A 67,681-nucleotide genomic window follows, 5' to 3' on the forward strand; every position below is an offset into this window, starting at 1 on the left:
TTTCCACTCATCAGCAGCCCAGATTGGATTTCCTCTATGCTGCCAGTTGGCCTTTTCTGCCTTTCTAACCAACCCCACAGAGCATTGGCTACCATCCACGAATCAGTATAAAGGTAGAGCTTTGGCAACCTCTCTTTCAGCAATGTCCAGGTCCAGCTGAATGGCCTTGAGTTCAGTAAGTTGACTTGATCCACCTTCTCTTTCAGTAGCTTGTGCATCCTGTCATGCGGAGCTCCACACGACTGCTTCCCACTTCCAGTTCATCCCTATGATGTGACAAGAACCATCAGTGAAAAGAGCATAGCGTGTTTACTCTGCTGGTAGTTGGTTGTATGGTGGAACTTCTTTAGCCTGTGTCACATGTTCCTACTCCTCTTCGTCAGTGAGACCAAAGTTCTTACCTTCCAGCCAGCTTGTAATTGTCTCCAAAATCCCAGGGTGATTCAGGTTTCTAATAGGGGCATGCTGTGTGATGAGGGCAATCCATTTGCTCCATGGGGCATTGGTGGCATGGTGGGTAGAGGGAACTTTTCCTTTAAACATCCACCCCAGCACCGGTAGTCAGGGTGCCAGGAGGAGTTGTGTTTCTGTGCCAATCACCTCCAAGGCCACTTGAACTCCTTCACAGGTGGCCAAGATTTCCTTCTCTGTGGGAATGTAGCTGGCTTCGGATCCTCTGTGACTTTGGCTCCAGAATCCCAGTGGTCTGCCTCGAGTCTCCCCAGGCACCTTCTGCCAAAGGCTCCAGGACCAGCCACTGCTCCTGGCTACAGAGTAGAGCACATTCTTTACCTCCGGTTCTATTGTGACGGGGCCAAGGGCTACTGCATGAGTGGTCTCCTGCTTGATCTGGGCAGAGGCTTGTTGCTGTTCAGGGCCCCACTGGAAATTGTTCTTTTTGCAGGTGACCAGGTAGAGAGGGCTCACACTCTGGCTGTACTCATGTCATGGTTTGAGGCTGGCTCAATGCCAGTGCCCCCCATGAAAATATACTTTCCCTAGTGGCTTCTGTGAGATGTGATCAGGAACAGAGCAAAGCAGGCTCCAACTTAGGAATAAAGGAAACAAACTTTATTAATCACAACATCTAAAAAGGAACAGACACAAAACTAAGAATGAAAACCCTCCAAATACATTTCTCCTCCTCTCCCTCCTTTTCCTCCACAGCATGAAATAACACCATAAATTTCCACACCATCATCTCATATAAGCAATTTTCAGTTCATCATCACCCCTCAAATAATCAATTCTGAAGTCCATCAGGGAGACAGGAGTCCCGCCTTGCACCATAGGCTTCCCCCAGAAACACAACCGAAACCTCTTGTGATTCCATGTCACTTGTGGCACTGCCTGGAGAACATTTGCCCTTTTGACTTCTTCCCTCCATGTCCACTGCTCTCACCACTGCACATGGACCAGGACTGCTTTTAGGGTTCCCCATTTAAGGATGCTCCACCCAGTTCCAAAAGCAGCAGTCTCTCAACTTCGGGACACCAGTCCCCCCCAGATTTACCCCCTGGGACCGAGGGGCCTCGTGAACAGAGACCTTCCCCTCCACAGAAGACACTGGGCATCCCACACCCTCCTCAGCCATCTCTGTTCACTCCACTGCTTCACTCTTGGCTCCAAGGCATTGCCTCCCCCTAAATGCAGTCTCTGTGTCACAGGAAAAACATAGGTCTGTCCATGACCAAACAAGAAAGAGTCCAGCTCAAAGCCACTCCATCATCTCCTCCCACCTAGGACTCTTCTCACCTCTTCTAACATCTCTCACTTGCACCAGCTTTCATCACACTTGCCCATTTCCTCTGGCTTCATCTCTCTCTCACCTCATTCAGATTCAGGAGAATCAGTATTTGTAAGGTTTCCACTATTCAAGGAAGGGGTTAAAATCTTTGCCTCTGTCTGCCCAGGACTCCCACAGTGGCCTGGAACCTTCTCTCGCCCCATTCCCTGCTTCTGGCCGGCTGTGCTGCCAGTCCATGATACAGAATTTCAAGGCAGCACAGGCACTGGCTCTCTCTCTCTATCTCTCTCCAGGGGGGTAGGAGGGGGGCCCGATGCTTCTCAGGCTCCTCCACCCTTCCATCTTGCAAGGCCTTCGCCCCCCTCCTCTGCCCGAGGCTCCGGCCTACCTCACCCGGCCGCATGGCTTCCCGCCCCCAGCCAACCCCAGCTGGGCAGGGGAGCTCTGAGCTCCTTCACTGACGGGGACCAAAAGAGAGCTCTCCTGGGAGTTCTTGCTTTTAACCCCCTGTGTTCTCAGAGGCGGTCCACACCTTCAGTGGCCAAACCAGGTGCCAATATTCCAATCCAAGCACTGATTGGTTTGACCAAAACCTCCCAAAAAACTCACTTCCTTCTTAACCTGTGAGAGGTTGGGAGAAAATTTGCCCTGGTATCATTTTGTCACAGTATGTACCATTTGTAAAGTAACCCCAAAACCACATAGTTAGCATGTGATAGCTCTGAATCCATGTGTCTGCCTTGCAGTGGAAGTTAAAGATGCATTAAATCCTCACCTTATTAACCCATAAAGCAAACTGGATAACAGCCACAGCAGCCTTAGCTATGGTTAGCCTGTGTTCCCAGGGATGTCGGGGTGCTGCTGATGGGGCAGAAGGAAGAGCTCCAGGCCCTCTGTGAGGGTGAGTGAGGGCAGCGGGCTGTCAGTGGGGGCTGGCCGGGTGAGCTGCAATGCCTGGGCAGGGAGCTGCAATCCCTGCCCTGGCTGCGGTGGGCTTTGCTCCTTTTGTGGACAAGGGGTGGTGTGGGCAGAGCACACAGAGATTTTAGGGACATGGGTGAGGGGATTCATGGCCAGCACCTTGCAGCTGATCCCTTTGGCTGCTCTTGTCTTGTGGGCATGGCAAGAGCTGGGTGGGATGGCCCTGGCAGGAAGGTCTCCTTGGATTCCTGATGATCCAGGTTCTGACAGTGGCTCTGTTCCTCTCTCTTCCAGCCCCTCAAGCTCTGAGTGAAAACAACAGCCCCTCCCACATAAGCATATTTTTCAGGTGATGTTCCAGGGAAGAGCTGCAGAACTACTTTCATTTGCTGGCTCAGAAGAGCCTGTGTCTCTTTAAGATCTCCAGATCCCTTGGAAGGTGAGACCACCTGAGGACCAGAGGAGACCAGCTGGAGCTCCAGGCACAGCTGATGACTGGCACAGCTGAGCCTGTGGGAAGCTCCCATAGCTCCTGCCTTCTCCCTCCCTGCTGACAGCTGCCTCCCTCCAGCCCTCAGACCCTGCCCATCCCCTTTCTTCCCTCCCAGCTCATCCCTTTGCTTCACCTTCCCTTAATAAACAGTTTGGCTTCCTTGCTTTGCCTGCATCTCTGTGGAACTGATGCGATGCAAATCCAGAGCCCTGGGACACACAGGCCCCTCCTGCTGTTCTCTTCCACGCCGTGTTTTGTGCACAGACACAGAGGAACGAGGGCAGATCAGGCTGGAATGGTCCCTGTGCTGAAGGTCCAGTTCCACAACACTGTGCAGTTACAGATCTTGCTGAGCACCCTGGAGCCCCTGGACTTTGGAAGAGCCAAGCTGAGGATGCTCTGAACCCAGCTGTGAGGGATTCCATGGCAAGCATCCACAGAGGGCAAAGGAGCTTGGAAATGCTGGACGGTTTCAAGAACAGCTTCCTGAAAGCACAGCAGTGCTCCATCCCTTCACAGGATCACGAAGAGGGCAGAACCAGAGACCATCTGGGCTTAACAGAGAGCTTTGGGTGTGCCTAAGAGCAAATGAAGCAGCAGCACGGTGCCCAAGATTCAGAAGTGCAACCGTGCCAGTGCCCGGAGCCCTGTCAGACAGTGCTGGGATCTTGGGTGTGGTTCTGGTCCCCACAACCAAGGAATGGCAGCCCCAGCCTCAGACCCAGTCAGAAATCTAAGCAAGTGAGACCAGAGGGAGGGCACCCTTCCAGTTTCTCTGGGGCATGGCCTCCAAACAACCCCTGCTGCTTCTTCCTCTGCCTGTGTTTGGGGTGTGATGCTGGCAGAGCCAGCTAGGTTGTGCTCTGTGTTCCAAAGCCTGTTGGGTGCAGGCATGAAAAGCACTGTGTGCACAGTGGAGAGTCCTGGAAGGTGCTGGCAAGAGCATCCTGCGGGGACAGGGCTCTGGTGTCTGGCTGGAAAAGCCTGGTTTTGCTGCTGTGACCACAGGCAGGAGTTGAGGCAGCTGAAGAGGCAGCGAGCAGCCTGTGTTTGTAGAGAGCCTGGGGCTGCACGCCTGAACCTCCACCTGGAAACTCACTTGGGGAATACGAGCTAGAGCTGGAGTGCCTGTCCTGAAAGATCCTGAAGTCATTCAGCCTTGCCAGCTTTTCTAAAGGTGTTCCCCAGGAAAGCTACACATTTGGGGAAATGCCTTTGGAGGAAAGGGGCTTGCTTCTCAAGGAAAGTGCTTCCCAGGGAGCTCCCAGTGAGGTAGGTAAAAGTGTCCCTTTTGGCTCTCTGTGCTCCTTTCAGTCCTTGAGGCCTGTTGCACTTGGCAGAGGGGCAGGGCAGTGAATAGCGGGTTTGGCATCTGCCTGGACCTGTGGAGACCAAGCCAAGCACCTGCAGCAGGGTGTCTTCCCCCACTTTGGACAGAGGTGTGAGCAGGAGCATCTCTGTCCAGCCACAAGCTCCAAAACTCTCTGAGATCTGTGAATTAAAAGTCTTTATGCACACACTTTTCACATCTTCCCTGTCTGCTGTGTTTCAACTCTTGGCAAGATGCAATTGCCTCTTGCTTGGTGGAAGCTGCTGTGGCCCAGGGCCAGCACAGAGCTGGGCTGGCTGGGTCAGGCAGCATGGCAAGTCTTGGTGTGTCCCTGGCCTCAGAAAAGGCTTGGAAGCTTTGCCTCCCCAGGTGTCCTGCTCATTGGCTCTCCCTGTGCATCTTGGAGAGAACAAGGTAGGCATTTCTGGCAGCTGGGCATCAGCAGGCTTTAAACTGGGGCCGTGTTGTGGAGCGAGCCCAGCTGAGATACCCTGAGAGGAGCCCAGTGCTCCTTGCTCCCCTCTGCTGACTCATGAGCGTTTGTCTGGTTTTGGGATGACCCTGGCTGTGTCAGAGGGTGCTACGTGGACACGAGACAGCCGGTCCTGTCCCGCTGGGTCCCAGCAGTGCCTCGCAGCAGTCCTGCATCCACATCAGGATGCTGGCCAAGAGAGGTCTTGGAAGCTGAGGCAGCTGATTTTAAGCTTGTGCAGGTGCCTACATGTCAAGGCCAACGGTGTTCCCTCAGGAAACAGCAGTCCTGAGTGGTCTCCCTCATTCAAAGAAATTGGCCCTTTTACTGGCAGGGGTCCCCCTCATTCAAAGAAATTGGCCCTGGCAGGAGGGCAGGAGTCTGCCCCCCACTAAAATATTTCTCTGCCACGTATAAATTTCAGTGGGTTGATGTAGGAATTGCATCAAACACACCATCCATCTTTATGCTGCTGAGATGATTTGATTGGCAGGGGGTTCAAAATACACTGTGTCAGATTCCTATACTTGAAGCTGATGTCCAGATACTGGCCAGAAGCAGTCTCGATGCCCTAAAAAGCACAAAGTCTTCCTCATGCCTTCTCTGCACTGGGCTGATTCTGTATTTCCCCTTAGTTCTTCTGGTAGACTATGTCTAAAGCTTTTTCCCAAGTCACTTTCATGTCAAGTTAGGCCAGCCAGGTTTTTCTTATGCTAATTGGTGCTAAGTACTTATGTCTGTCTGTGCTAATTACTTGTTTACTAATGTGAATGGCTTGTGCTTACTTATGTCAAACAAAGGCCTTGTTTCATTGCCAAAGGTGCCTGAGGCCACCTGCTCCCTGTGGCACCTGTTGCTTTCCTGTGGAATGTTCTACCTGCCCTGAGAGTAAAGAGGGAGCTGGAGAAAGAGCTGGCCAGGCTGCTCTGGATCCTTGACCAGCAGTCCTGGTTAAGTGGAGAAGTCCGAGCTGAGCAAAGGTGCCAAAGGAACAGCCGTGCACAGGAAGGCTCGGTGGGAAGGGTGATCCAGGAACCACAGGCCTGGCAGCCTGAGCTGCCACCGGGGAAGGCCTTGGAGCAGATCCTCCTGAGGGCCATCCCACAGCACGTGCAGGGAACCAGGGCGTCTGCTGGAGGGTGGGAAAGCTCTGCGGAGGGACGGGGACAGCTGGGGGTCCTGGCGGGGTGTTAACAGCTTCTGTGGGGGAGTTTGGGGAGTTGGTGTTGGTGGGGTGTTGGAGAAGGCGTTCTCTGGAAGGTGAGAGGTCTTGGCTGGAATTTGAGTCAGTTTGAAGGCAGCATCTGTGGCTTGGCACAGCTTTGGTTACAGAGGGCAGAAAGACTATCTGTGACTTTTCCTCTTCATGGTCCTGATTCTCCTGCAGGGAACAAGAGGGGAGAGCTGTATTTTACTGGCCACTGAGATAACTGTACCAGGGGGAGGATTAGCCCTTTTGCCATCTACTCATTTGTTTGGGCTACTTTTGTAACACTCAGTGGACTTTCATTTCTTGAGAGCTTTTATTCCTTAAGAGAATTTGGATAATATCATCCTTTCACAGAAAAGGATGTTTGCAAACCAAAGAATGGCCCTTTTTTTTGCCTCTGTGTAGTGTTATGTTCTGTCAAGTGACTCTCAGTGGATGAGGTTAATGCAAATGAGTTGATGCTTTGAGATGGGAAGCAAAATTCCAATTCTTCACCTTCTCAGGTCATCCCAATCAATTTGGGAAGTTTGCAACTTTTTGGAACTACTTGAGTTGAGCAACGGGAAGTAAAGCTTTCCTGAAGTGAGGCTTGTTAAATGCCAGATTCTTCTGTGCCTACCCCACTAAGGTGTTTTTGTGCTGAAGGAAATTACTTCAATAAGAAAAATAATTTCAGGATGTAGGGCTTCTGATTGAGACCAAGTGTTGCCAGCAGTTGTTCCGGGTGCTCCTGCCAACAGCCCCTGCAGGAAGGAGCACAGCCCCTATTGCACATGGGCTTTGGCTGCCCCAGGCACAGAAGCCCCCCGGGGGCACAGGTCTCTGGGGCAGGAGAGGGACAGCAGCACTGCCAGGGCTCAGGGGGTAGCAGGTATGCTTGGGCAGGGACTCTGCCACACCTGCTGATGTCAGTGCTCCCCTGGCTCCAGGGGTCAGAGCAGCATTTGTGCCCTGGCCCACACGTTCCTTGTCTGGGTCACACCTGCGGGTTTAGGATGGCCAGCAGCCAGGACGTGTCCCAGGGAGGCCGTGCCAGCTTCTGTGGAAGGCCCCGTGCCCTTCCCAGAATGGCTGTGTTGGCAGCCCTGGGGGCTCCTTCTGCTGCCCTGAGCCCGCAGAGCAGGGCAGTGTTTGCTGATGGTTTGAGCCATTCCTAAAGACTCTGTCGGGCTGTCTCAGACACTTGGGACCAGGGATTCCTTCCAACCTGGACCACTTTGGGTGGGCTGGGGGTGGCCCCAGGGCAGGGGGCGGTGTGCGCAGGGGCCCTTTGTGACACAGTGCAGCATGGTCACCGTGGCATGGAACGGGTGTCCAAGAGCTCTTTGTGACACGTGGTGACATAGGAGCTGGAGGTGGCAAGACCACGCCACAGTGCTCGGAGCACACAACGGGACAGGACGGGACAGAGCGGTGCTGTGAGGAGCCCCTGCACAGCACACTCATTCGTGTCTGACCTGGAGGCTTTCCGAGACGTTATTTCTGCAGCTGACCTCGAGGCCAAACCACAGGACTTGCTGGGCCCTGGCCTTCCCGAGGCTTCTCTTCTGCAGGTGCCCTCGAGGGCAGACCGTGGGACTTGGTGTCCTGGAGGCATCTCCCATCCCTGCCGCCGGTGCCCTCGAGGCCAGACCACAATCCTTGACAGGAGTCTCCTGTCCTTGTGGCAGGAGCCCTAGAGACCAGAGTGCAGGACTTGCTGTCCTGCAGCCTTCCTGAGGCTTCTCTCTTGAAGGTGCCTTCCAGGCACGACTGCAGGACTTGCTGACTCTGAGGTTTTCCGAGGCATCTCTCCTGCAAGCAGCCACAAATCCAGTCACTGACATGGAGCAGAGACCCCCAAAAGTGCCCAAGCTGGCGTGGGTGGAGGAGGAGGAAGAAGGCCCTGGAGCTGCCCCAGCACAGGAGACTGAAGAGGTGGTGCCACTCGAGCTGCCACAGGAGGGTGAGTGGCAGAGCTGGGCCACAGGACTGGTGCCTGCAACCAGCTTGGCATCCCGTGGCATCCCATCCCATCCCATCCCATCCCATCCCATCCCATCCCATCCCATCCCATCCCATCCCATCCCATCCCCTGGGGACATGCCCATGGACAGGACGGAAGAGGGGCCAGGCAGACACCCCACAGCAGCCATGCTCCATCCTCTGGTGCATCCCAGGGCTGTCCCTGCCTGGAGAGCGCAGGGCTGGGCTGTGTTCTCTGGCCTCTCCCGCAGCCCCTCAGCTCTGGCTGCGCTCGCTCTTTGCCAGATGCAGCCGTGGGGCAGACACAAGAGCAGGACCCTGCCCGTGGCCGCTTCCGCAGAACAGCGCAGGTACCTGCAGCCATCCCCACCTGAGCTGGGCCTGCTGTCACCACGCTTGGAGCATTCTGTGGAACATCCCTGGCTTCTTGCCCTTCTCCTACAGCTGGTCTGCAAATTCATCAAGCGAATTCGGCAGGAAGAGACCAGCACCATGGGCACTGGGTTCAGAGCATATTCGCACATCTTCAAAACCAAGACCAGTGCTGCCCTGCTGAGCATGCTCGTACAGGAGGGGTTTTGCAATCCAAAGCAAGTAAGCAGCCTGTGGCCAGGTTTTGATCCTCCCAGGAAGTGCTTGGCCTCCCAAGCCACACCCGCTGGTCGCTGGACGCCTTTGAGGCCATGGCAGTGTGGTGAGAAGGGAAGCACTTCCCTGGGGAAGCTGGCAACATTCCTCCCTCTGGCAGCTTTCCAAGTCTCCCTGTGCCTTCTCCAGGTTCCCGCCATGGTGAGGTACATCCACCAGTGGCTCATGGCCAATCAGTTTGTAGAGCACCGGCTGAACAGGACCCTGCTGTATCTCACCAAAGCACAGCCAGCTGATGTAGTCATGACGCTCCTGCGTGTGGCCCCATCCTGTGACAGGTATGGGCCCACCTGCCCAGAGGGCTCAGGGCTCCCCAGCCCATCAGCCTGTACAGCCTCTCCCAGGTGTCTGACCAACAGAGACTTCCAGGGCCCTCTGGCTGCTCCCTTTGCCACCCTGGCACGTCAGTCCCCGAGCCTGCTGCCATGCCCCCTCGCTGCCCCTCAGGGGCCTGTCCCCACAGGGCTGGGCTGCCTGGCTGCTGCTGGCCAGGGACAGAGGGCAGAGGCAGAGCTGGCAGCCAGTTCAGGTCCCCACTGCTGCCCAAGCCATGGTGCTGTGTCTGAGACCCCCCTGAGACAGAGCTCTAACCCCACAGAGCTGCGTTGACCATGTGGAACAGCATCATGTGCTCGTCCAGGACTGCGGAGCCTGCGCTGCTGATACTCCTGGATGTGCTGAGGAGATGGCCCGAGCACAGCACGTGCACCTCGGATGGGGACAAAACAGGTGTCTTTGTCCTGGCTGTGAGTTTCTGCAACTGGCCTTTGCTGGCCCCAAAGCCGCCTCTCCAGCAGCTCTCCATCCTCCTTCCCCCACTGCATCTCCCTGCCTCAGGCGCTGGGCTGAAACCTGGCCTTGGGGCAGCTTCAGCGGCACCAGGCCCGGTGCTCCCCCTGCCTCTCTCCGGGCCTCTCCCTCCCCTGCTCAGGCCCTGCCACACGGACACCTCGGCACTGAGCGCTGTCTCGGGGGGCTTTGCAGGCAACTGTGGTGATGTGGAAGATCCTCCAGGTGCCCTGTATCCCACGTATTGTGATGGTGTATTTCCCCCGCCTCTTTGTGCATCTGCTCTTCCAAGTGCTCTTCAGCACTCTGGATATGCCAGAGGAGGTCCATACCTTCTGGAAGGGATGCCAGCAGCAATACGGCCTTGTCATCAGCCCCAACAGGTGCTCCATCCCACTCCTCCTGTCCCTGCCACATCCCTGGGCAGGAGCCAGTGCTCCAGCGTGATCTGGGCTTTGCTCTGCACGCAGGTTTGCAGTGCGGACCCTGATGTCCCTGCTCTGCCGAATGCAGCACGAGGATGTGGTGGTGGCAATGGAACGCAAGTGTGGCTGGGACACGCTGCTGTGTGCTGACACCCACCACTATGCCGTGGGTCTGCTGGCCAGGTGAGACCCCCTTCTCCCTGCTGCCTCTGACATTCGTGCACTGTGCCCAGGGAGCCCCACACAGTCCCTGTGGTCATGAACCACAGGGCCTTGTCACTGAGGGACAGCCAAGCAGAGTGGAAAAGGCTGGGAGAGGAGGGTGCCCATAAGGAGCCGCCTCCCAAATAGCCCAGGGCCCCGTGCAGGATGCTGGGGAAAGACCAGACCTCTGTGAGTCAGTCCTGGCAGAGGTCTATCCCCCAGCCCACAGTCTTGGTTACTTTTTCTCCTGCCAGGGAGATGTCCTGTGTCTCCATCCCCTTGCGTTCCCAGATCATTCGCTACCTGCTCCGGCTGCTCAGCACCCAGGAGCCACGCTGGGAGCTGCCTGCCCTGGCGTTCCTTGCGGAGGTGAGCCTGATGGCCAGCGCTGCCTCGCTGAGCTGCCTCCCAGCTCTCTGCCCTCTCGTAGCCACAGCTGCCCGCGCCCTGTGCTGCTGCCTGGGCCCAGCCCTGTACGGTTCTGGGCTCCTGCCGGCCGGGTCCCCTGACACTGCCCTGTGCCTTTCAGGTCCTCGAGTTGCTGGACTTGAGTGAACATGGTGCTAACAGACTCCAGCAAATCTTGTCAAGGCAGCTGCGGAGCAAGTGCAGGGAGAGGCGTCGCCTGGCACTCAGGGTCCTTTTTGAGATCATTGATGATCCCTCAATGGTGAGAAAGGGGCAGCGACTGAGGCTGAGCTAGAAAATACAGTCTCTTGGGCTTGGCTGGGCTCTGGGAACTGGGGCAGATGCTCCCAGCACTCTTGCCTCCCGGTTCAGCTGCCCGAGTGCTTCGGGACAGACCTTTAGCCTCTGAGCCCTGTGGCAGCAGGATGGATGGTGTTTCACAAACTTGTGTTCCACATAGAGCGAAAAAATGTGGAGCCTGACTGAAAGTCTTGTGGAGCTCCTGTGGGACGCAGATGGAGAGATAGTCAGCATGACAGTCATGCTACTCAGCTTTATCATCTTGGACAATGACATGCTGATACCCAGCCCCATGGCACTGCAGCTGGTTGAGGCGCTCCTGCCACTCTTTGACCATGTAAGGCTTGCTGCCCCCAGCCACGGGCACTGGGTGCTGCCCAGACACTTTTTGCCCTGTGGATTTGCAGGCTGCGCCAAGCTGAGCCCTGTGCAGCTGATGCTGAGGTCTTTTTTTCTTCCTTTCATACAGGAGAATAGCCAGGTGCAGCTGCTCTCCATACTGCTCTTCCGAACATTGGTGACTCTTCCACAGGAAAAGGAAAAAAAGGCCCTGAAGACACACCTGCGCCAGAGCCTGCTGCCACTCTTCTTCCACTGCCACGATGAGAATCAGCGTGTGGCAGAGGTGAGGACTCATGGGCTGCTGCTGTCCCCCTGGCAGGGGGCTCGGCTGCCTCCTGCCCTGGAGCCTGCCAGGCTGCAGCCTCCTCCAGGCCTTGGCACAGGGACGTGGATCCTGCACCCTGGGCTGTGGGGTCATCTCCGCTTCTCTGCTGCTCTCCAGGCCTCTCTGGAAACGCTGCTTTGTGTGGTGGAGTTCCTGAAGAGAAGCGATCTTGAAAAACTGGTGAAGGACAAGAAGCTGTGGAAGTTCACTGAGTGCCTGGTAAGGACGGGCTGGAAGCCCCAGCCTCAGCCTGGAGAAGGCCCCTGAGCGCGGTGCTCAGTGTGCGGCGCTGGCAGCTGTGCCCCTGCCCGCTGCTGCACCCAGAGGCCGGGCGGGCTCTTCTCCAGGCTCCTGTGGGCCCGAGCCGGGGGCCGATGGAGCCTTGACCCAGCGGGGCTGCGGGATGGGATGGCAGTGCGGCTCCCCGGGCAGCAGCTGGCCCTCTGCCCCCTCCAGAGCCTGGCACCAGCGGCTGCTGGCCGCGCCTCAGGGCTGTGCGGGCAGGGGAGGCCGGGGCTGGGCGCAGGGAGCGCCTGGCTGAGGTGCTGAGCCCGCGCCAAGCCTTCCCTGCTGCTGATCTCTGCAGCTGGCAGAGGACACGAGCCAAGCGGCCGAGCACCTGCGCCGGGCCCTGCCGTACCTGCGGAACCCACAGGAGTCCCTGCGAGAGGCGGCCATCAGGTTCATGGGTGAGCCACGAGCCCATGGCCATTTTATCTGCTCCCTCCCCGCCCCGCCACAGCTCGGGCCCAGCCCTGCCCGCTGCCCCGGCAGTGCCGTCCAGGCCCGGCACCATGGAGCCCCGCCTGGCTCAGGCACTGCTGCTGCCCTCTGGCAGCTGTGCCCTCGGGCGGCAGCGTGCAGCGTGGCCCGGGCTGAGCCCTGCCGGGCCAGCAGGGCGTGTGGCCACAGCGCCGGCAGCGCCGCTGGCAGGGAGCTGTGCCGCTGGCGCCGTGACAGGCTCTGTGTTCACAGGCATGGCTGGGCGGCACCTGAGGGGGAAGAGGGAAGAGCTCCAGCTCATCTGCAGCGGTGAGTGAGGGCAGCGGGCTGGCAGCGGGGGCTGGCGGGGGCAGCTGTGAGCCCTGCCCCGGCTGCCAAGGGCTCTGCTCCTCGTGCGGACGAGGGGCAGTGTGGGCAGAGCACACAGAGATTTCAGGGCCATTGGGGCATTCGTGGCCAGCAGTTTCGGGCTGATCCCGTTGCTCCCTGCTCCCTCCTTTCCATGGCTAGAGCGGGCTGGGATGGCCCTAGCAGGGGGCTCTCCTCAGGTCCCTGCAGATCCAGGATCTGACCATTGCTCTGTTCCTCTCTCTTTCAGCCCTTGAACACCTGACAGAGGACATCAGCAGTGCCGTGTCAGATGCAGCACTTCAAACATTGTATGTCCTCCGGGCACTACAGAGTGGGCGATATTCCATCTTCCAGAGGCTGCAAAATCAATTCCACAGGGCATGGAGGACACGGCCTCGTCTGTCAGGGCTCGGCTGGCTGTGCTGCTGGAGCTCTGCAGAGAGCTGATCCCAGAGGCTCTGTCTGCTGGGCTCACCTGAGCCAGCAGGAATTTTCCATTTCTTTGAGATTATTCTTTTCTTCTTCTTGTTTTTTCCTTTAGTATATGAATATAGGATGTGTTGTAATAAACAGACTCCCAGGAGCTTTCTTTTGCTGCCCAGGGTCTGCAGGGCATAGGGGAAGAGGGGGAAAAGGGTGTCTGGGCTCAACAAGCTGCCCAGGCGTGCAGTGTTGCAGATAAAATGGCCAGAAGCCCCTTGGCCTTTGGTGGGTCTGCTGAAGCCTTAGTGCTGCCAACAGAGCAGGTGGGCAGAGGCCGGAGCTGCAGGGATCCCTGTGAGACTGGTACCTGGAGATGGCCACAAGCCCTGTCCCAGGCAGGAACCGCCATGTGTGTCCTCCTGCCTGTGTGCTGCTGGCTGCATTGCTGAGGGCTCCCAGGTGCCTCTGGATGGGGCTCCTCTGGAGCTCCTGGAGGGCTGCGGCGCTGCTGCCGGGCAGCTTGGCCGGGCTGGGGGAGACCCTGAGGGGATGAGGCCATGAAGGGATGAGGGGCAGCAGAAGCCCTGACAGGACAAGGCAGTGGGAAGGCACAAGGCGGGTGGGTGAGGGACTGGGTGGCTCTAACATTGGCCCGGGGGTGGCAGTGGGTTGGAGACAAAGAGACCACTCACCCCGATTTTCATCTCTGCAAACAGAGAGCGCTTATTCTCAAGCCCTTCATTATAAAGAGCCTTTGAAAAACCCAGTCTGGAAAATGTCATGGGTCTGATCTCTACGCCCCTTCAGATTCTGGGCAGTGAAATGCTGCAGCCTTGGGAGAGATGTGACTGGGCGAGGCCCTGTCAGTCACACCAGGGGCTGGTACCGTCACACAGTACAAGCCAGCCTGTGCTGTGACACACGGCAACAGAGTGCAAGGCACAGCTCCGGGTGCTCCCCATGAACCTCAGCTCTGGGAGCACTGTCTGCCCCAAGCACCAGGGGCTGCAGTGGGAGCCCGGCTGGGCTCTGCCCTGGGGCCATCCTGCAGGGACAGCTGGAAACAGGGAGCATTCAGCTGCCACAAACAGCCAAGCCAGGGCTGCAGGGCAGCTGCTCCAGCCCGGACTGCACTGCTGTGTGCTGTGCTCTGGGGCTGGGGCTCCCCACACAGGGGACTGGTGTGCCAGAGGAGACAGAGAAGCTTCAGCTTCAGCCTCACTAAGGTGGGTGCATCGGCTGGGAAGAGTGGGGAGGCTCAAGGGGATTCACAGAGTTCATCCTGCTGCAAGGATGAAGGGAGTGGGAGCTGAGCGGTGAGGAGAGCTGAGGGCTGGAGAGTGGCTCTGAATGACACTAAAATGCCACTGGACCTCTGAAACATTGCTGCTCCTTAGCCAGTGACAACATGAGTCCCTAAACTTGGGGCTCGGCCTTCCTTGTGATCAGGGACATCAAGATAGGCAACAGAGTGATGGAGACAGCAATGGGCTGGGAATTCACTGGGGGAAAAAAGGGAGCAGTTGAGAAGTAAAAGGCAGGTGGGGGAGAGAACTGTTCAGAGAAGGGCTGAGCTACAGCTTGAGCAAGCAGAAAAATGTCATTTGGAGTCCTCCCAGATTGATTTGATTTCAGAAGGTATTGAACAAGTTTAATTTTTGGGAGGTGTCACTCTGCAAACTTGAGCTGTGTTGCCAAAATGCTCAAGCAAGTCTGTGCTGCAGGTGACACCATTTCTTCTTTGGCTGATTCCGGCCCGGTGCTGAGCTCCAGCAGAGCCCTGGCAGAGCCCAGAGCAGCCTCAGCATCCACAGAGCCCGGCTGCAAGGAGAGAAAGCAGAAACTGCCCGTCAGCTGAGGGCTCCTGTCCCCTTGTCCCAGCTGCCCGTGGTGCCCAGGCCATGCTGGCTGTGCCCAGAGCTGTGCCCACAGCTGCCCATCAGTGCTGCCTTTGGGAGCAGGGCAGGAGGGCAGGACATGTGCCCAGCCTGCAGCCAGCCATGGCACATCCACCTGCTCAGCAGCTGCCCAGAGCAGGATGCTCCTGTGCTCGCTGCCATCTCCCAAAAGCTCTGAGCCCACCCTGCCAAGCAGACGGGGACCCACCTCATGCCATCCATGGCTGGAAGAAAAGCTGGTCCCAAACGATGTCCTCAGCCTGCTCCAAGGGCACGGCCCATCCACGCCGCAGCTGCTCCCAAGAACTTCCTGATCCAGACTGGACCAACCAGAATGCTTCCTCTAGAAAAACAAACAACAAATTGTTGAAAATAGATTACAGACAAAAAGGGAAAAAAAGAACAAAGGGAAAAATCATATGTCTGTGAGGGGATTGAGGAAGGCCCAAGCCCTGCATGCCAGGGAAAAACCCAGCCATGTGTGAGCAAAGCCCAGGTTTTCTCCCTTCCCCCTGCACTGTCGCCCACAATAACTGTGATCCCAAAGCAAACAAGGGCAGTGGAGCTGGCCAAGCCCTTCCTTGCCTGCACAGCAAAGCACCTGTGCACAGATTTGGGAGTCCCACCTCTGCTCCCACCATGGGGGTTTGTTTGTGTTGGGCTGGCTGCCCCAGCCCCAGCCCGGGGCACGGTGGGTGCTGGGGGCTGTTGGCAGGACCAGGAGCCCACTCCCATTTCGTACCCACCCCAGCCCTGCCAAAAGCAGCTGGGCAGCCGACTGAAGGATCAGCTGCATCTGACCCGAAAAGGGGGAAACCTTTGCTTCCCAGCCAGGCTGGGCAATGCCCAAATCTGGGAGCATTTCCCCAGGTGTGGACTCATCTGCAAATTCCCTGTGGAGTTTGGCTTTGAAGAAGGTGCCACAATCAAAGTGCATCACCTTCAACTGCTGGTGGCCAGGTTGAGGAAGAGGTTGTCATCCTTCATGTCATCCCTGATGTCATCCTCGCTGTCTCCTGCAGCAGCAGCCCCACCCGGTACAGCTTCTCTGGGGGCTCCTTCTCCTTCCCTGGGGTGAGACCAGGATGTCAGGGCTCTGCCCAGGGCCCCAGCTGTCAGGGAACCAGGACAAGCAAAACCTGCTTGGATGGCAGCCACCAGGGCTGGGCAGAGCAGCTCAGCTCCAGCACAAGGGCTGCATGTTCCCATCCCATGACCCTGGTGCAGTGACACGGGCTGGCTTTCTCTGCTTCTCATTGCCAAGGCATGTGTGCAGCTGTAACTTACCAGGGCCCTGCAGCACAGTGTGCCTGTGGCTCTCTCCCTTCTTCTAGGGCAGATCAATATCCTGCATCCAAGGATGACAGAACACCTCTTCTAATGAGGGTCTGGCCAAGGGGTGCATGGATAAACACCACCCAATCAGATTTTGGCACTCTGGGGAGAGAAACCAGAAACTGCCCGTCAGCTGGAGAAGGCTCCTGTCTGCTTTGCCCCACTATTCCCATGCCCAGGCCATGCTGGATGCGCTCAGAGCTGGGCCTGAACTTTCCCATCAATTCTTGGTTTTGGGGGAGAGCAGGACATGTGCCACCTCCTCAGCAGCTGCCAGAACGGGATGCTCCCGAGCCCGCTGCTGTCTCCCAGCACTGGTATTGCACCCATGCCCAGAGAAGAGGATTCACCTGGAGAGAGCTGTTGTGGCAGCGAGAGCTGGCCCCAGCTGAAGTTCCAGCCCCTCCTGAAAGGCATCTTCCCACAGACCATCTCATGCAGCAGGATGCCCAGGGACCAGATGGTAGCTGGCTCGCCATGGTACCAGCCAAAGCGGGTCCATTCCGGGGGGCTGTATGATGGTGTTCCTGTGGAATACAGATGGAGTTCATCAGGGGGATGCTGCTGCTCCCAGAGCCTGGCCCCAGCATCCCTGGGCGTGTGGGGGCTGCATCAGTGGCACACAGGGTGACCACTGTCCTCTCACCAGCATCTGGGACTGGTGTACAAACTTGGGATTGCAAAAGAAGCCACTGGTGTGGGAAGGGGACAGTGGAAGCCCTGGCTAGGCCTGACCATGACATGCAAAGGAAATACCCACTGCGTGCTGGGGAAAAACCATGCCCTCATTCTCCCTGCCTGCACTGCCCCAAACATATTATAAAGGCAAGACAAACAGGGCAAGTGGAGCAGTCCAAGCCCTTCCTCTTGCCTGCACACCAAACCAGCTGGGGCACAGGTTCTGACCTCCCTCTCTGCTACCCTGACCCACGACTGTTTTTGTCAGGCTGGCTGCCCCAGCCCAGCCCCAGCCCTGGGCACAGTGGTGGGCAAAGGCTGCCAGCAGGGCTGGAAGATGGCTCCCCACCCAGCCCTGCTCTAAAGCAACTCAGCTGCAGATTCAGTCCCCTGAGTGGCAGCAAAAGGGAGAATCCCCGCTGCCACACCCAGCTTGGGCTGTGAGATCTTGGGCCGTGAGATGCCAGGAGCGGGAGCACAGCCCTGTGTAGGCTCACCTGCAAAGTGAGTGTAGGCTGTGTCTTGCAGGTAGGTGCCACAGCCAAAGTCAATCAATTTGGCCTGCCCGGTGGCCAGGTCAACCAGGATGTTCTCTGGTTTGATGTCGCGGTGCAGGACCCCGCAGCTGGTGCAGTGCTGCACGGCCTCCAGCACCTGGCGGAACAGCTGCCGTGCCACCTCCTCACGCAGGAACCCCCGTGCTTGAATGAAATGCAGGAGGTCCTGAGAGTGCTGTGGCCGCTCCAGCACCATCACAATGTCGCTGGGGAGCTCAAGCCATTCCAGCAGCTGGACGACACCGGGAAAGCCTGTGGACACCTTGTCCTGCAGCACAACCTCCAGGGAAGCGCTGGTGCCGTCGGGCTGCAGGAGGAGCACGATGCCGTCAGTGGGGCTGATGCCGTGCCGGGGCTGGGCAACCCCTCAGCCAGCCCGGGATGCTCTGCGCCCTGCGCTGGCCCCACGCCCGCTCCCCCTGGAGACGTCCTGGCGGCTCCCACCCTGCCGGGGCTCGGCTCATCCCCGCCCGGCACGGCCCGGCTTCTCCCACTGTCCCGGCTCACTCACCAGCTCGCTCCAATGCCAGATGCAGTTCCGTGGCACCCTTTTGATGGCCACCTGCAAGCCAAAGGGAGCAGCAGGCTGAGCTCAACGCCCGCCCTGCCCAGCCCCATCCTCCTCCTCCTCCTCCTGTGCCCCCTCCTCCTCCACCCACCGCCGGCCCCGCCGCTCACCAGGGCGCCGTCCGAGAGCCGCGTCCCCGAGCAGACGCTGCCGAATCCTCGACGCCCCAGCAGCGAGCCCAGCCGGTACCGCTCCTGCAGGGCCTCCTGCGCCTTCCCTGCGGGCGGGACGCGGCTGTCAGCGCTCGGCCCGGGGCCAGCAACGGCCCCCGAGCGCCCCTCACCCGCCCCGGCCCGGCCATCCCCCGGCGTTCGCTCTTTGCAACGCGACCCGGGAGCCGCGGGGCCGGGGACCACGCTGCCGAGCGGCGGAGCTCGGGCCGGGCAAGCCGCAGCGGAGGCGGCAGGAGCGGCTGCGCCGCCTGTGTCCTCCGCGGGCCCCGGGAGCAGCCGGGGCCGGGGTCGGGGTCGGGGCCGGGGCCGGGGTCGGGGCCGGGGCCGGGGCCGGGGCCGGGGTCGGGCCAGGCGGAGCCAAAAGCCGGCGATGCCGCCCCAGGCACTGAACCCCGCCCAGCAGCGCCAGCGCCAGCACGGCCAGAGCCGGGCTGGGACCAGACCTCGGTGGGACGGCCGGGGGCGGGCACGGGGCAGCCCCGCCCGGGGCCGGGGGCGGGCCGGGGGCATGGCCCGGCCGGGCACGGGGAGAGGGAGGCGGGGAGAGGAGGGGAGACCGGGAAAGGGAGAGCGGGAGAGGTACGGGACAGCGGGGAGGGAGCGGGAGAGGGAGAGGAGAACGGAATCTGAAGTTTCTTCTCTCGCTGCTGCCGCTGCTGCTGCTGCTGCTGCCGCTGCTGCTGCTGCAACTGAAGCTCCGGGGCCGTTTGTCCCCGTGTCCGTTTGTCCGTTGCCCGCTCGCCCCCGCCCCGAGCCCCACGTTCCCCGAGGGCAGCCCCTGAGACTGTCCAAACACGGGAACTTTGCCGAGTTCAGCCAAGAGCCAGAGTCTGGACTCCTGCACAGTGGCTCAGGAATCCCCTCGGTCCCTGCTGTGCATTGTCCCTGCTGAGGGTCAAAGACTCTCAGAGCGTGTTCCCTGATTGCAGAATTTGTACCTGACACAAACACTGCACTTACCTCTCCAGCATTGCTTTCCAAGAAAAACAGGGGAAGCCAAACTGTGTGTAGGTCATGGTATCTTAAAATGTCTAAAACTTGCCAACTCATGGATCTTAGAGGTGAGATCTGTTTGGAATTAATGGGATGGACAACTAGTGCAAGATGGAAAAGGGGAGCATAAAAATAAATAGAGAAAAACGTCTTGAATTGTTTCAATTTTCATTTAATTTCTTAAAATCTCTTTCAGTTTTTCCAGAATCTTCTCCTCAGTCCTGTTTGCTTTTTCCAAGAACCTTTCCTGAAGAACGAGGTGCAGCTTCTGTCACAAGGTGTGCCACCAACTGCAGCTTTCCACACTGTGTGTGCAGCACAACACTTGCAGCAAAGCAGGACAAATATTTGAAGAATTTTGCAGCTTGTTCTTTTCTTTTCCTTGTGGGCTGGGCAGTTGTGCCATTGGTAAGGTTTTCATTGTTACTGTTCTACCCTAAGAAAACATGACAGGCTACCAAGAACTCCTGGGGAATGCAAGCCTGACTGAATGCAAAGAAACAATCTGCAGAGCCTGCAGCCAGAAGTGGAGAGCTGTGTGATCATCATTCCAACACCCCCAAGGACATCTTGAAAGTGATCTAGAAGATGAAAATGGGCTGACAGAGGGAGTTTGTTTCTGTGCTCACTTCAGATTCTGCTACATCTGAAATCAATTCCACAGTCTCCATCTAAATCAAGAGTACAATCAATTCATGAAAAGCACCAGAACAAACTGTACCTCTCAGGAGATGACTGAAAGAATCTGTAAAGGAAAAATGCAGGAGAAATGCATTTCTCAGTACTGCAGTATTTGCCTGCCTGAAACCCTCCTCCATTTCCGCCCCATCCCTGGATCTGTTGGTGTCAGTTCTGTATTCGGTGGTGCCTCCAGCCCTGAATCCCCTCATCTACAGCCTGAGGAACCAGGAGCTCAAGGCTGCAGTGTGGAGACTGATGACTGGACATCTTAGGAAGCATTAAACTGATTGCCAATTTCTGCAAATCACTTGTAACAAAATTAATTTTTGATACTTCTGCTGGCTTGGTTCTTTGATTTCCCTGTCTTTTTTTTTTTTAATATTCTTCCTAAAGCTAGATGATTGTTTCTGCTATTTCTGACTTTGTTTCTCTCCACATTCAGTGGCCACAGACTGTGACAATGAGGAGCTGTGCTCTCAGTGGCATTAAAGGAACTAAAGGATCTCCCAGCAGAGTTTTCTCCAGAGATGCCCTTTTGTTGCCTTCTCTGGAGCTGCAGCAGCAATGTCTGTGTGCAGAGCTGGGGGCAGAGCAGTGCTGGCCCAGCAGCTGTGCCCAGCAGCAGCAGCAGCACTTGGTGTTGCCAGTGCTGCTGCCGTGGCCCTGCCCCGCTGCGCTGGTGGCCCTGGTGTTGCTGCAGGGCCTGAGTGCTCTCGGGGCCGGGCACAGTCCTGGGGGTGGCAGTGCCGGGGCTGCAGCAGGGACAGGCCATGGGCACTGCTGGGGCAGCGCTGACGCCTCAGGCCAGGGCCTGGCCGCTCCAGGCTCCTTGCCCAGGCTCTCTCAAGAACATGGCCAGACCAATGCTCAGCACAGAAAAGCCCCAGGGTGAGCAGCCCCAGGCTGGCTGTGGGCAGGCTGGGGGCAAACAGCATGGCTGGGGCTCTGCAAGGGCCCTGGGGGAGACGGGAAGGAGCAGCAGAGCAGGGGCTGATCCATCCCCAGTGCGCTGCACAGCCCAGGGCAGGGTCCCAGAGCGTCCTGATGGAGCTGCCAACAACATCCCCCCTCTGCAGCCCTGGCCTCTCCCCCAGCTCACACAGGTGCCGCATCCTTGCAGGCACAGCCACGGCAGCAGTGGCTCAGGAGCCCCTGTTTGCATTGCACAGAGCAGGCAGGAGCACCCCCATGCTGCTGCTGTGGGGACATGAACCTGAGGGAGCACAAATGCCAGCAGCCCCTGGGGCCAGCAAGGGCTGGGGAACACCAGAGAAACCACTCCGCTTTATTGTGACAAACATTTGAGATCACCAAGTCCAACCTGCACCCTAACACTACCTTGTCTACCCAGAGCATCGTCCAGTTAACTTAACCACCGCTCCCTCATGTGCTTTCAACCAAACTTCTCCTCCAGACCCCTCATCAGCCTTTTTGGCCTTCTCTGGACACGCTCCAGCCCCTCCATGTCCTTCCTAAATTGGGGACCCAGAACTGGACACAGCACTCGAGGTGTGGCCTCACCAGTGCTGAGCACAGGGGAAGAATCACTGCCCTGCTCCTGCTGGCCACACCATTCCTGATCCAGGCCAGGAGCCATTGGCCTTCTTGGCCACCTGGGCACACTGCTGCCTCATGACCAGCCTGCTGTCCATCAGTCCCTGCAGGTCCCTTTCTGTCTGGCTGCTGTCCAGCCACTCTGTCCCCAGCCTGTAGCACTGCAGGGGTTGTTGTGGCCAAAGTGCAGGACCCGGCACTTGGACTTGTTAAACCTCACCTTGATGGATTTGGGCCCTGGATCCAGCCTGTCCAGGTCCCTCTGCAGAGCCCTCCTACCCTCCAGCAGATCCACACTCACACCCAGCTTGGTGTCATCTGCAAATTTGCTGATGCTGGACTCAATCCCCTCATGCAGACCATCAATGCAGATACTGAAATCCACGCTGGCTGGCTCTGATGCCTCGGCCATCCTGTGGGTGCCCTGTGATGGCTCTCAAGGTGATCTGGTCCATAACCTTGCCAGGCACCCAGGTCAGGCTGACAGGCCTGGAGTTCCCCAGATCCTCCTTCCAGCCCTTCTTGAGGATGGGCTCACACTGGCACCTCCACTCCTCTGGGACCTCCCTGCTGAGCCAGGACTGATGGTAAATGATGGAGAGCAGCTTGGGGAGATCATCCACCAGCTCCATCATCCCCCTAGGATGGATCCCATCTGATCCCAGAGACACCTGTGAGCACCTGAGTGGCTCAGCAGGTCTCCAGCTGCTTCCTCCTGGATTCCAGGGGGCTGTTCTGCTCCCTGTGCCCATCTACCAGCTCAGGAGAACACTTGTCCTGAGGATGGCCTGTCTTATTGTTGAAAACTGAGGCAAAGAAGGGGTGAAGTACCTCAGCCCATTCTTCATCTTTGGTAATCATATCCCTCACAGTAAGAAATGCAGGTTGTCCTTACCCCTCCTTTTGACATTAATGTACCTATAAAAACATAATAATTATCCTTCACAGAAGTATCCAAGTTAAGTCCTAACTGAGCTTTTACCTCTCTAATTTTCTTTCTGCATGACCTAACAACATCCTTAAACATTTCTTGATTTACCTGCCTCTATGTCCAAAGGTGCTGCACCCTCTTTTTAATCCCTAGAAATATCCTTTTTAATCCCTCTTTAATCCCCCTTTTCCTTGAAAAGCTCCATGCCCAGCCAGGCCAGTCATTTCCCCCTCTGGGTCATCTTTCTGCACAAAGGGGGCAGCCTACTCTTGCCCCTTCAAGATTTCTTTTTTCAAGTGTTTCCATCCTTCCTGGAACTAGTTGTTTTTAAGGGCTGTTTTTTTTAAAAAATCAATACCTGATTTGGTCCTCCCCAAATCTGCATCCTCAACAGACCAAAGTCTGCCCTCAAAAGTCCAGTGTAGAAGATTTATTGATGTCCCTCCTTCTTTTACAGAATATTTAAAAAGTCAATAATTTCATTGTGACTGTGCCCTAAACAGCCTCTGACCAGCACTTCTCCCACCAGCCCTTCTCTGTTTGTGAGCAGCAGGAGACAGAGCTTTCCTTGGGAGTGGGAATTGCAGGAAACCTCCCCAAAGTGCAGCTTGGAAGGTTCAGGCTGGAGCTGAGGAGAAAGCAAAGTCCCTGCCAGGGTGGAATTGTGGTGCTCGAGGTGTGGCAGCGTGAGGCTGGGCCATGGCCGGCTCTGTGTGCCAGGAGCCGGCAGCGCTGGGTGCAGGGAGCCCAGGGAGGGCACAGAAACGCTGGCTGAGAAATGCTGGGGCACAGCGAGAGGGGCGAGTGCAGCCGGCCAGGGCACAGGAGCAGCACGCACAGGGGGCACAGCCTGCAGGACAGATGGCCAAGGGCTGGGCAGGGCTGGCAGGGCCACAGGCACCCAGGCCTTTGTGCCCTGGGCTCGGGCAGCGCCTCTGGAGGCCCCACAGCAGGAACTTTCCTGGCAGGGGCTGCACTTTGGCTCTCCCTCGGCCTCCCTGGCCAGGCTGGCAGGGGCTGCAGGTTGATGGCATTTGTCCTTGCTGCCCCTCACATCCCCCTGCCCCACAGAGAGCCCCGAGCCACCCGTGAGGGACAGGCGCTGCTGGCCCAGGCTGGGCTCAGGGCTTGGCCTTTCTGCTTCCCCCAGCCAGCCCAGGCCTTGCTCAGCATTGCAGTTCCCTGCCCAGAGCCTTGGGCTCCCTGCACTCCTGGCCTCAAGGATCTGCTCTCACCAGTCCCAAAGGGAGCCTTTGGCACTCCCTGCCCTCACTGGGGCCCAGCCATGCTCCAAGGCACTTGGAGTTTTGCTGCTGACTCCTTGAGCAGCTTCTTCATCCTTCTCTCAGTGCCTGAGGCTCCTGGACCCAGCCCCAAATCCACCGTGGGGCTGATTAAAATACAGAAAGCCCTGGGGGGCTCTTTCTCTTCCTTCAATTTTCCTCCAAGCCTCCAGGGCTTGTGAAGCTGCTTGGAGTCAGTCTGGAGTTCTGTTAAGGAGGGAGATTTCAAAGTGCACCGACGGCATGATGTTTTGTTTTAATCACGTGTGTGGGGTTTTATTTTTCAGTTCAGAAAAGAGGTGAAAGAACGATTCCCCAGGTGATCTTGATGCTGAATGTCTCCCTAGAAGATCTGGGCATGGAGAGGAACAAGCCCCTTGCAGGCTGACCCATTGTGGACAACCTGCTCCTCACCCCAGCCTCACCATGTCTGACATGGCCCACCTGGGACTGACATCCCAAAACATAAAAAAGTATGCATTTTTAAAATAAATAAGATTGATTAATTTATAAAATTATAATTATAGTATTTAAATTTATATTAGTATTACTGTATATTTCTATTGCCTTTGATATTTATGTGAAAAATTGAATACATTTTTAGCAATCAAAAAATTATTTGTCATTGGTTTTAAATAAAACAATTCCTTTCATTAAATCATTGACCACTATTGGCCATTTATTTCTCCTTCTTAATGCTAATTAGTGCTATTTTTAGATCTTTTGACATATTTTTTTATTATTTTCACGCACAGGGTAAAAGGGGCCACTTTGGGGTCCCTGGAGACATTTCTGGGGCACATTTGGGGCAGTTTAGGGTCTGGGCAGTGTGATAAACAAGTCCACTGAATTTAAGGATCAAATAATTATCTTTATTATTTTTGCAAGCAAGAATAAGCAAGGACGGCGCTGGGCGGCCCAGAGTCTCCGCTCCACTTTGGCTCACAAAATTCCTATCCCCTGAGTCCACCTTTTATTGCCTTCTTCTCCGGGTTTAGGGATGACGTGATCTGTCTTCTGCGCTTGCTCATTCAGTTGCTAGGGGGTCTTTTTCTGCCTTCTGGTGGTCGTGGGATGAAGGCTTAGTCCCCCTTAGTCTTCCTCTTTGTGAACGCTGAGTGAACTTATGCCTTATAAGGCATATCTATACAGAACACTATACACTTTTCTGCAAGCTAAGCAATTCTTACTAGTACTATACACTTTCCGCAAGCTAAGCAATTCTAACGAGTTTAAGGATTGTTATTACAGCTGCTTCTCATTACTTTCCTTTCACAAGGCATAACTTTACAATGGAATTCCCAAAGCACTATAGTAAACCAGCAACCATATGTATCTGCACAAGAAGTTTTTTTGGCTATTTAACTATTGTTTTATAACATATAGTTATTTAGCTATTGATTTCATTAATGAACAAATGTATTACTACTTATTACAAATCCCCCATTTCTTTTTTTACCAGTTTTGTTCATTAAATCTTTCTAGGTCTTTCCTAGCAAGCATTAAATGAGCTGCCGCATCAGTTAAGCTATGTGCACTAATTATAGGTGCTAACATCCTTAGTTTTTTCATCATATTCCAATTCATAATGAATAGAACTGCTGACAAAATAAAACTAAGCAGTCAATATCAACGGAACAAAAATGGGATGGCATATACTGTTTAGGACCCCTGTGGCATTAGGAGACAAACGGAAAAGGGTATCCCACTGGATGTCACTCTGGAAATGCCAGTGGCTCAGCTGAGAGCTCTGGGAATGACTGACACTGCACTGAGAGGGGCCACAGTCCTGCAAGGGTCTTTCATCAGGAGCAAACAGCAGCCTGGAGGGTGGGCAACGCTGGATCTGTACCACTGCGTGCTCATCCTTCACCTGAATGTGGAGCTGCCCCCAAAGTTGCCATGCATCACTTTTTCTTTTTCTCCTCTCAGGTATATTTTGGAGCAGCTGTTCTATGTGGCTTTTGATGGTGATCCTGTGGCAAGCAGCCATTTGCCTGCTGTGCTATCCTCACAACTAATACTAACTCCTCATTTCCCTTGGTTTTATTTGGGGTTTTTTATCTATTTGTTTGATTGGTTTGCTGCATGGGTTTGTTTGTTTGATTGACTGGGTTTTTGTCTGATTTGGTTTGAGTTTTGTTTGCTTTTTCATAAATGACTGGTGAAGTTGGCAAAGCCAAACTCAAGACAATGTAAACCAGGATCAGCTTTCCAGAAATTCCTTTTGGCTGGGTTTAGCTGCATCCCCCAGGCTCAGGATCACTAGTATATTTTCAGGTTGTGCTCTGCATCATCAGCCTGCCCAGACTCCGCTTGGTCTTTCACGAATGGAGAAGACAATGGACATTTTGAAAAGCTTCCTTTCAAACTGAAAAACCTGGGGCAGCATGACAGAAAAGAAGAAAAATAAATCACCAGTTAGAACAGAACCAGTGTCCCACCATCTTCCCCTCCACTGTTATTAGTTTTGTACATTTAGAGGCAAACCTGGGTCTAAAGCTTGCATCTCTCAGTTCCTGATGCTATTTGCTACCCTGCAGCCTTGACTGGCCCTGATGTGACTGACTGCTGGGCAAGTGGGGCTGGGGATGCTCAGCCTGGACAGAGGAGACACTGGGAGGCCTCCCTGTGGCTGTGCAGGACTGGAAGGGTCCCACAGGAAAGAAGGGGACAGAGTGTTCAGCAGGGCCTGTGCTGACAGGACAAGTGGGGATGGCTTTCAACTGCAGCAGGTTGATGGAAGCTGCATCTAAGGAAGCTGCTCTTTTCCACTGGGGGTGGTGGGGCACTGGCCCAGGCTGTGCACAGAGGCTGTGCGTGCCCCATCCTTGGCAACAGGGCTCTGAGCAGCCTGCTCTGGGGGAAGACTGCTCAGCTGGGAACAAGATGTTGTTCTTCAGGCTCCCTTCCAAGCCCAACCGTTCAGGGACTCCATCATTCCATGGTCTCCAGTGTCCACTTCAGATGGAGCCTGGGAACTGTGATGTCACAGCCCACGCTCCAGCTGGAACATCCAGCACCCAGGAAAGGGCACAACACAAACGTTGTTCATTGTGTTCGCATGCTCTTCACCCTGCTCCTGCCCACTCTGCTTTTCACCTGCCCCCTGATAACCCATTCAGTCCTGAAAGGTCCTTAGTGCCTGGATTTTGTCATCCAGCCCTGCAGGATGCTCCCATTTGCCCTGAGGAAGGTATGGTGCCATTCCATGGAGGTGGACACTCCCCACCTGCCTGGGTGGGCTGGAGCTCTGTGGGGATGGAGTGGGACAGGGAGCCCACTCTGAGGTTTTGCTACCTCTGCAGGCTGTCCCAGACAGAGAGGAGGAGATGGAGGTAGATACAAAGATTGATACGGAGGAGGAGATGGAAATAGACGGAGAAGACCCTGGAGAGGAAGAGATGGATGTGGATGTGGAGGAGGAAGAAGAGATGGACGTGTATGTGGATGAGGAAGAAGAGATGGATGTGGATATAGAAGAGTCCATTGAGGACATGGATATTGATTAAAAAGGTGAGGAAGAGGCCATGATCTTGGCATGAAGAGCAATGCCAGCAGCAGGACAGGCTGAGTGGGTCTCCTGCTGCCAGGCTGGGGCTGCGCTGGGTGCTCCCTGCTCAGGGACATTGTACCCAGGGCACTGGATTCTGGTGGCCATCCACAGCCTGTCCTGTGCCTGCTTTGCTCCACACAAGCTCCATCCCAGACCCAGCCAGGCTCAGTTCTGGTAGCAGAGTCCTGCTGCTGGGCCAGCATGTGCCAGCCTGGGGGCACATGCAAGAGCCCTCTGTGCCTGACTGGAGTGACCGTGGCATTTGCTTTTCTTCCAGGTGCGATGGACATCACAGAGACACCACCCTTTTGTATATATGTTCTACAGTTTGTTGTTTTTCTTTAGAATATCGATTGTAGGGCTATTTTTGACTTCTGTAAATACGTTTCCCATAGTTTTCCTAGGTAGGTTTTTCTGTATATATGTTCTATTGATTGTTGTTGTTGCAAATATTCTTGCAATGTAAATATGTTCTGTATTTTTGCTGCTGTTCATCTGTAATAAACAAATTTTATTTTTCACACTCCAGTTCTCCTTGCTTTTGTTTCAGACACAGGCAGCATTTTGCAAAGTTGTAGTTTCCACTTGCTCCAGGTTCCCAGGGCTGGAGGTCAGAAGTAGATGAAGGGATAAAAATCCACAATTAAGAGTGTCCATGACAGCCAGAGAAAAAAGAAGCCCAGGAGATCAGGAAAGAGGGAAGCACGTGCTCCAAACAACAGCAGAAATGTAGTGAGTGCTCTGGAGGGAACAAAAGAGAGAAGGAGGCCTGAAGAAATGAAAAAAGGTCCGCTTGGTCTTTCACAAATGGAGAAGACAATGGACATTGTGCCAGGCTTCCTTTCAAACAGAAAATTCTGGGGCAGCATGACAGAAAAGAAGAAAAAAAAAATCACCAGTTAGAACAGAACCAGTGTCCCACCATCTTCCCCTCCGCTGTTATTAATTTTGAACATTTAGAGGCAAACCTGGGTCTAAAGCTTGCATCTCTCAGTTCCTGATGCTATTTTCTACCCTGCAGCCTTGACTCGCCCTGATGTGACTGACTGCTGGGCAAGTGGGGCTGGGGATGCTCAGCCTGGACAGAGGAGACACTGGGAGACCTCCCTGTGGCTGTGCAGGACTGGAAGGGTCCCACAGGAAAGAAGGGGACAGAGTGTTCAGCAGGGCCTGTGGTGACAGGACAAGTGGGGATGGCTTTCAACTGCAGCAGGTTGATTGAAGCTGCATCTAAGGAAGCTGCTCTTTTCCACTGGGGGTGGTGGGGCACTGGCCCAGGCTGTGCACAGAGGCTGTGCATGCCCCATCCTTGGCAACAGGGCTCTGAGCAGCACGCTCTGGGGGAAGACGGCTCAGCTGGGAACAAGATGTTGTTCTTCAGGCTCCCTTGCAAGCCCAACCGTTCAGGGACTCCTTCATTCCATGGTCTCCACTGTCCTCTTCAGATGGAGCCTGGGAACTGTGATGTCACAGCCCACGCTCCAGCTGGAACGTCCAGCGCCCAGCAAAGGGCACAACACAACCCTTGGCTGCTGTGTTGACACGCTCTGCACCTTGCTCCTGCCCTCGCCTTTCACTCTTCTTATCCCCCCGATACCCCGATCATTCCTGACAGATCCTGAGTGCCTGGACTTCATCATCCAGCCCTGCAGGATGCTCCCCTTTGTTCTGAGGAAGGTATGGTGCCATTCCATGGAGGTGGACACCCCCCACCTGCCCGGGTGGGTTGGAGCTCTGTGGGGATAGAGTGGGACAGGGAGCCCACTCTGAGGTTTTTCTACCTCTGCAGGCTGTCCCAGACAGAGAGGAGGAAATGGAGGTAGATACAAAGATTGATATGGAGGAGGAGATGGAAATAGACGGAGAAGACCCTGGAGAGGAAGAGATGGATGTGGATGTGACTGAGGAAGAAGAGATGGATGTGGATATGGAAGAGTCCATTGTGGACATGGATATTGATTAAAAAGGTGAGGAAGAGGCCATGATCTTGGCATGAAGACCAATGCCAGCAGCAGGACAGGCTGAGTGGGTCTTCTGCTGCCAGGCTGGGGCTGGGCTGGGTACTCCCTGCTCAGGGACATTGTACCCAGGGCACTGGATTCTGGTGGCCATCCACAGCCTGTCCTGTGCCTGCTTTGCTCCACACAAGCTCCGTCCCAGACCCAGCCAGGCTCAGTTCTGGTAGCAGAGTCCTGCTGCTGGGCCAGCATGTGCCAGCCTGGGGGCACATGCAAGAGCCCTCTGTGCCTGACTGGAGTGACCGTGGCATTTGCTTTTCTTCCAGGTGCGATGGACAGCACAGACAGAGACACCACCCTTTTGTATATATGTTCTACAGTTTGTTGTTGTTCTTTAGCATGTAGATTGTAGGGCTATTTTTGACTTCTGTAAATACGTTTCACATATTTTTGTTAGGTAGGTTTTTCTGTATATATGTTCTATCGATTGTTGTTGTTACAAATGTTCTTACAATGTAAATATGTTCAGTATTTTTCCTGCTGTTCTTCTGTAATAAACAAATTTTATTTTTCCCACCCCAGTTCTCCTTGCATTTGCTTCAGGCACAGGCAGCATTTTGCAACGTTGTGCTTTCCACTTGCTCCAGGTTCCCAGGGCTGGAGGTCCCTGGCACAGCCACCCCAGGAGTGGGGGTCCCTGTGCACAGAGGGGTCCCACTGACAGACGTGAGCCTCTGCTTGCAGTTTCTCTGGACACACTTGGGAGCTGTAGGGGCAAAGCCCAGCGTGCCCTGGCCCATGGATCCCATGTTGGAGCAGGGCTGAGCCTGTGTGCTCCTGCAGAGCCTCAGCCATGGCTCTTCCCTGGGCAGCCCCAGGGCTAAGGAGGGAGCACTGGGCTGTGGGCAAGCCCTGCTCCTGGGCACCCTGAGGGGCTGGAGCCAGCCTGGAGGGAGCCTCAGCCCTACAGGGACCAAGATTTCCTTTGGAAACCCCCTCTCTCCCCAGACTCTGCTGAGCACAACAAGAATTGATCCTCCTAGTTCAAGGTGTGACCTTCATTGGCACAAATTTGTCCCTTGCACTTTCTAGCACAGCAAATGTCAGTGCTTGTAATCCCTGTTCTGCACACTCTGCTCAGGCAGCAAAACATCTGAACCTGAGGGAACATCTGGCATTAGCATCAACCTGCAGAGAGCTCCAGGGGGAGAACCTACCCCCAAGCACCACGAGAAATACTTGACACTGATAGTCTGGGGCAGAGCTGAAACTAAAGTATTTTAATGCCAAGAGAGAGGATTTTTTATTGCTGAATTCATTCTCCAAGAACAAGAATGGAAGCTTTTGGTCTCCTCACCTGCCACATATGTGTATTGCCAAGGTTTTGCTTCTGGCTTATGACTGATTTTGATGAATCTGTTCAGAACTCTGATGCTGTTCCTGGCTAAGGTGCAGAGATGATATTTCAGAGCCAGATGAGCTCAGCACATCTTGTGCAATGCAGAATTTCCAGAACCAGACATTCAGGCCATGCAAACTGATACTTTTTCATCTCCGTGCAAAGATCAGTATTAGTACATCCCTGATGTACCACACATTTCTCAGAGCTGTCCCTTTCATCCAGCTCTCCCCAGTCACTTCACAGACTTCACTCTAAGCCGTTTCTGATAGAGCTCAGTAGCACATGGGATTTAATCCTGGTTTTTCTTCATCTTCTCCAGAGCTGTCTCCAGACACGGTGTGTGGGCACTGTCTGACAGCAGCAGCATTAACCTGTCACCTCCCCGACACTGAGGTTCATGTCACAACTTTTCATCAAAAGCAGCAAATCAATGATTCCCACTGGGTCCCACAAAGCTCCGTGGGGAGTTTGTGTGGCTGCAGTTCCAGCACCAGCCCTGGCACTCAGAAATTTCAGGAGGAGATACAGAAGGAATCAGCCATTCATAGAGAACAACATGAGTTTGCAGGGCTCAGATCCCCACAACAGAGTCCCCAGACTCTGCATTTACACTTTGGCCTCTGTGCCTTAGTTTTCCTCTCACTAAAGTCCTGACAGTTTATCTCATGCTCAGGTTCCCAAGATAATTCAAAGCAGCTTTAGGAGCAGGGATAGATGGGAACTGTCCCAAGGCTCAACAAAATTTCTCTCCTCAGGCCTGACAATTCTAGCTAAGGAGAGAGGAAAAGCCTGCATGAAAGAGGTGTGAAATCAAAGCAGTAATCAAATTGAGGTATAATGAGAGCAGCTGAAGAGGTTTTCAATGTTCAGAACAAGATTAGCAGCTCCAGGCACAGGAGGGATGTGACATTTTCCCCGCTGTAACAACTCTGTCATGCAAATTGCATCTCAAATCCTCCTCCCCAGCTCTGGGACCTGTTCAGCCACAAACGTGGTGCTGAATTTTTAAAGCAAAGTGGAAGCTGGTCAGAGAGGTGGTTTGCAAATAAAAATCACAGAGGACAGTTTGGAAGCACCAGCTGGAGCAGAGAGGGACAGAGCCTGGCCCTGGGGGGCAGCACAGCCACACAACACATGCCTGAAACTTTAAGAAATTAAAGAACTTGCCACTGGTTTTCCCTCAGGAGCTACAGAAGGTGCTTTATGGAATCCCTGCCTCCTTCACACATGCATCAGCATGCAGGAGAGCGCAAGGATGAAGATTACAGCACCTTCTGCTGCTGCTTCCATCTCCTGACTCAAATCTCACCAAAATCTGTCACGATTGGGCCTTTCCAAAGTCTCAGATTCACTTGGTCCTTGCAGGATTTTGGTTCTGAGGAGCATGAAGGGAGATAAAGGCACTTGCAGACACCAGAGATGCAGTTGGTGCCTGAGGTGCATTTCACTGCCCAGGTTAGTGCCTCTAAAACCATCAAAAGCTGCCCCTTTGACAGCACCAAGCCAAGAGCAGAACACCAGGGTCTGCACATGGTTGGAAATGTCATTGTTTAATATTCCTCTCCCAGTCTCTCATTTCATGGTGCCATTGCAGGGGTTAATCCCATCACTCAGCAGCAAGTCTTGGCAATCAGCTTCAGATGGATTTTTAGTGCTGAGCAAATAAGAGGCAATTTTACTTTGTCTCCAATGAATGAAATTTCACCTAAATCAGATGAACTCTGTATTCTGAGGCTGGCCAGGCACTAACCACTGCCAGGTCCCCAAGCCTGGATGTCAAACTGCTCTAATATTGAACAGTTCAATTTATTTGGCTTTGTGTACAAGATTATTCTCTCTCAAAAAAATTAGGATCCATAGAATTGCATTTCCAAGCACTAAACTCAGACCAGCTACAAAGAGCACAAGAGACAAGAAAAGAAATAAAGATTTCTAGGGAGATGGAAATTGAATGCTGAGTTTTGCCCATTATAGAGTTCCATAAATTATCACCTGCCAGCTCCTTGCCTTCACTTGTGTGGCCACCACTGAATACACTCACAGATAAGAAAATGTTTGTCCTCCTGAAAACTGGGTCTTGAAGTAGAAAAAGGCTCAGATATCTGAATTAAAAGACAACATAATGAAAAGAGCTGCCTTATAATATTGCAAGATATGATGGACAGCAGGAATGGCTGAAGCCAGCAGAGATAAGTCCATGAACTATTCATGCTACAAAGATTTCTGACAAAACCTCCAATAACCCAAAAGCAATGTTTTGTCTGGCAGAGCTGATAGGAACCCTGTGCATTTAATTCAGTCATTGACAGCAAATGGAGATCTGCTTGAAGCCCATTTGCTCCACTGCTACTTATTTTTTTTTTCACCCAGAAAATGAAATTACATCTACTCTTTGGGAAAAAATTACTGCTTTGAGTGGTTTAAGGCAAAGAGTTTCTTCCCATACCCACTCATAATCAGTCACCAAGAGAAATATTTTCTAAAAAGATCTCTTCAAAATTTTGGAGTGACTTTCAACATAAATAACTTGGTTATTTTGCTCAAAATGATAAGGGAATTGAATTGGGCTCCCTCAGCTTAAAAAGAAGTGTTTCTTCCTAGTTCTTCACAAAGAGGAACAAAACACTTTTTTGCAGAAAACTGAAGGGAGGAAGAGGTTCCTTTCCCCCTGAGCTGCACAATAGGAGACAATTTTGTCGCCAAGAGGGAATAAAACCCAGCCAATTTCCAGTTTTTTTTGTGTAATGGAAAAGGTCTGAGGATCACAGCTGTGGGAGACACAGAGAGGGAGGAGCAGGGATCTGCTGGGGGTTTTTGGGGTAGGGGACAGATTAAAGAAGTGTTCAAGCAAAACCTGTGAGAGCTCAAGACTCCATCCCTCAGAGGAGAAACTCAGTTTGACCCAAATGCCATTCAAATCCAGCAAACATTGAGGCATTTCCCAAAACTCTGCTGGGCCATCAGGTACCCCCCAAATCACTCTGTGGGACCAGGGCAGCAGGTCCTTGGCACGGGCCAGAGATGCTCCCCTGGGAAGCCGCCTGCATTGCCCATGGGACTCACAAGATCTGCTTCTGAAGTCCCCAACATCCAAAAAACTCCACACTCAAAGCCTTTAATTTGGGGTTTCACTTCTCCACTTGTCTGTTGTCACTAGGCAGCTGCTCCAGTTCGACACCCTTCTGATGGGTACAAGTGTTCTCCTAATTTCCAGCCTAAACAGGAAGTTACTTCCATTCATTCTTCTGTAAGTATGGGGAGCTTGTACCTGATTTGCTCTTCCTCTCCTAGTGTGCTTTTGTGCAGATAAAATGCCTAAGCCAGGAGCATTTCCTTGTTTAAATCATGTCATTTATTTCATTCCCATACAGTTGCACGGATTCAGCACTGGCTCAACACTCAGAATGTTGACAGCACAAAGTCCAGTTCTCACACCAACTCCTCCAAGTTTTGGACCAATTCTGCAAAGAAGGAAATACAGCAAAGAAATTCCAAACAGGGGCCCTAATAAAGATAATAAAATGCCACATGCCTATGTTTGCTGCAGGGAAGAACAGCGCCATTTATTAAATCATTACAAACAATTAAAGCAGCAGAGGGGAGGAAGACAGTGCTATCGTTGACAGCTCCCCAGTCCTCTGCCCCTGGCATGAATTTCATAAAGCACAAATCTGCCAGCAGAAATCCCTCAGCAATTGATTTCCTCCTCGTGGAACACAGCAGGCACACACCCTGGCTTTCCTGTCTAGAAAAGAAGAATTTGCCTCGACATTTTTCCCAGGCATGCAGCTGTGATGTCAAATCCCCCTCCCTGCCCTGCCAGGAGATTCCTGAAGTGACAACTTTCTGTAGGGTGACAACCCTCTGGAGAGGCACAGAGAGCTTTGTGTCAGTGTAAGGCACCCCCACAAAGGGCACATCCCTCATTCAGGCTCCATCTTTGTTCACAAGCAGTTCCCAGCAGAAAATTCGCAGTGATTGCATTTCCCCAGAACAGGTAATTTCAAGCACATTTTTCTCTTGAGCTGTTCTGCCTTTCACAAAAGCAGCCTGCCAGGGATTGCTTTGGAGCATCAGGAAACATAGCAACACCCAACAGCCAAGACCATCCAAAGCCACTTATCAGCTCATCCCTACATCTCCTGGACTCACTTGAATGCCTGGGAGAGTCTGAAAAGCCAACTGTTTTCCAAGAAACTTGTTGTTTGTTGTGCAATTGAAAGGTAAATGACAGGGACAACCAGCCCCACACAGGCGCCTCAGGCATGGGAAGGAGCAGGAGGGATCCATCCCTAACTGGCAGAGGTGCAGCTCAAGTGATGCTCACTCACTATTTGGGTTGCTTTTTGTTGCTTTTACATTAACAATGCATCTCCACACCACAATTGTTTTCCCTCCCTGCAGCCACATGGAAAAAACTCAGTGGTCTCTCACCTCTTTCTGTCCTCTCTCTGCCTGAAATAATTTTTTCCCTCATACAACCAGCAAAACAGAGTTTGTTTTCATGCTGGAAATAAGTCCACAAACTCTTGACTGATTTCAATAAGGAGAACATCACTAAAAACCACCCATTACTCAGATGCCCCAAGGCAGCAAGGGAGGGAAATTTGACAACAGAGGTGGCAACACCAGCCGTGGCTAACAGCATCACATTCTGCCTCTCTCACGGATGCTTTTCTTTCCAGTCCAGAAAATTCCCTGTCCTTTTTAGGGCTGTAGAAGGCTGCTGCCTGCCCCAAAAAATGAGGAGCAAATCAAGCAGGAATGCTGCAGAACACCTCTGTTCCTATGACAGTATTCTGCTGAACCCATAAATCTGCAGAAGAATGGGCACTGCCAACTTCTGATTGCAGAGGAAGGAGTTCATCACATCTTTACTGTAAATTAGCATATATCAGAGATGGAGAATTGATTGCCAAGTAACCTGCAGAGACACAAAACTGTTCTGCAGTTTTCTAGGACTCACTCAGCAGTACAAAAAGGTTATTGATGCAGTTGGGGAGTGTTTCTGTACAGCATGTGCACCTTCTGACATCCCAGGTGGGGAAAAATTTACTTAACATTTGCAAGGAGAAAGCAATTCTTGTTATTAAAAAAAAGAAAAAAGGAGAAAATAAATAGAAAATCAAATTCATGGCAAAGAGCCTCATTAAGAGTTTGCAGAGTTTGGTGAAAACAGGTCATTTACAAGGAAATAATTTCCATCTGCCTTCAAGTGGAGTTGTGAAGCAGGTGGAGATGGAGATGTCTCAGGCACTGTGTTCCTTACTGACAAAATGGCACTGATATTACCAAGTATTAGAAGTGAAAAACTTCAGTGATAATGCAGCCCTCCAACACAAAACACCTTCTCCCACGCAGTCAGCACTTGTCTGAAATCATTCCCCTTGGCAGGAGACCCTGCATGGCCTGGTGAGTTCTGCACTTCAGAAATTATTCCCTGTGGAAAACACAGAGGTGTACCTTTATGTCTTGGCTTTTTCTGCATCTCCTCCACAAGCATGCAAAACTTCTTTTTGGTGTGGTTGTCTATAGTTTCCACCAATATGATTTCTGATGCGAGCTTTATTTACCCAGCGTGCTGTGAAAGCCCCAGTCAAAGACCTCACAGCTTCACTCCGCAGGGAATTAAATTTGGGGCTTTGCTTTGGGGCTCAAATTAGATTTTAAAGAGAGAAGAGCCAGGATTTCCTGACTGTCACTGCTCTTGGGGCTGTTTCTGGGACCCACACTGAATCCAGTCCCTCCCTCACTTGCTCAAGCTTCCCCACTATGGCCATGAGCATGGGGTGCTGATGAGCAGAGAGCAGCAGCCATAAAACTCATCTTGCAGTAATCCCTTCCCTTTTCCTTTTATCTTTTGCATTTTAAATTATGAGTTTTATAGCACACCATTTCCTACTCAATTCACCTGAGTTATGCAACTTACATTTTTCTCCATCACACTGACATAACCAGCACAGCTCATGCTCTTAGCACTGAATTTTCATGAGCACATACATGGCCACAAGAATTATGATGTCCTATTTAAGTAGGTCAGGCTGGTTTTAATTGTAAAACAGAGCTGTAATAAATTATTGCAGTTCAAAGCCAGAAGCAAGTTTCACTAAGCTCAAATCAGGCCTTCTGCTTTTCCCTCTTTTCCTTACAATAGTTGATGGTATTGTAAACTTGGTACTCCACAATGTCTGCTGGCCAAAAGAGCGTGCAGAAAGGTGCCAGCTCTGTGTAATTGCAAAGGAAAACGTTGTTCCAGAAAACAGATTTCATCTGTTTTGTTGGTTTGGGCTTTTTTACAATGAACATACACAAAATATTAGACCATTTCTCTAAAACATGATATTAAGGTGAAGATGAGTCATTTCACTGTCATAACACAAAAGGGAGGGGAAACGAGAGTGAAGAAAGCAGCAAATTCATTCAGCAGCAATTTGCACTCCATAACCCTCTGGTGCTGAGGCTTTTAGGCCAGAGGAGCTCTGCTATTTAAGCACACAAGGCAACACATTAAGCTGTTGCTTAGAGATATTGGAATATATTGCACAGAGCCTGCTCCCCAGTGAGATCTATGGAGGGCTCCAGGCTGTTTTTCCAAGGATGCATTATAGCCCTGTTGCAGTGCTGCTGTTTGTAGAGACTCCGCTTTTCCAAGCAGCTCAACCAATGACAGAAGGGTGACTTTTCACAAGTGGAAGTTCAGATGGCATTAAAAAAGTCCAAGTGAATACTCATCTCACTTGGATGTGGCACGTACTGAGGGCTCTTAGCAGCTGTGTTACAACCAGCTTAAATAGCAGCTAAATAATGTATATTCCTGCATTCCAGGACTGCTGATGGATCACAGCACTGCAGGCACAGGAAGGACAGTAATCCAGAGAAGAGCTGATTCCTACCTGCTGACTCACGCTAACTTTGGGCTCTATAACATCCTTTTATTTTGGTTTTGCTCTCATCCTTTCAAACTAGGATTCCTCCTTATGTCTTAGTCTTCAGCTGTGCTGGGGAACCTCCTTGCACACGCTCTGGGCACATCTGATCAAGGCAACCAGCAGGAAACAGAACCCTGTTAACAAATCCGTGGTCAAGAGAACTCCAAAAGGAAGCAATTAGCTGTGCCCCAGAGTACTGCAGCACCAGGTCCTGTCACATCCAGGGCTTTTTCCTCACAGGTCCCACAGGCAAATTACACAAAATCTGTCACTCATGTGGGCTGATGGAAGAAATCTGACAGAGAGAAGCAGAAAAGCCCCAAGTCCAGAGGACCAATCGACCCATAGATTGATGCAGCAGATTAGCTTTTCCTGCTTCCAGAGTTAAGGAGGATGAGGCAGCAGCATTTCTGGTAGATTCAGAGCCATGGAACAGTTTTTTCCCACTACTTGTGGCAGCACTGACACAAGGGAAGGCACAGGCCACTGCCCTGAGCCCCTCACATGCCACCAAGGTGATCAGCAGCACTGGAGAAGGGGAAAGTCCCCTTCCAGAAACCTCCCTCTTCCAAAGGGAGGTTCACACTCACTTCCACCTCTGGAGAAAAGCAGGAGAAAATGCTGGACAACAAAAGTATCCTGGAATGGAAGCAGATTTTAATTTCTCTCTGGAGCAAGGCTGCTTGAAGCCAGACCAGAAGCGAGTGGGAGAGGAAATGAGGGTATTTAAAGCAGCATTCCCTCTGCACTCAAAATTCTCACAGATATGTATGAATTGCAGCAGGACTGGCACCATGTCCTGGCTCCACTGTCACCAGTATCTACCAGAGCTCCCTTAATTAACACATCTGACAGCACAGCTCCTGCTGGGAGCCAGGCAGCCTCTTGCACCTCGCCCACCAAGGCTGGTGGCACCTCTGGGTGGCCCCAGCCAGCACCACGGGACTGGGAAAGGTGTGGTAGAAGAGCCAGGGTCTCCAAAAACTTCTGGGAATGATGACTAACCCATTGCAGGAGCCTCCCAAACTCTTTCCTGGCTGGCAGGAAGAAAACAGCTTCAGTCAGACACCCACCAGCTCCTGGTGCTAACAGCTTTTATTCCCCATCACATCTGGTCTGAGGAAATTGCTAACATGGCGTTTGTGTAGACTGCTCCCCTGCAGAGAGAGACGGAGCAGTTATTAAAAACAAATCCAACACGGTGAGGTTGAACAAGTCCAAGTGCCGGGTCCTGCACTTTGGCCACAACAACCCGTGCAGCACTACAGGCTGGGGACAGAGTGGCTGGAGAGCAGCCAGGCAGAAAGGGACCTGCAGGGACTGACGGACAGCAGGCTGGACATGAGGCAGCAATGTGCCCAGGTGGCCAAGAAGGCCAATGGCTCCTGGCCTGGATCAGGAATGGTGTGGCCAGCAGGAGCAGGACAGTGATTCTTCCCCTGTGCCTGGTTCTGGTGAGGCCACACCTTGAGTGCTGTGTCCAGTTCTGGACCCAAAATTTAGGAAGGACATGGAGGGGCTGGAGTGTGTCCAGAGAAGGACAACAAGGCTTGGGAGGGGTCTGAAGCACAAGTCCTGTGAGGAGTGGCTGGGGCTGTTTATACTGGAGAAGAGGAGGCTCAGGGAGACAAGGCAGTGTCAGGGCACAGGTTGGACTTGATGATACCCAAGGTCTTTTCCAACCTTGCTGATTCTGGGATTCTCTGAAACCACCCTTGGGGCAGTTGCAGGATGAGCCCTGGGCCTCCTCTTCAGAAGCTCCAGCAGCCCAGGTACCTCAGCTTCTCCTGCCAGCCCCAAAGCCCATCCTGTCAGTCCTGCAGAGCCTCTGCAGCTCCTCCTCATTGCCCAGAACAGGGAGCCCCACAGGCAGACACAGCAGCCCAGATGTGCCCCCCTGGCCTGGGGTGCTTCTGGCAAGGGAGCAGCACCAGGCACTGCAGGAGCGTGCAGACAATTCCTGCAGCACTTGGAGGATGATCCTGCTCCCCAAGGGACATTCCCATGGTGCCAAGTCAGGAACTGGAATGGGGAGTGGGGCCAGAGAGGAAAGGGCAAACAGGGATGGGCTGTTTGCAGGGGAGGGAACAGGGCTGGGCAAGAGGAAGAAATTTGTAACAGGAAGAGTAAAGAAAGCAAAGGTGAAGCAAAGGAAATCCTTGGGGCAGTTTCAGGGTGGCTGCCAGGCAGCCCTGGCTCTGAGTAACAGTGTCTGCAGTGGCAGAGGAAACTCCCAGCTGATGGGAACAAACTTTCTGGCTGACTGCACAGGCCACGACAAAGCTGAGTGGTTTCCCTGGTGTCCCCCAGCCCTTGCTGGCCCCAGGGGCTGATGGCATTTGTGCTCCCTCAGGTTCATGTCCCCACAGCAGCAGCATGGGGCTGCTCCTGCCTGCTCTGTGCAATGCAAACAGGGGCTCCTGAGCCAGTGCTGCCGTGGCTGTGCCTGCAAGGATGCGGCACCTCTGTGAGCTGGGGGAGAGGCCAGGGCTGCAGAGGGGGGATGTTGTTGGCAGCTCCATGAGGATGCTCTGGGACGCTGCCCTGGGCTGTGCAGCACACTGGGGATGGATCAGCCCCTGCTCTGCTGCTCCTTCCCGTCTCCCCCAGGGCCCTTGCAGAGCCCCAGCCATGCTGTTTGCCCCCAGCCAGCCCACGGCCAGCCTGGGGCTGCTCACCCTGGGGCTTTTCTGTGCTGAGCATTGGCCTGGCCGTGTTCTTGAGAGAGCCTGGGCAAGGAGCCTGGAGGCCCCAGGGCCTGGCCTGAGGCGTCAGCGCTGCCCCAGCAGTGCCCATGGCCTTTCCCTGCTGCAGCCCCGGCACTGCCACCCCCAGGACTGTGCCCGGCCCCGAGAGCACTCAGGCCCTGCAGCAACACCAGGGCCACCAGGGCAGCGGGGCAGGGCCACGGCAGCAGCACTGCCAACACCAAGTGCTGCTGCTGCTGCTGGGCACAGCTGCTGTGCCAGCACTGATCTGCCCCCAGCTCTGCACACAGACATTGCTGCTGCAGCTCCAGAGAAGGCAACAAAAGGGCATCTCTGAAGAAAACTTTGCTGGGTGATCCTTTAGTTCCTTTAAAACCTTTGAGACTGCAGCCCATCATTGTCACAGTCTGTGGCCACAGGGAAGGTGGAGAGAAACAAAGTCAGAGATGTCAGAAACAATCGTCTAGCTTTAGGAAGAATATTTAAAAAGGAAAACGACAGGGAAATCAAAGAACCAAAGCAAAAGAGCTATAAAAGATGACTTTTATTACAAGTGATTTGCCGAAATTGGCAATCAGTTTAATGCATCCTAAGATGTCCAGTGATCAGTCTCCTCACAGCAGCCTTGAGCTCCTGGTTCCTCAGGCTGTAGATGAGGGGATTCAGGGCTGGAGGCACCACCGAATACAGAACTGACACCAACAGATCCAGGGATGGGGAGGAAAGGGAGGAGGGTTTCAGGCAGGCAAATACTGCAGTGCTGAGAAATGCATTTCTCCTGCATTTTTCCTTTACAGATTATTTCAGTCATCTCCTGAGAGGTGCAGATGGTTCTGGGGCTTTTCATGAACTGATTGTACTCTTGATTTAGATGGAGATTTTAGAATTGATTTCAGATGTAGAAGAATCTGGACTGAAGACAGAAACAAACTCCCTGTAAGCCCATTTTCATCTTCTAGATCACTTTCAAGATGTCCTTGGGGGTGTTGGAATGATGATCACACAGCTCTTCACTTCTGGCTGCAGGCTCTGCAGATTCTTTCTCTGCATTCAGTCAGGCTTGCATTCCCTAGGAGTTCTTGGTAGCCTGTCATGTTTTCTTAGGGTAGAACAGTAACAATGAAAACCTTACCAATGGCACAACTGCCCAGCCCACAAGGAAAAGAAAAGAACAAGCTGTCAAATTCTTCAAATATTTTTCCTGCTTTGCTGCAAGTGTTGTGCTGCACACACAGTGTGGAAAGCTGCAGTTGGTGGCACACCTTGTGACAGAAGCTGCATCTCGTTCACCAGGAAAGGTTCTTGGAAAAAGCAAACAGGACTGAGGAGAAGATTCTGGAAAAACTGAAAGAGCTTTTAAGAAATTAAATGAAAATTGAAACAATTCAAGACGTTTTTCTCGATTTATTTTTATGCTCCCCTTTTCCCTCTTGCACTAGTTGTCCATCCCATTAATTCCAAACAGATCTCACTGCTAAGATCCATGAGTTGGCACGTTTTAGACATTTTAAGATACCATGACCTACACACAGTTTGGCTTCCCCTGTTTTTCTTGCAAAGCAATGTTGGAGAGGTAAGTGCAGTGTTTGTGTCAGGTACAAATTCTGCATTCAGGGAATGTGCTCTGAGAGTGTTTGACCCTCAGCAGGGACAATGCACAGCAGGGACCGAGGGGATTCCTGAGCCACTGTGCAGGAGTCCAGACTCTGGCTCTTGGCTGAACTCGGCAAAGTTCCCGTGCTTGGACAGGCTCAGGGGCTGCCCTCGGGGAACGTGGGGCTCGGGGCGGGGGCGAGCGGGCAACGGACAAAAGGACACGGGGACAAACGGCCCCGGAGCTTCAGTTGCAGCAGCGGCAGCAGCAGCAGCGGCAGCAGCAGCAGCAGCAGCAGCAGCAGCAGCGGCAGCAGCAGCGGCAGCGGCAGCAGCGAGACAAAAAACTTTAGATTCCCTTCTCCTCTCCCTCTCCCTCTCCCTCTCCCTCTCCCTCTCCCTCTCCCTCTCCCTCTCCCTCTCCCTCTGCCTCTCCCTCTCCCGCTGTCCCGCACCTCTCCCGCTCTCCCTTTCCCGGTCTCCTCTCCTCTCCCCGCCTCCCTCTCCCCGTGCCGGGCCCGGCCATGCCCCCGGCCCGCCCCCGGCCCCGGGCGGGGCTGCCCCGTGCCCGCCCCCGGCCGTCCCGCCGAGGTCTGGTCCCAGCCCGGCTCTGGCCGTGCTGGCGCTGGCGCTGCTGGGCGGGGTTCAGTGCCTGGGGCGGTATCGCCGGCTTTTGGCTCCGCCTGGCCCGAGCCCGGCCCCGGCCCCGGCCCCGACCCCGGCCCCGGCCCCGGCTCCTCCCGGGGCCCGCGGAGGACACACGCGGCGCAGCCGCTCCCGCCGCCTCCGCTGCGGCTTGCCCGGCCCCTGCTCCGCCGCTCGGCAGCGCGGCCCCCGGCCCCGAGCCGCCGCTCTCTTGTTCCAGAGAGCGAACGCCGGGGGATGGCCGGGCCGGGGCGGGTGAGGGGCGCTCGGGGGCCGTTGCTGGCCCCGGGCCGAGCGCTGACAGCCGCGTCCCGCCCGCAGGGAAGGCGCAGCAGCGCCTGAAGGAGCGGTACCGGCTGGGCTCGCTGCTGGGCCGGGGCGGATTCGGCAACGTCTTCGCAGCAACGCGGCTGTCGGACGGCGCCCCGGTGAGCGGCAGGGCCGGCGGCGGGCGCAGGAGGAGGGGGTGGAGGAGGAGGAGCAGGGCGGAGGAGGCGGGCGGAGGATGGCACTGGGCAGGGTGGACAGTGAGCTGAGCCCTGTTCTGCACTTGGCTTGCAGGTAGCCATCAAAAGGGTGCCACGGTACTGCGTCCATCACTGGGCTGAGCTGGTGAGTGAGCGAGGTGCTGTGCTGGGCAGGGATGAGCCGAGGCCCGGCAGGGTGGAAGCCATCAGGACGCCTCGAGGGAGAGCGGGCATGGGGCCAGCACAGGGTGCAGAGCATCCCGGGCTGGCTGAGGGCTTCCTGACCCCCAGCACGGCATCAGCCCCACTGACAGCATCGTGCTCCTCCCACAGCCCGACGGCACCAGCGCACCCCTGGAGATTGTCCTGCTGGACAAGGTGTCCAGTGGCTTCTCCGGTGTGGTCCAGCTGCTGGAGTGGGTTGAGCTCCCCAACGACATCTTGATGGTGCTGGAGCGCCCGGAGCACTGTCAGGACCTGCATCATTTCATTCGGGCACGGGGGTTCCTGTCCGAGGGGGTGGCGCGGCCGCTGTTCCGGCAGGTGCTGGAGGCCGTGCGGCACTGCACCAGCTGCGGGGTCCTGCACAGGGATATCAAGCCAGCGAACATCCTCGTTGACCTGGCCACCGGGCAAGCCAAACTGATTGATTTCGGCTGTGGCACCTACCTGCAAGAGACAGCCTACATTCGCTTTGCAGGTGAGCTTACACAGGGCTGTGCTCCCAGTTCTGGTATCTCATGGCCCAGCATCTCAGGGCCCAAGCTGGGTGTGGCAGCGGGGATTCTCCCTTTTGCTGCCCTTCATGGCCCTGAGATTTCAGCTGAGTTGGGTTTGAGCAGGGCTGGGTGGGGAGCCAGCTTCCAGTCCTGATGGCAGCCTTTGCCCACCACTCTGCCCAGGACTGGGGCTGGGGCAGCCAGCCCAACAAATAGACCCGTGGGTGAGGGTAGCAGAGATGGAGGTGCCTGGAACCTGTGCCCCAGCCAGTTTGGTGTGCAGGTGAGAAGGGCTTAGGCTCCTCCACTCACCTGGTTTGTTCTGGGTTTGTTTTTTGGGGCAATGCAGGCAGGGAGGATGAAGGCATGGTTTTCCCTCAGCACTAAGTGTGTTTCTGTCATAGTTGGGCCTTGCCAGGGCTTCTGCTGCCCTCTTCCAACACCGATGGCTTCTTTTCCAACCCCATGTGTTGGAAAGAGGGGCAGTGGGTCAACCTGCGTACCACTGGGGCAGCCCCTGCACGCCCAGGGATGCTGGGGCCAGCCTTTGGGAGCAGCAGCATCCCCCTGATGAGCTCCATCTGTATTCCATAGGAACACCATCATACAGCCCCCCGGAATGGACCCATTTTGGCTGGTACTATGGCAAGCCAGCTACCATCTGGTCCCTGGGTATCGTGCTGCACCAGATGGTCTGCGGGGAGCACCCTTTCAGGAGGGACCAGAACATCAGCTGGGACCATCAGCTCTCGCTGCCACAACGGCTTTCTTCAGGTGGATCCTCATCTCTGGGCATGGGTGCAATACCAGTGCTGGGAGACAGCAGCGGGCTCGGGAGCATCCCACTCTGGCAGCTGCTGAGGAGGTGGCACATGTCCTGCTCTCCTGCTCGCCTCCAAAACAGGGAACTGATGGGAAAGTTTAGGCCCAGCTCTGAGCACATCCAGCATGGAGTGGGCAGGGAATGGTTGGGCAAAGCCAACAGGAGCCTTCTCCAACTGACCAGCGGTTTCTGGTTTCTCTGCCCAGAATGCCAAGATCTGATCAGGCGGTGTTTATCCATGCTGGACTGGGACAGACCCTCATTAGAAGAGGTGTTCTGTCATCCTTGGATGCAGGATATTCATCTGCCATAGAAGAAGGGAGAGAGCCACAGGCACACTGTGCTGCAGGGCCCCGGTAAGTTACATCTGCACACATGCCTTGGCAATGAGAAGCAAAGGAACCCCAGACTTTTTTGTCCTGCCTGTGTCACTGCCCAGGGCTCATCAGATGGGAGCACACAGCCCTTGTGCTGGAGCTGAGCTGCTCTGCCCAGCACTGGTGGCCACCATCCAAGCTGGTTTTGCTTGTACTGGTTCCCTGACAGCTGGGGCCCTGGACAGAGCCCTGACAGCCTGGTCGGAGCCCAGGGAAGGAGAAGGAGCCCCCAGAGAAGCTGTACCGGGTGGGGCTGCTGCTGCAGGAGACAGCGAGGATCACATCAAGGATGACAGCCTCTTCCTGGACCTGGCCACTGGTAAGCTTAAGATGATGGACTTCAATTCTGGCACCTTCTTCAAAGCCTGGCTGCACAGCAAATTTACAGATGAGTCCACATGCAGGGGGATGCTCCCAGATTTGGGCATTGCACAGCCTGGCCTCAACCCAAAAGTTCCCACCCCACTCATTGCTGCGATGGATGCAACTAATTCTTCAGTCAGCTGCCCAGCTGCTTTTGGCAGGGCTGGGGGCATGGGCTGGGGTGGGTATGAAATGGGAGTGGGCTCCTGGCCCTGCCAACAGCCCCCAGCACCCACCGTGCCCCAGGCTGGGGCTGGGGCTGGGGCAGCCAGCCCAACACAAACAAACCCCCATGGTGGGAGCAGAGGTGGGACTCCAGAACCTGTGCAGGGGCTGCTTTGCTGTGCAGGCAAGGAAGGGCTTGGGCAGCTCCACTGCCCTTGTTTGCTTGGGGATCACGGTTATTGTGGGGAACAGTGCAGGGGGAAGGGAGAAAGCCTGGGCTTTGCTCACACATGGCTGGGTTTTTCCCTGGCATGCCCTGGGCCTTCCTCAATCCCCTCACAGAGATATGATTTTTCCCTTTGTTCTTTTTTTCCCTTTTTGTCTGTAATCTATTTTTCAACAATTTCTTGTTTGTTTTTCTAGAGGAAGCATTCTGGTTGGTCCAGTCTGGATCGGGAAGTTCTTGGGAGCAGCTGCGGCGTGGATGGGCCGTGCCCTTGGAGCAGGCTGAGGACATTGTTTGGGACCAGCTTTTCTTCCAGCCATGGATGGCATGAGGTGGGTCCCCGTGTGCTTGGCAGGGTGGGATCAGAGCTTTTGGGAGTTGGCAGCGAGCACAGGAGCATCCTGCCCTGGGCAGCTGCTGAGCAGGTGGATGTGCCATGGCTGGCTGCAGGCTGGGCACATGTCCTGCCCTCCTGCCCTGCTCCCAAAGGCAGCACTGATGGGCAGCTCTGGGCACAGCTCTGGGCACAGCCAGCATGGCCTGGGCACCACGGGCAGCTGGGACAAGGGGACAGGAGCCTTCAGCTGACGGGCAGTTTCTGCTTTCTCTCCTTGCAGCCGGGCTCTGCGGATGCTGAGGCTGCTCTGGGCTCTGCCAGGGCTCTGCTGGAGCTCAGCACTGGGCCGGAATCAGCCAAAGAAGAAATGGTGTCACCTGCAGCACAGACTTGCTTGAGCATTTTGGCAACACAGCTCAAGTTTGCAGAGTGTACATCTCCAAGGGAAAACATGACACCTCCCAAAAATTAAACTTGTTCAATACCTTCTGAAATCAAATCAATCTGGGATGACTCCAAATGACATTTTTCAGCTTGCTCAAGATGTAGCTCAGCCCTTCTCTGAACAGTTCTCTCCCCCACCTGCCTTTTACTTCTCAACTGCTCCCTTTTATTCCCCCCAGTGAATTCCCAGCCCATTGCTGTCTCCATCACTCTGTTGCCTATCTTGATGCCTCTGACCACAAGGAAGGCCGAGCCCCAGGTTTAGGGACTCATGCTGTCACTGGCTGAGGAGCAGCAATGTCTCAGAGGTCTAGTGGCATTTTAGTGTCATTCAGAGCCACTCTCCAGCCCTCAGCTCTCCTCACTGCTGAGTTCCCACTCCCTTCATCCTTGCAGCAGGATGAGCTCTGTGAATCCCCTTGAGCCTCCCCACTCTTCCCAGCCCATGCAGGCACCTCAGTGAGGCTGAAGCTGAAGCTTCTCTGTCTCCTCTGGCACTCCAGTCCAGTCCCCTGTGTGGGGAGCCCCAGCCCCAGAGCACAGCACACAGCAGTGCAGTCCAGGCTGGAGCAGCTGCCCTGCAGCCCTGGCTTGGCTGTTTGTGGCAGCTGAATGCTCCCTGTTTCCAGCTGTCCCAGCAGGATGGCCCCAGGGCAGAGCCCAGCCGGGCTCCCACTGCAGCCCCTGGAGCTTGGGGCAGACAGTGCTCCCAGAGCTGAGGTTGATGGGGAGCAGCCGGAGCTGTGCCTCGCACTCAGTGCTGGCAAGTGTTGTGTTCTCATCTCCTGCAGCCTGAGGGGAAAACAACCTGTGCTGCCAGGCCAGCACTGCCCCTCTGGGCAGGGAGAAGGCTGAAAGGCTGTCCCATTCCAGAGGATCCTGCACTGAGCCTTGGCAGGGCCTGGCAGGGCTGGAGCCGGGTCTGGCCTGCTGTCCAGGACTCGCTGCCCACCAACCACCCCCACCCACCACGCTCCATCCTCTAGAGACAGAAGGGTCTGTGTGTGCCAGGGCTCTTGGATGTCTCTGTACCCAGGGACAGAAGGATCTGTGTGTGCCAGGGGCTCTTGGGTGTCTCTGTATCCAGGGACAGAAGGGTCTGTGTGTGCCAGGGTTTCCATAACGTCTCTGTACCCATAGGTATGGGATGAACACGGACAGTGAAAGTGTCAATCACGTTGCTTGCACACTCCTTCCTTTGTACACAAGACAAATCCATGCACACCCCCACATACTGGTATATTAATAGGATAGGGATGGATAGAGATTTCCCACAGAGCTCTAACTTTGGCATAACTAGCCATTAACTGGTGGCCAGGAGATTTTTTTCCCAGCTCTGTGTGAGAAGGTGTCCCAGAGCTGAAGGAGCAGCATTCAGAAGCAGTTTCGGGATTTCTAGGCAGGAAGTGGAGCTCACAACCATCCATATAACTCACCATATTCATCAGGTTGGGCTGCTGCTTCTTTAGGAATATGGCCCATTGCAGACATGAGACTTGGAAAAATCCCAGCTCTCTCTTGGTTTGTGCAAAAGGGGGAGCAGCACAAACACTTTGTGCCTGCCTGGGGGCACAAGGTCCAAGGAGCTTTGGTGGCAGAGGGTGACCTGGGCTGGTGGCAGGCGAAGTTCCATTCCATGACATCTCAGAGTGGCACAGGACAAAGGTCCAAGTACCCCCAACCCCACTGATGAAGTCCTTGGAGTGCTGCACATCCTCTAGGAAAAGCTGCTGTCACACAATCCATTGGGATTTATAACTTTCATTTCCAACACTTTAAATCCAAATTCCAAAGTGCAATATTTTTACACTCAAGACACAGTCATACACAATCCATCTTTCAATTTCTTATTGATTCAACCACAATTTAAAATAACTTAATATTGCAAACAAAACCCAGAATCTTTTAAAAAAGTGATGTTGATGTCAGTAAGATAGATCCATGCCAAAGTAACTGAGTTCTCTTTTTAAAAATACCAGTTCCCTCTTAATCCAAAGTTAGAGAAGATTTTCACTACACGTTTGTTTTTTGTTTTTATATTTCATATTTTTTTCTTTTTTCCTTTTTTTAACAGAAAAATCATCCTAAAAAGGAATGTACAGCAAAAAGAGAAACATTTCTGATAAACAATGAAAATGTAGGCTCCTCCTCTGTTTACTTTTCTCTGGATACCCTGAAGAAAAAAATCTAGCAGATATGAGCAGAGGTGTGAAGTGTTTCCTTTGGACTAAGCTGGAGTTCAGCACTGCTGACATCCTGATCCAGTCAAGAGCTGCAGAATTCTTTTGCACATTTTGAACTCTGTGTTTGTAGGCACAGCACCTGCAGTGCCAATGCAGCAATGCACATGAATAACTCTGTTATTCCCTCTCAGAATTTGGGCTCTGCCCCAGCACAAGGTGCTGCAGCCCTTTGCTCCTGGTTCCCATGTGGAGCAGCTCCATTCCTGCTGGCTGAGCTGCTCAGGCAGAGCCCGGCAGCTCCTGGCCCTGCAGGGCTGAGGCTTTTCCCCATTGCTGGGCACAGACTGATGGAGCAGCACTGCTGAACATGGGGGCACACAGAGGGACCAGGAGCAGCTGCCTTTGGCCAGCTGAGGCGCCAAGGCCCAAACTCTGAGCAGCCAGGGCTGGAAGAGACTCGCAGGCTCCCTGGTGGCTGTGCTGCCCCACTTGTGCCTGGCTCAGCTTTGCTTGGGGCAGAGGGAGAACAAGGGGCAGCTCCCTCCCAGCCCAGCCCAGGGACCCCTCCAGCCCTGGGGCTTGGGGCACTGTCAGCACCTGCTGCTCCAGCCACTGCTCCTGCTGGCCCTGACAGCAATACCCAAACTGGGGCTGATCCCGAGGGAGCAGCAGCAGGGCCTGGATCTGATCCCTGACTCTGGGGCAGGCCTGGACAAATGACCCCACAGCAGCAGCAGCAGCAGCAGCAGCAGCACATGGAGCTGACTTTCAGCACAGCCCTTGCCACTCTTCCCTCCCGTGTGCAGCGGTGTCACAGCAGCCTGAGGCACCTGGGAGCCCCCAGTGCCAGCAGGGCCTTGAGATGGCAGCCCTGGGCTCCTGGAAGTTGTGCAAGGAACAGAGCTGGGGACTCCCTGTCCATGGGGAGCTTCCAGATGGAAAAGGCTGCTGTGCCCAGACAGCTCCAAGGCCACAGCAAGGAGGGTCTCGACCACTGGATCTGTGCCAGTTCCACAGTCCTGGGCAGCAGCCACTGAGCCCTGGGGGAACAGAGGGCACAGCAAGAGGGACAAAACCAGGCAAGGTCAGAGACTGGAGTGAGTCAAGACATGAGAGCAGGAACAGCTGCTCCATTGCACTCTTGGAGAAAGCTCCTGGCTGGTTCAAAGCACTGAAAGGCATGAAGGGCAAAGAGGAGGCCACAGCAAACAATGCTCTTGTTTCCACACCCTTTCCTCTCTGTGTCCCAGAAGGAATTGCATGGACTGTATTCATCTCTTCGAGTCGCCTCGTTCAGCATGAGCAGCTTAGCACCAGGAGCTGAAGGAGCTGCAGCCATAGGCCATAGGAGCTGAGCAAGAGGGAACTTTTGGAGCAAAGTAATGCTGCTCAAATAGACCTAGCTGAATGCAGTGGATATAATAATGGAATCACAGCATCCTTTTTGTTGGAAAAGACCTCTGAGGTCATCCAGTCCAGCTGTTCACCCAGCAGTGCCAAGCCCAGCACTAAACCACGTCCCTGAAGTGCCAAGGCCTGGACAACAGCCCTGAGTGAGGCCTGAACAGCAGGCCCTGAGCCAAAGGTGGCCTCTGGATGAACCTTCCAACCAAAGGTTATCTTTGTATTTGCTCATTAATAAAATATGCATGGTCATTAGCACTGTGATAGATGTAGCCACTCATTAGTGAAACATGTATTGACCTTTCTGTATTTAGAAGCCAGACAGGGCCATGAAATCTGACATCTGGCCTTGTTTGGGGCTGAAGGATCAAAGTCACCTCCCTTGGTTCCTCCTTGAGCCCTGGCCAAACTTTGGGAGGGACCCAAGAGGAGGATGAAACCAGATGTTCCTGCACTAGAAGTGCTGTCAGTTTGTTCATTCAGCACTGTCAGAGCTGGGCCCTCTCACAGCGAGGTTGGAGTCTCACCTGTGGCTGGAGGCACCTGCAGGAATTCCCAGTGTCCAGGAGTGGCTCTGCAGCCCTTGGCTGGGACAGCTTCCCCCAGCTGCTGTGTGGATCTGGGGGATGGTGAAGTGTGAGGGGAACTGGTACTGGATCTTTCTTAATCACTGTAGGCAATCTTTGGTGGTGATGGTTGGGTGCATTGCTGATCTGCTCCTTTTGTGATTCTTTGCAGTTTGCATTACAATAAATCACACAATTCCTGAACTTGGTGTCTGTGTCTTTGGTTCTGACCCTGCCCACCAGCAAAACAGACACTGCAGGCCCACAGAACCAAAGGTGCCTTGTGACACTGCAGGCCTCCTGTGACCAAGGGGAGCAGAGTGACACTTTGCACCTCATGGAACCATGGAGATCATTCTGACACTGCAGGGCCCACTGTTTTCCTCTCCCTTCCCCAGCCTAGCCCTGTCTGGCCCTGCAGCAGGAACTGCAGGCACTGGAGGTCAGGGACAGCCACTCTGGGTCTGGAATGCTCAGCAGATGCTCAGCTCGGGCAGCTCCTGCAGCCCCAGGGCCAGCCCCGCTGCCCAGCCCAGCAGCAGAGTTGGCCCCGGGGCTCCTCAGGCAGCTCCTGCTGGCCCAGGGACAGGCCAGCCTCTTGCCAGGGCTCCTCTGCACACCCACGGGCTCCTGCTCTGCTCCTGGCCCATGCCAGCTGCCCCCAGAGCCTTTCCCAGGGGAACACGTCTGTGCTGGCCCCAGCAGCCATTGCTGCAGCCCCTGCCCTGCTGCCCAGAGCCCCGAGCTGGGGCTGCTGCTCTGCAGAGCACGGGGGCTGTGCTGCCCGGGGCCCTGGGCTGCCTCTGCTGGGCTCTGCTGCTCAGCCTGGCACACAGAGGCAGCTGATGGTGCTCCCTGCACTGACCCCCTCCCACACAGGCTCTGTGGGGCCATGGAGGGGGCTCAGAGGTGCCTGCCTTGTGCCAGGGCTGCCAGAGGGGCTTGGGGCTGCCCTGGATCCTCCTGGGGGAGTTCCCTGAGGGTCAGACCAGGCAGTGCCCAGACTCCTTTCCCTGGGCCTGCTGTGTCCCTGGGCTGCAGAGCTCTCCTGGCTCACAGCAGGCATTCAGTCCTTGATCTTGGGGTGACCCCAGCCTGGCCAGGCCTGTGCCCAGTGAGCTCCACTCCCTGCTGCTCCCTGGCTCACACTGTCCCTGCAGGTCCCCTGTGTTCTCCTGGCAGCTCCCAAGGCCCTCCAGACAAACCTTCCCCTGCCATCAGCCCTGGCACAAGCTGCAGGGCCCCAGGAAGGTTCATCACAGACCATTCACCATCTGATGGGCACTGACCACCAACAAGCAAAACCTGACCCAGACCTGAGTCCCCTGAAGGCCCCAGTGAGACCCTGATCTCATCCCACTGAGCCCTGGGAGAACAAGGAACACAAGCAGCCTCTTGAGAGTCCTGAGAGTGACTCTGGATAGGAGCAAAGCCTTCCTGCCCTGCGCTCAGGAGATGCCCTTTGCTGGTGGAGCTGCTGTGCTGGAGCCCAGCTGTGTCCCAGCAGTGCCCATGGCCTGTCCCTGCCTGAGGGCACAGCACAGACACGCAGCAGGACAGTGACCAAGCTGCCAGAGCACTCCGGCCTCGCACACACAGCAGGGCTGGGAAGGGGAGTGTGGAGCTGGGAGGAGCAGATGTGGAAAGAGGCAGGGCCACTGTCCCTGGCCGTGCTGGGAGCCCCTTCCCTCCACCTCTGCTCACAGGCACTGCCCCTGCAGAGCCAGAGAAGGGCTGTGGAAATGCCTTAGACACACAGGTCAGGACAGCCACTTGTTTTTATTTAAATGCTGAGGGAACAAGCCACCTAAAAGCCTTTGTGTTACAAAAGAGCAGTAGAAGTTCATGTAGAAATGCTCAGAGTAGTACTGCAGTATCTTATAAAAAACATTATAACACCAGAAAAATAATAAGAAAAGGTCCCAGTGTCAAAATGGACAAATAGGAAAAAAAGGCCAAGATTTAAAAAAGTTACATTCACAAGGTTCTGGAACAGAAAAGTTTAACGTTTCTGAAAAGATACAGTCATCATTTTCCTCAGGGCAGCCTTGAGCTCCTGGTTCCTCAGGCTGTAGATGAGGGGGTTCAGGGCTGGAGGCACCATCGAGTACAGGACTGACAGGGCCAGATCCAGGGATGGGGAGGACATGGAGGAGGGCTTCAGGTGGGTAAATGAGGCAGTGCTGAGGAACAGGGAGAGCACAGCCAGGTGAGGGAGGCAGGTGGAAAAGGCTTTGTGCCGTCCCTGCTCAGAGGCGATCCTCAGCACAGCCCTGAAGATCTGCACATAGGAGAAAACAATGAAAACAAAACAACCAAATGCTAAACAGAGGGAGAACACAATAAGCCCAAGTTCCCTGAGGTAGGAATTTGAGCAGGAGAGCTTGAGGATGGGGGGGATTTCACAGAAGAACTGGCCCAGGGCATTGCCATGGCACAGGGGCAGGGAAAATGTATTGGCCGTGTGCATGAGAGCAGTGAGAAAGGCACTGTCCCAGGCAGCTGCTGCCATGTGGGCACAAGCTCTGCTGCCCAGGAGGGTCCCATAGTGCAGGGGTTTGCAGATGGACACGTAGCGGTCGTAGCACATGATGGTCAGGAGATAAAATTCTGCTGAGATGAAAAAGACAAAGAAAAATAGCTGTACAGCACATCCTGTGTAGGAGATGGTCGTGGTGTTCCAGAGGGAATTGTGCATGGCTTTGGGGACAGTGGTGCAGATGGAGCCCAGGTCGCTAAGGGCCAGGTTGAGCAGGAAGAAGAACATGGGCGTGTGCAGGTGCTGGCCGCAGGCTACGGCACTGATGATGAGGCCGTTGCCCAGGAGGGCAGCCAGGGAGATGCCCAGCAAGAGGCAGAAGTGCAGGAGCTGCAGCTGCCGCGTGTCTGCCAGTGCCAGCAGGAGGAAGTGGCTGATGGAGCTGCTGTTGGACATTTGCTGGTGCTGCACATGGGGACCTGTTCATGGAGAAAGGACAGTGCCAAGTCAGGAGAGGCTGCTCCGAGCCAGTCCTGGACCATCCCCTGTAGCCTACCTCGCTGGGACTCACCCACCCTTGTTCCTGCTCAGGGAAAACCTTCCCCCAGGTCCCTGCCTGAGCTCCAGTTGTGCTGGCTGAGTGTGCCAGGAACAGCCAGGGCTGTGTGTGGGGGCTCTGGAGGAGTCTTCCCTGCCCCACTGCCCTCAGTTTGTGGCCATGTGGCAGATGGACAAGGCTGGATATTCAGGATTTATCAGGGAAATCTCTCCTAATGCAGAAAGGCTCGGTTGCATCTGCGCTCACAGTTATAAAGGAAATAGATGTCAGGAGTTGCTATAAGGAATTGTTTTCCTAGCCACACATGATTCCTGGCTCTCTGAGGTCAGAAATCCCCAGCATTTCTGTTGCACTCAGAGTTTGCCACTGAGGGATGGGAGAGGCTGAGGGAAGGGGGGCTGCATGGGCTTGTTCCCAACTGCCCTGGCTTTGCACCTTTGGCTGCAATCAGAGCACAGTCACAATCCTGGGTCAGCCTGGGATAAACCAGACCCTGCCCAGAGCAGAGGGATCCCTGAATGTTTCAGCCTCCCTAAAGATCTCTGGGCAAGGTCTCAGCACCCCCTTTTGCCAAGGACACTCACGGCTCCCTTGGCAAACCCAGCAGCATTTCCTCGGCTGTGGCAGCTCTGCCCTTCCCCGTGGAACATTCACGGAACTGCCAGGGCCTCTGGCACAGATTTGCACCCAGGAGGGCAGCTCAGAGCTTGGAAGGGCACAGCAAGGAGATCCATGGCTGTGCCCATGATGGGATCTCAGGGAGGGGGCTCAGCTCATTCCCCTTTCCCATGGACTGCTCTGCCCACAGCTCCACAGGTCCCAGGGAAGCTCGGACACCCCATTCCCATGGACAGCCCTGCCTGGCAGGAATGCCAAGGGCAGTGCCTGACTCAGCTGCTGCAAATGCCAGAGCCTCCCTGAGGGCAGCAGATAACAGTGACAATATCAGGGCAGGGCAGAAACAAGAGCAGATGTTGTGGTGCTGTGCCTGAGAGGGCAGGGCAGAGACAGCCGGGCACTCAGGACAGTGTTCCCGTGCCCAGCTGTGCCCGGCACCTCCCACACACCAACAGTGCCCTCCTGCCCCAGCGCTGCTCTCTTCAGCCCCCTCTCCTTGCCTGAGCATCTCCCTGGGCCTGGACATTCCCTCCTGAGAGGATCCTCGTCTCTGCCAGTGCTCACAGAGCCCATCCCACCCTGTGTGCCCTGGCCCCAGCCCTACAGAAACCTGCCTGTGTGCAGGGCCCTGGCTGGGGCAGGCTCTGTGTGCAGGTGGGCAAGGGCAGCTCAGGAGAGCCCTGCTGGGCCCTGCAGAGGTGATGCTGCTGCTGTCCAGGGCTGAGGAGTGGCTGAGGGCCCTTTGGGAGGCTCCCAGCAGAGAGACTGACCAGCCAAAGTTACAGTTCTGGAGTCTCTGTAAATGTTCAAACATTACTTTGATGATCCTGCTTTGTCCCTTTCAAGTCAGAATGTTCTGTGATTCTGGGATTAAAATTCCTCTTCTGCTTCTCTCATCCCCCTGTTGTCTATAATTCAAAGAGAAAAAAACCTTTGCAACAGTGTTAGAAAATTAAAAACCAAAACATTATTGGAAGTTTCCACGTGTGCCACCGGGAATGGGGCACACCCAGACCTTGATTTCAACAATTTATTAAGATTGAATAATCAGGGTATCTAACAGGAAAATCCATTAGGAGATTTGGTTGCCCAAGTTATATACCCATAGGTTAATCCATTGGAGTAGGTCCAAACGCTTCTTTGCCTTCACTTTTTGCTATGACTCCTCATATTCAGGTCAAAATCCAAACTGTTCTTCTTGTAGGTCCTCTTCCTTATAATAAGACTATAGAATATTTCAGGAATATATTTAGAGAGTCAGCTTATTCTTTTAAATTCTAGGAGAAAAGTTAGGAAACCTACTAGAGTTAATTAAGGATCATGGTTATATAAGCATATAATAGTTGTTTAATAGAGTTAATTGAGAGTTTAATAGAGTTAAATAAGGATTATGGTTTTATAACTATATAATAGTAGTTTACAAGGCTACAAATATATGAAAAATGTATAAAATGCAAAAATTTTTTTGACATCACCCCAACTTTCCCATCCTTCTCCAGGCAGGAAATTGAAAACACTCTCAGGAAAGCTCCTGATCTTTCCAGCAATCCCAGGCTTACCTTCTTTGGGAAGTGTCCTCCGGAGCTGTGCCCAGGCTGCTCTGGAGCTGGGAGCAGCCCTGCCCCACCCAGCCCCTCTCAGCAGCAGCACCTGCCCTGCTCAGGGTGGCTCCTTCCCCCCACAGCTTCTCCCCAGCGCTGGGAGCAGCTCCCCGGGCCGGCTGAGAGCTGTCCCTGGCAGGCAGCAGAGTCCCTGCCCCAGCACAGCGCCCTGGGCTGCAGGAGCCTGCTCTGCAGGACAGCCCTGGGCACCCCTGGCTGCTCTGCACCAGAGAGAATCAGAGAATGTACTCACAGGGTCTGCAGGCATTGGGATGTTCCAGCTTTAGGAGATGGCTCCAGGAGCTGCAGCTGCATTGTCCTGCAGCCAGAGGTTCCTGTGCCAAGGGCCGGCAGTGATTCTGCCCCAAGCACTTCTCAGCACCTTCCCAGCCCTGACTGATTGAAGCTCGCTGTGCCTCTGGGCTGTGCCCGGGCTGGCTGCAGGCAGTGCCCCAGCCCTGCTGGGCTGGCAGAAGAGCTGCTCATCAAGAGAAATGTGCTTTTGAAGCTCTTCTTGCTTACCAGGAGCTGCCTCTGTGCCAGGAGCCCAGCCCAGCTCAGCAGCACAGACACAGCAGCAGGACTTTAATGACCCTCTGGGGCTTTGTGCTCAGGCCCTGAACATCAGTCCCTCAGAGGCAGCTGAAGAAACCTCTCCAGAACTCCAAGTCAGAATCCAACTCCAAACTTTCTTGGACTTTTAATGGGTCCCACTGAGGGACACGACTGAGAAAGTGTCCCCAGGCCCCAGGCAGAGCAGAGAACTGGAGGCAGGGATGACAGGTGGGGACAAAGAGAAGCCAAGTCTTGGTGGCCTGGGGCACAGCAGGGTCTGTGCCACCAAGGGCTGGGAGGAGACACCTTGTCCTGAGGCCCTGGGGCCTCCTGGCACAGCCCCAGCCAGGCTGGGCACTGTCAGCCCCTTGTCCTGCCCTCAGCATCCCCCCCTAGCCCACATCCCAGTGGCCTCAAGGATCTGCTGGAAGGAGTCCCTGGGGAGCCTTGCTCAGCAATGGCCCTGGGGGGTCCTGAATGCTCCCAGGGACTGCAGGTTTTTCAAAGGACTTTGGGTTTTACTTTTGCCTTGGACTCTCTGAGAGGTTTGTGCAATCATGGCCTCCAATTATCTGCTGTAATTAGTCTCTGGAGAGGCTTTGTCAGTAACAACAATCACTGGGGCTCATTAATGCTTCAAGGTACTTCAGTTATTTTAAGGTACTTGATGTTTCCCCTTTGATACAGACTCTATGAGAGGTTTGTGCAATCATGACCCCAATTATCTGCTTTAACGAGTCCCTTGAGAGCTTTGCATTAACACTCAGTGGGGCTCATTAATACTTTGAGGTACTCAAGGTTTTTAAAATACTTTGGATTCTCCTTCCCACACAGAGTCTCTGAGAGGGTTTTTTGTGCCATTCTGGCCACCAATTCTCTCCTCCAAGGAGTCCATGAGGAGCCTCTGGCAGGGATGGACCTCAGTGGGACCCATTTGTGCCTTGAGACACTTTGGGCTTTTCTTCTGACTTTGACTCCTGGAAAGGTTTGTGCAATCTCCTCTGAGGCCCTGAGGTTGCAGGGTTCAGCACCAAATTTGCCATGGGGCTCATTAGGATCAAGTAGTCCTGACAAACCACGGCTGTGCCTTGGTTTCCCTCTACTCTCATGCAGTTCATCAGCAAGTTTTCTGTAATGCTTTTGGTTCACCAGTTTGAGATTTCTCAACCAATGCATCAATTACTGTGGTGGGTTCAGTGTTGGCTAATCACCAGTGCACTCACTTAGAATATACTTAATCATTTCCTACTGTGAGATAGGTTTAGGAGAAGGCAAAGTAGGCTTAAAATTTTAAAAGGATATAAAGAAAAGTTTATTAATAGTAACTAAATGAAAGAGTAATAAGAATCAGAACAAAACTTGCAGAACACTTCCCCTCTCCCTGCAACCTTTTATTTCCTACTGACAATGTCAAGAGACAAACTCTAAAATGTTCAGTCAGTTTATCACCTCTAGAACACTCTTTCTTCAGTTCACTTAGTGAGAGGTGACTATCTTTCATGCTATGGAGACTTCTCTATAAGAAGTTCTCTCATGGCTCTCAATTTCCATGAATAGCAGGTGCCCAGAAAATGAACAGTCGTGAAGTCCCTCCCAGTTTTTCACAGCTTTTCCCACAGTTGTGTTTATGGGCCATGTCAGCTTATGGGGTATTAGTGTAAAGATAAGCTGTTTAAGAGCAAAGGTTCTCATCAACTTCATCTCTGGGAACAGAAAACTTCTTCTCTCCCTGAGAAGGGTTTCATCACTCTTCTCTCTGTCTCTGTACAAACTTCTCATGGGATCACAGCTACTTCAACATTTGCTTACTTTAGCATGGAAGCCTTTGCTGAACAAGTCATCTCCCCATATTTTTCAATGCATTATAGGGAAAAAGAGGGTCTGATGTATCAATGACATCCTTCTCCATAGCTTTACAAGAGCATTTCAGCCCCAAGATCAAGGCATCTCTTCATCCCTCCCATCTGGGACTCAACTTCCCCTACACTGACGTTGGTGTCTTCGTGTTGCTCCTCTATGTACCTGCACTTTGTCCATTTCTCTCACTGGAGGGAGGATGGAAGCACTGACAGAGTTAATATCTCACCCAGGGCCTGCAGATGGTTCCGTGACCCCGGCTGGGCTGGGTCCTTGTGGCCGGAGCTGTTTTACGATGGAGGTTTCTGCAGCGGCTGCGCTGGGGCTGTGTCAGGATGGGCCGCGCTGGGGCAGGGCCAGGATCTCAGCAGCCAGGCCAGAACACAGCAGCAGCACGGCCGGGGCCCATGGCTTCTCCTCCCCCTGCCCGGGGCTTGCGGGTGAACCCCAAGGGTGGCAGAATCTTGTCCGAGCCGGCCCGGCCCGGGGCTGCTCCTGGGGCCCGGCGGATCCTGGCTGGGCCCGGGCTGGCGGCGGGGCAGGGCTCGGCAGCGCCCAGGTGTTGGCAACCACAGCCATGGCCCGGCCCGGCCTCGGCCCCGCGGCCTCCCCTGCCCTGCCCGGCAGCCGATGGGGCCTGGGGGGCTCCCTGGGAAGGGGCCCGGCCCCACGGCAGGAGCCGCCCGGCCCGGCCCGGCTGAGACGGGGGCTGGGCCAGCCTTGTTACCTCTTTGCTGGCCAGAAGGGAAAGAGACCCTCCCAGGCTTTCTCGTCTTTAGCATGTGTCTTCACAGAGGCATGTACAGTTTCCTTAGAGGTTTAACAGATTGTCAATTCTCAAAGCTAATTACTGACTGTTTTCGTGTCCAACACATTGGAAACTGCTAGCAGCTTCTCTTAGATCATCATTTCCATGATGCAAAACCACCACAACAGCACAGAGCACAGAGCTCCTTTGTCCATATGTAGTGCTCATGTGCCCAAGGTTTCAGAACCCCTTCCTGGGAGATTTCTGGGGTCTCTCCAAGGTGTTTTCAAATGAAAACATTCAGCTCAGAGTCTAAGAAAATCACTAGAGGGCAGGGCCACCCTGCCCTGTCTGTCCTGGTTACTTTTGTCTAGGGGCAATCTTTGGATATACAGAATTTGGGGGGCCAAATTCTAATTTTGGTCATGAAAATGGGTTCTTCTCCAAAGGAATGAAGGAACAGTGCCCCAGTGCTTCCCAGGCAGATGAGAGGTGACCACCATAGGCCAAGGCCAGCCAGAGCTGGCAGGTTTTGTTCTGAGAGATGCCCTTGCATAGAGGAAATATTTTAGGGAGAGTACCTATTTTGACAATGGGCACCTGATAAGAGGGATGGTTCTTTTCCATAGCAAGGAAAGCATGGAGCTCCAGCACACCAGGAGCTGATGAGAGGCAGCCCTTGACATTCCAACATCAGCCAGACCTGTCAGGTGGCCCTGGGAGGCCAAGCCAACCAGACCTGTTCCATGTTCCCTCGCTTCCATGGGGCCCCACGGTGTCCCAAAGGTCCCTTGGTTCCATGAGGCCCTGAGGTGTCATAATGTCCCCTTGGTGACATGAGGCCCTGAAAGGCCCTAATGGTTTCCATGGGCTCCATCAGGCCCCACAGAGTCATAATGGTCTCTGGGCTCCATGAAGCCCCACTGTGTCACCATGGCCCCTTGGTTCCATGGGCTCCAGTGGTGCCACAAGGATCCCCTTGGTTCCATGAGGTCCCCACAGTGTCCCAGTGATCTGCAAGGGAAGGAAAGTACCGAGCCCCAGGGTTGCAGGGGCAGTCACCAGAGGCCCAGGCCAGCCAGAATTGATGTACTGGCAGATTTTGCCTGAGAGCAGCCCTCGGATATAGAGAATGTTAGAGGTGGAATCCCAATTTCAGACATGGGCACCCAGAGGATAAGGACTGTTCTTTTCCATAGGAAGGAAAGCACAGAACACCAGTGTTTGAGGGGCAGATGAAAGGTGGTCATCAGAGGCCTAGGCCAGCCAGACCTCTCTGTCCTGGTAGCTTTTGTCTGACAGCAACCCTTGGATATATGGAATTTGGGAGGAGGAATCCCAGTTTTGGCCATTTTTGCACAAATAAGAAGGACAGCTATTTTCAATTGGAAGAAAAGCACCAAGCCCCAGTGTTTCAAAAGCAGGTGAGAGGCAGGTCCAAGAGGCCAAGGGCAGCCATACCTATCTGTCCTGGCAGCTTTCACTGGGAGCAATCCTTGGATTTACAGAGTTTTAGAGGTGGAATCCCATTTTTGGCCATGTGCACCTGGTCAAAGTGGATGCTTTTTTCCTGTTGGAAAGAAAAGAGCCAAGTCCAAGTGTTCTGGATGAAGACAAGAGGTGGCGACCCTTAGGCCAAGCCAGCCAGACCTGTCTCTCCTGGCATTGTCTAGGGGCTATCTTTGGACATACGGAATTTTGGACATGGAATCACCATTTTGGACATGGGCTTCTGGACCGGAAGAAAAGTTCTTTTCATTAGGAAGGAAAGCACAAAGCCCCCGTGTTTCAGAGGCAGGTGAGTGCCAGCCCTCTGGAAGCCAAGGCCAGCCAGACTTGTCAGTCCTGGCAGCTTTTGTCTAGGAGCTATCCTTGGATATAGGGAATGCTGGAGGCAGATGCCCAGTTTTGGCCATGGGTGCCTGGTCGAGATGGATGATTTTATCTCATAGGAAATAAAAGCACATGGTCCCAGTGTTTCAAAGGCAGATGAGAAGTGGGCCCCAGGTGGCCAAAGCAGCCAGATCTGTCTGTCCTGGCAGATTTCATCTGGGAACAATCTTTGCATGTAAGGAAATTTGGAGGAGAAATCCCAGTTTTCACCATAGGTCCCTGGAGGGGAAGGAGAGTTCTCTCCCCTAGGAAGGAAAGCCCAGAGCCCCAGTGCTTCAGGGGCTGATGAGAAGCAGCCCTCGACATGCCAAGGTCAGCTGGACCTGTCAGGTGGTAGTGTCTCTGTGGTCGCTGTCAGAGGCTGGATGAGATCAATGTCCCGAGACACCTCGGGATGCTCGGAATGCCCGTGTGGGGCCAGCGCCAGGTCAGGCCTTGGTTTGTAGTGGGACAGAGCCCTGTCCTCATTCCTGGCACTGATTGGCCAAGCTATCAATCAATCAATCAATCAAACAAGAGGCAGCACTAACACAGCTCTGATTGGTTGAATTGTCAATCAATCAATCACATACTAACAGCTGGTGCTACCCTGACTCTGATTGGGCAATCAAGTGCCAGTCCCTCAGCAGGGGCAGGCCCATGAAGGCCCAGGGGGTTAAAAGCCGGAGCAGGAGGCCAGCCCATGGTCTGAATCCTGCCTTCTGCTGGGGTTCCTCCATTAGTGGCTCTGGAACTCGAGCAGTTGGTACCCGTGTGTGGTGTCTTTCTATAGATCTTCTCTCTTTCTGTTGTTCTCTATTTCTTCTCCTTCTACTCCTACTTACCTGGAACATTTTTGGCTAACTTAACATCCTAAGGGTTAAAGGTTTTTAGGTAAATGGGCTACGTTAATGCTATGATAAGAGTTTCATGTTGAAGTGGATGTTGTATTAAACCCTTTGCCAAAGTTCCTTGATTGTCTCTATTTTGCCAGTAAAATTTTATGTCATTTTTACCTCTTAGCTCAGTTTGTCAGAGCATGGTGCTGGAATCATCAAGGGAGTGGGTTCAATCCCTGTATGGGCCATTCACTTCAGAGCTGGACTTGATGATCCTTGTGGGTCCCTTCCTACCAAGAATATTCTTTGTATCTGGCCATGTTGAGAATATCTGGTTGGTGTTTCTTCTGTGCACCAAACTCAAGGAAAGGAACCCTTTGATTTTCCCCAGCAGTTCAGTGTTCTGGGGTGTTCCAGCCCTGCAGGCTCACAGTGGCCTCTTGTTTCCATGAGGACCTGGAATGTCACACGGGTTGATGGCATTTGTCCTTGCTGCCCCTGACATCCCCCTGCCCCACAGAGAGCCCCGAGCCACCCGTGAGGGACAGGCCCTGCTGGCCCAGGCTGGGCTCGGGGCTTGGCCTTTCTGCTTCCCCCAGCCAGCCCAGGCCTTGCTCAGCATTGCAGTTCCCTGCCCAGAGCCTTGGGCTCCCTGCACTCCTGGCCTCAAGGATCTGCTCTCACCAGTCCCTGGGGAGCCTTTGGCACTCCCTGCCCTCACTGGGGCCCAGCCATGCTCCAAGGCACTTGGAGTTTTGCTGCTGACTCCTTGAGCAGCTTCTTCAACCTTCTCTCAGTGCCTGAGGCTCCTGGACCCAGCCCCAAATCCAACATGGGGATTGTCAAAACACAGAAAGCTCTTGAGGGCTCTTTCTTCAGTGCTCTTCATGTGTCCATGGCTTGTGCAGCTGATTGGAGTCAGTGTAGAGTTCCTTTAAGGATGAAAGATTTCAAAGTGCACCTCATTAATTTTTTTTTTTTTCTTTAATCAAGTATTTTTTTATGTTCCAGTTCAGAGAAGAGCTGATAGAAGCATTCCCCAGCAGATCTTGATGATGAATGTCTCCTTAGGAGGTCTGGGCATGGAGAAGAATGAGCCCCTTGAGGGCTGACCCTGTTTGGACAAGCTGCTCCTCACCCCCAGCCTCACCATGTCTGCAATGCATGGCTCCTCCCTCTGGGCAGAGCACCTCACAGTGGGATTATGCAATATTATCAGTCCTGCAGTTACACTCAATGGCCCATTAACAAAAGATATCTCCCTGGAGGGAGGATTGATTTGTTGAAGAGATAAAGAAAAATGCCCATTTAGCAGAAAATAACTGCCCTACCTCTGACAGATGGCAAATACAATACACACATTATCTCTCAATCCAGAACAACAGGATTTCAAATTTTGGAATTTAACATTGCTAAAATCTGACAATAATGAAGCTTAACTTTGCTTAGTGTTATCAACCCGGAATTTGGATTAAATTAAACATTACAGAATCAAAAATTAATATCCTTAAAAGTTATACATATAACAAAATTTAACTTATTCTGATGCTATTAATGGAAAAAAGGCACTGAAAAGTTGAACAATCTGGGATTGAAATAACAGCATGATAGATTTACTGGAGGGATTAAAAGGATGTAATGAGTGTGTCATGATTTCATGTAATTTAGTTTTGAGAGAAGCCCATGGTAGCCACAAATTTTATGCAAGCATAAATTTACTAACATCTTTAAAAGTGAAGTTTTACTTAAAGAAACAACAATGTGGAATTCGGCAAATTGCCCGGCAAACCAGCAGCTTCTTGAAATTGTATTTAGCGTCATTCCAGATGGTCAATTTACCAGCATTTCTGTTAAAGAACCTCCAGCCAGTGCTGTGGTGGGGGGGCCTGGCGGAGCCACGCCGGGGGCTCGGGGGAACCGCGCCGGGAGCAGCCGAGCCACGCACCCCAAAGCGCCCGCGGTTCCCCCTCCTGCCCCAGAGCCTGTGAATGTGCCTCCGTGCCAGAGGGAAGGGGCAGGAGATCTCCCCAGTGTATCCCCAGCAGGACGGCATTGGCAGTGGGGTTGTCCTGCAGCCAGCGGCCATGCTGGACTGGAAGATGGAGCAGGAGAGAGGGGGAAGGGGCACTGACTTCCTCCTCACCTGCCTGAGTGTCTCTGGGCATCTTTTGCTTCCTTGCAGTCTTCTCCTCCATTGGGCCAAGGTTTGGTAATGGGAAATCCTGCTTTGGGGGAAAAAAAGGGATGAGCACAGTGAGGCTGAAGGTCCTCTGCCCAAGTTCATCTCTAGAAGTCACCTGGTGTCCATAAAAACCTGCAAAAAGCAGAAGTGAATAATAAAAAAAAAGCCACCAGGAGAGTCCCACTTCCAGTCTCATCCCTCTGGGGTTCTGGTGTTCCCCCCTCTCATGGCTGCTGAGGATCCCATAGCTCCTGGGGATCCCCCCTCTCCAGGGTCCTGCTTAGTGATGTTTGGGGGTTTCGGGGTCTCAGGGTCCCCATCTCCAGCTTCCCCCCAAATCCAGCCACTTGGGGCTCCCCCCTCTCCCCACTGCCCTGTCCTAGTTTAGGGAAATTTGGGAGAAAACCTCCAAAAGGGGTTTCCTCTAGAAAGCAAATTCAAACGGCCCCTGTCCCAACCAGTTCGGGAAAATATTTCCTTGGAGAAAAGTGGAAAAAACCTGTTTATTTAACAGGCAAAGCATTCACGAGCACAGGAAATGACCAATATGGAACAATAAAACCTCTGGCTGCTTCAAAAGAGGTGACAAGCTCAGAACGTCCCTCCATGGGCTCCAGCTCTGCTCACTCAGTCTCTTATCAGTCTCTTATCAGTTCTTCCAGCACTGGAAATGCCAGGGACCAGGCTCGCCCCCATGGGCCACAGGTGCCAGCTGCTGGTGCCCTTGTGGCTGTTCAGTCCAGAGCAGGTTAAAACAACTCCAAACAAAAATAAAAATCATAGTCCAGGAAACTTATCTGCCTCAGCTAGCTAAAAACTAACTAAAGAGAGCCCTGTCCCACCAGCTGTCTGTCCAGGAGCTGGAATGTGGAGGAGTGAGTGCAGTTTCTAAAACAAACTGCTCGCTTCTTTCGGCCTCCCTTTGCTCTCAGAACCAGCCTTAAAGGTGCAGAACTAATTTCTGAGCTAAACAGACAAATGGGGGTACGATCATGATCTGAGGTTCAGCCCTTCGGGGGGTTTGGGGGTGTCTCTGCCCTCTGAGCCCAATGATGTTTGGGTGGGGTCACACCAGGGTTGAGAGGGACAGAGACCCCCTGGCCTCCCCAGGGATGAGAAGGTCAGAGATCCACCCCAGCCCCGAGCACCCTCAGCGGTGAGAGGGACACAGAGGCCCTGGTCCCCAGCCCTGCATAGGCATTCCCTGAGGCCAGCGGGATGGAGAGACCCCTGAGCATCCCCCAGGGTGAGGGGACAGAGACCCCTGAGCATCCCCTGGGCTGAGAGTGACAGAGACTGCCCCGAGCATCCCCCTGGCATGGGGGTGAGAGGTAGGGAGACCCCCAGGCATTCCCTGGGGTGAGAATGATGGAGACCACCTCAGGAATGGCCTGGGGTGACAGGGAAAGGGACAAAATCCCCCCAAGCCCATCCCAAGCATCCCTCAAGCATCCCCTAGGCACTGGACAAAATAAACTTGGCAGAAATCAAACTTAACACCATGTTAAATGCCTTGACGAACATTTGCTCTTGCCACAAGTCACTTGTGATGGAAATGTAAACAAATCCCAAACATTAATAAAGCAACAATAGAAGCAATTCTGTGGCAATTCCAAGTTTCATCGGTTCCTGCACAGCTCTAGCTTGGCAGCTGGCGTGTTCCAAAAAAAAAAAAAAAAAATGGAAATTTGGCCCAAGATTACTAAAAGGAAGGAAAAACTCTGTATAGCTGTGACAAAGGTGACAGGAATGAAGACACCTATGATTTTCACATTTGGCAAAGCCCTCAAGCCTGTGAATTCAGGACTCATTTAGGAATTTAGCTACTTGAGCTGGGTTTCTTATAGGACTTTTCGCAGCCCTGTGTTCCTCACCTTGGGGTGAAAGAACCTTGTCAGACTTGCTGGTATCATTTGCTCCCTTTCCTCCATTGATTTTAATAAAATTTTCAAGGAAGGACAAGAAAATATTTTCTTTACTCTGGCCACCAACAGCCATTTTCCTCATCAGTTCTCCCATATGTCTCCCAGAGGAAGCTGCATCCAATTTTCCAAGAGTTCCTCCAGAGAGAACCACAACCTCCTCAGAGGAGGGAACCATGCTGTTGTCAAAGGCAGTTGGGGTCAGAGAACAGTGCCTAAACTCCCTGTGCCAAAATAATGTCTCAATCTGCTTAAGAAAATTTTTAGAGAGATGCCTCTGCCCCAATTAAGGTGCTAAGGAAACCAAATGCAAAGTGGATTTTATTGAACAGTAAATGTGAGGTAGAGAGAGAGAGATGGAAAGAAAGAGAAAAAGAAAGAAGAGCGGTTACGGCAAGGGAGTGACAGGGACAGAGACCTCCCCTGGCAGGGCAAGAGTGACATTGTCCCCAGTGTGTGTGGCCTTCTCAGGGTGAGGGTTTTATACCTGAGCCAGTTTGGGTAAGGGGGGTGGTGTTCACCCCCCGAGCAGGGATTACCCCACTGTTTCAGGCTGCAGTGTAAGATGTAACCAAATGCATGTTTTCCATCACCACCTTTAGAAACTGTTATAAACAGGGGGTGCAGTGTTCTTTATCTCTTCCATGACTCAGCCCTGATAACGCCCTCCAGGAGCTCTCTTCTGTGAATGGGCCATTGAGTGTCCTGCAGGACTGGTAAAATGACATCATCCCATTGTAGGATGCTCCGCCCCGGGGGAGGAACCAAGCATTCCTACCTGGATATAAGCTGAGCCTTGCAACACCAGGAGCACCTTGGCTACTGGATTCCCAGAGGACAAGAGCTCCATCACCAGCACTCAACCGTCGGAGGAAGACCAGACCCTTCTACAGGATCACTGCTTTGACAGAATCACAATCATCACTGCAACAGGACTGCAGCCACCATTTAATGGGACTGCTACCAGCACCCTGACCAACAGGGTGGCAGGTTATATCCTGACTCTGTCAGTTTAAGGCCTTGTTTCTCTATCATTGCCTTGATCTAAATTTTCTTTTTAAATTGTAATTCTGACTTAGACTCTCCCTGTGGTTGGCCTTGAAACCAGTACAAAACTCCATGTACTCATCCATTGTTTTCCTCTCAAACCAGGTTTTCCCATTCCCAAAACTTGGCCGGATGGAGGGGGAGGCTGCAAGGAAGAGGAAGATATCTCGAGACACCCGGGCAGGTGAGGAGGAAGTCAGTGCCCCTTTCCCCCTCTCTCCTGCTCCATCTCCCAGCCCAGAAAGGTGCCTGGCTATAGGACAACCCCGCTTCCAACACCATCCTCCTGGGGATACCCAGAAAGGATCTCCTTCCCCTTCCCTGTGGCATGGAGGCAAATCCCATCCTCTCCTTGTCCTTCCTCCCCCAGACAAGGAGCTGAGGATGGAGACCAGGGAGGGCAAATCCCCATGGCAGAACCTCGTGGAAGTGGCTGTTTTGAGGGGCTCCAAAAGACAGGAATCCGACGGGGAGGAAAAGCCCCAGAAATCCCCCAGGAGGAGGGGCTCCAAACCCAGCCCAGGGTGCTCTGGGGGGGAAAGACCCACCCTCTGCCAGGAAGGTGGACAAAGCTCCTGCCAGAGCTCAGAGCTGGTGGTCCATGAGCAGCTTCATGATGGGGAATGGCCATACAAGTGTGGAAAATGTGGGAAGGGCTTCAGGTGCAGCTCAGAACTCCTCAACCACCAGCAGATTCACACCGAGAAGAGGCCTTTCCGCTGCCCTGAATGTGGGAAGGGTTTCAACCACAACTCCCACGTCGTCCGCCACCAGCGTATCCACACTGGGGAGAGGCCCTACGAGTGTCCC

The 67,681-nt window shown here is 53.7% G+C and overlaps 4 protein-coding genes and 4 long non-coding RNA genes across 9 annotated transcripts; 4 read left to right on the top strand and 4 right to left on the bottom strand.

Annotated features, from left to right (window-relative positions):
- The first annotated feature begins 2,222 nt into the window (after nucleotides 1-2,222).
- LOC135306076 (uncharacterized) lies at nucleotides 2,223-3,622 on the top strand. The gene is made up of 3 exons (XR_010366945.1): nucleotides 2,223-2,648; nucleotides 2,963-3,107; nucleotides 3,312-3,622. It is a non-coding gene; the product is annotated as an uncharacterized LOC135306076 (long non-coding RNA).
- A 12,629-nt stretch (nucleotides 3,623-16,251) lies between these two features.
- LOC135306039 (serine/threonine-protein kinase pim-1-like) lies at nucleotides 16,252-21,925 on the bottom strand. Its single transcript, XM_064429598.1, has 6 exons — nucleotides 21,817-21,925; nucleotides 18,223-18,329; nucleotides 18,056-18,106; nucleotides 17,485-17,851; nucleotides 16,660-16,836; nucleotides 16,252-16,411 (listed from the first exon to the last, which is right to left on the bottom strand). Exons 1-6 carry the CDS (start codon nucleotides 21,923-21,925, stop codon nucleotides 16,305-16,307), a joined length of 918 nt encoding a protein of 305 aa, XP_064285668.1. The 3' UTR covers nucleotides 16,252-16,304.
- Nucleotides 21,926-24,577: 2,652 nt separating this feature from the next.
- Nucleotides 24,578-26,450, bottom strand: LOC135306080 (uncharacterized). Its single transcript, XR_010366948.1, has 2 exons — nucleotides 26,218-26,450; nucleotides 24,578-26,107 (listed from the first exon to the last, which is right to left on the bottom strand). It is a non-coding gene; the product is annotated as an uncharacterized LOC135306080 (long non-coding RNA).
- A 290-nt stretch (nucleotides 26,451-26,740) lies between these two features.
- On the top strand, nucleotides 26,741-28,448 carry LOC135306066 (probable inactive protein kinase DDB_G0270444). 2 transcript variants are annotated; one of them, XR_010366936.1, is made up of 4 exons: nucleotides 26,741-26,923; nucleotides 27,036-27,243; nucleotides 27,561-27,687; nucleotides 27,834-28,448. XR_010366936.1 is itself a non-coding variant. In XM_064429628.1 (3 exons), the coding sequence occupies exons 1-2, from the start codon at nucleotides 26,900-26,902 to the stop codon at nucleotides 27,237-27,239; spliced, it is 228 nt and encodes a 75-aa protein (XP_064285698.1). In that variant the 5' UTR covers nucleotides 26,741-26,899; the 3' UTR covers nucleotides 27,240-27,243; nucleotides 27,561-27,806. The 2 variants fall into 2 exon arrangements, 1 of the variants encoding a protein (XP_064285698.1); XM_064429628.1 differs by lacking the exon at nucleotides 27,834-28,448 and having other exon boundaries at nucleotides 27,561-27,806.
- On the bottom strand, nucleotides 27,774-28,536 carry LOC135306079 (uncharacterized). The gene is made up of 2 exons (XR_010366947.1): nucleotides 28,252-28,536; nucleotides 27,774-28,140 (listed from the first exon to the last, which is right to left on the bottom strand). It is a non-coding gene; the product is annotated as an uncharacterized LOC135306079 (long non-coding RNA).
- A 258-nt stretch (nucleotides 28,537-28,794) lies between these two features.
- LOC135306069 (uncharacterized) lies at nucleotides 28,795-29,734 on the top strand. The gene is made up of 3 exons (XR_010366937.1): nucleotides 28,795-28,960; nucleotides 29,073-29,250; nucleotides 29,568-29,734. It is a non-coding gene; the product is annotated as an uncharacterized LOC135306069 (long non-coding RNA).
- Nucleotides 29,735-36,827: 7,093 nt separating this feature from the next.
- Nucleotides 36,828-46,704, top strand: LOC135306040 (serine/threonine-protein kinase pim-1-like). The gene is made up of 7 exons (XM_064429599.1): nucleotides 36,828-36,858; nucleotides 42,840-42,946; nucleotides 43,080-43,130; nucleotides 43,319-43,685; nucleotides 44,299-44,478; nucleotides 45,170-45,223; nucleotides 46,619-46,704. The coding sequence occupies exons 1-7, from the start codon at nucleotides 36,828-36,830 to the stop codon at nucleotides 46,702-46,704; spliced, it is 876 nt and encodes a 291-aa protein (XP_064285669.1).
- A 5,666-nt stretch (nucleotides 46,705-52,370) lies between these two features.
- On the bottom strand, nucleotides 52,371-53,527 carry LOC135306059 (olfactory receptor 14J1-like). Its single transcript, XM_064429619.1, has one exon. The coding sequence runs from the start codon at nucleotides 53,525-53,527 to the stop codon at nucleotides 52,595-52,597; it is 933 nt and encodes a 310-aa protein (XP_064285689.1). The 3' UTR covers nucleotides 52,371-52,594.
- Between the last annotated feature and the right edge of the window lie 14,154 nt (nucleotides 53,528-67,681).

Source organism: Passer domesticus, chromosome 8, assembly GCF_036417665.1.
Source record: "Passer domesticus isolate bPasDom1 chromosome 8, bPasDom1.hap1, whole genome shotgun sequence".
NCBI lineage: Eukaryota > Metazoa > Chordata > Aves > Passeriformes > Passeridae > Passer > Passer domesticus.

Coding starts and splice junctions, on each gene's coding strand:
- LOC135306039 (XM_064429598.1), bottom strand. CDS start 21,925: ATGGCCGAGGCATCAGAGCCAGCCAGCGTGGATTTCAGTATCTGCATT. Junction 18,107..18,222: donor GGCTCTCGGACGGCGCCCTG/GTGAGCGGCGGG, acceptor TTTGGCTTGCAG/GTGGCCATCAAAAGGGTGCC. Junction 16,412..16,659: donor GCCACAACAGCTCTCTCCAG/GTGAATCCTCTT, acceptor TTCTCTCCCCAG/AGTGCCAAAATCTGATTGGG.
- LOC135306066 (XM_064429628.1), top strand. CDS start 26,900: ATGCTCCCATTTGCCCTGAGGAAG. Junction 26,924..27,035: donor TCCCATTTGCCCTGAGGAAG/GTATGGTGCCAT, acceptor CTACCTCTGCAG/GCTGTCCCAGACAGAGAGGA.
- LOC135306040 (XM_064429599.1), top strand. CDS start 36,828: ATGTCTGCTGGCCAAAAGAGCGTGCAGAAAG. Junction 42,947..43,079: donor GGCTGTCGGACGGCGCCCCG/GTGAGCGGCAGG, acceptor CTTGGCTTGCAG/GTAGCCATCAAAAGGGTGCC. Junction 43,131..43,318: donor TCCATCACTGGGCTGAGCTG/GTGAGTGAGCGA, acceptor CTCCTCCCACAG/CCCGACGGCACCAGCGCACC.
- LOC135306059 (XM_064429619.1), bottom strand. CDS start 53,527: ATGTCCAACAGCAGCTCCATCAGCCACTTCCTCCTGCTGGCACTGGCA.